This window comes from Carcharodon carcharias, chromosome 31 (genome assembly GCF_017639515.1).
Source record: "Carcharodon carcharias isolate sCarCar2 chromosome 31, sCarCar2.pri, whole genome shotgun sequence".
In the NCBI taxonomy this organism is placed as follows: Eukaryota; Metazoa; Chordata; class Chondrichthyes; order Lamniformes; family Lamnidae; genus Carcharodon; species Carcharodon carcharias.
In genome coordinates, this window is record NC_054497.1 from 6318149 (window position 1) to 6390237 (window position 72089).

The window sequence follows — 72089 nt, forward strand, 5'->3', positions numbered from 1 at the left end:
CCCCACCCACCCACCCCACTACGCTGGCGTAATTGAAGGCGGGGGCATGTAAAATAAAGCGGTGACCTGCCCGTCATCTTCTGCCACCCCCACCCTTTCCCCAATATTATGGGGGGGGGGAGGGGGTGGTGAGGCAGCTTGTCAATATCTTATCAATTACATTGTTAAAGTTGTTAATATCAATTACATTTTTATGGTTTAGAGAAACGGGTGATGGTTATTAATTGACTTTGAGCACATATAAATAGGGATAGCTGGGACACTGGGTTGAGTGGGAGGAGAGCTGTGAGACTGAACTCGTCGATAAACTCGCTGAATAGAAAAAGCTGTGTCTTGGTTTCTGCTTCACCAACTGGCTTGGATCCTTTTAACACAGGCAAGGCGTCAGATAAGCCTGCCTGACCTTAAGCTCATTGAGGCCCTTAAGTGGCCAATTAACTGCCACTTAAGGGCATTAATCTGATTCTGCTTCAATTTTTCAGTCAGTGGGAGGAAGACGGGGAAGGCAGGGGCATGGTGACCATCCCAGTAGCTTTCACTGCATGGGCTGCTGGTGGGGGTGGGGGTACATCCTTTGGGGAGGGGTGTCCCCAGTGCCCAACACACCACACCCCTTGCTGGGGTCTGCCTGAAATCCCCAGACCTACATGAGCACCAGGATCCATGCCACTTCATCTTCAGGAGCTGCTTGTAGCCCCAGCAATGGCCACTACTCTATCCTGGCACTGCTGGGACTACAGAGAGTGGCTGGCAGCTTCTTAGGGCAGGGTTTCCTGACCTTGAGGGGTGAAAGTCCCACTCCTAACAAATTAACGCTGCCCAGTTCACTAGTGGGGTAGCTGGATTTCTGGTTGGGGGCTAATCCGTATCCCCATAAAATTTACCACTAAGACTTGGTAAGGAAACAGTAAAAGGTCCCCTCTCCAGTCCAGGGGATTCATCACGCTTCACTTTGCAGTTGAAATCTGGTCCAGTGCACCTGCACATTCCAGTGAAACCTCTGGCCCACTCCAGTGGATATCCCCCAGCCCCTACTGCACCCATTGTGGAACCTTTGACTCACTTCAGTCAATGAGCCTATATCAATGGTTTATTGCGCAGGGGCAGCCACACTCTCCAGCCCAACTGTCATAAGAAATAGGAGCAGGAGTAGGCCATTCGGCCCCTCAAGCCTGCTCCACCATTCCATAACAACGTGGGTAATCTCATTGTGGCCTTAACTGCATTTTCTTGCCTGCCTGCCCCCTCATAATCCTTATCTTGCATTTAGATTAAAAATCTATCCAACACTGCCTTGAATATATTCAATGACCCAGCCACCACTACTCTCTAGGGTAGAAAATTCCAAAAATTAATTACCTGAGAGAAGAAATTCCTCCTCACTGTCATCATAAGTGACAGACCCCTTATTCTCCAATTGCGCTCACTAGTTCTAGATTGCCCCACAAGGGAAAACATCCTCTCAGCATCTACCCTGTCAAGTTCCTTCAGAATCTTATGGTATAATATCTCATTCTTCACCTCTCATTCTTCTAAACGCCAATGCATACAGGCCGAACCTGCTCAATCTTTCCTCATAATACAACCCCTTCATCCCAGGAATCAGCCTAGTGAACCTTCTCTGAACTGCTTCCAATGCAAGTATAACCCTCCTTAAATAAGGAGACCAAAACTGTAGGCAGTCTCTAGACTCAGTCTCACCAAAACCCTGTATAGTTGTGGCAAGACTTCCTACTTTCATACTTCACCCTTTTGTCTACTTCATGTTATTTTTGATGAAGCAATGGTCATCCAACCTGAGGAAAGTGGTAAGGTGCATAAGATGACAATCTGCTTCAGGTCCTAGAGACATTTGGTTGTCCCAAACCATTCAATTCCATATTATTTAAACATGAGGATGTGCTGGGAGCTCTGCCAGGGTTGCCAACCCTCCAGGATTGGCCCAGAGTCTCCAGGAATTGAAAATCAATCTTCAAGATACTGCTGTATGTGCAACCTTGGAGAAAAATCATCGGGACATTAAAAAGGATTTTGTTTTGTCATTTTCTTTGATCATTTCTCTTTACCAAGTATAAAAATATTGAAAATGGAAATAAAAAGCTGACAGTCAAGCATCATCCAATTGGGCAATGAGTGTTTTTGCTTTCCAACCAGCGTATGGAGGCAGTACGTCATAAGGATGGATGTGTTGGCCGACTAATGGCTGCAACATGGGGGCAAGTCATGTGATGAAACCTCCAGGAGTACCTTTAATCACAGTTGGCAACCCTAAGGACTGCAGAAGTCGGGTTTGGGATATGCTACAATGTTTTCTGAAATCACCTTTCAACAGTAAATGAATCACCTCATGGCACCCTAATCCTAACACATGAAATTCCCATGGGAAATTTCAATGCAATGATCTGAAAGCGTCTGACACTTGATACTCAAAACGTGACAGCAACTTTTCAAATAGTGGACATCCACCATTGAAAGCCAGCACACCAAAGCTCAATCATTCATAACCATCAGCTGAGAGCAGAGATTATTTTAGTGTCTGAAAGTCACTGTCTGGTATCTGTTAAGGTGTTCTGTTTTGTGTTTTGGGTTGGGTTAATCCCATTAATCAAGGTTCTGTGGACTCCGAAGATGTCAACTCAAACCTAGGTGGAGGGTTAAGCCCCCAAGTGCAAATTGCAGTAGGAAGCCAGATGAGAAATCAGTGATTAAATAGGCCCGACCCCATGGCTGGAATTTTATGCTAAAGTGGTGGCTTTACCTGCCAGCTGAAAAGTCAGGGGAGGGCCTGTCTCTGCTTGGCCAGGTCACCCCCACAGCTATTTTTACAGCGGCCGAGTCTTTAATCGGCTGGAGGCAGGGCTTACACCCTCACCCGCCTCTTGAGAGCTGCCGGCCAATCAAATGGCTGAGAGATCTCTAGTTCCAGCATTGCCACTGGGCGCGGTGGCCACTGCTGGGACTACAGGCAGTCCCTGAGGGAGAGACGCCATGGACCAGGACTTAAAGGCAAACCCAGGGATTTTCTGGGCCGGGCTGACAGGAGCCGGATTTGTCAGGGAAGAAGTGGGGGAGTTCGGAGCGGGGGGCTACCTTGGTGGAAGTGGGTGAGCCTCAGTTGAGCACAGGGTTCTCCCAACCACCTCAACCCACAAAAAAGCTTCCAAGTTTCACCTAGCGGCCTGGCAATGTGGCATGGGACAATCCCAGCAGCAACAGGACCAGGCCCTCAAGTGGCCATTAATTGGGCCCATTGGTGACTGGGCCGCCCAAAGCCTCCCCACCATGGGTATAATCCCAGCAGAGGCGGGTAGACGACGGACACGGCACCACCACCATGGCGCCCCATTTTACACTCCTTCCTGATGCCAACCCGGGTTCAGTGATTGGTTGGCGGGTGGTGGGGGTGCAATTGGGGTTGGAATCCAACTTATGTCTTAACTTGAATAGGTTATGGGAGACTTGAGGGCGGTATGGAACTCTGTAGTGTTGAGTTATGCATCGAAGACAACTCAATGAGCCTCAGTGAGTTGTAAGGTTTGTAGGAACTTAGAAGAAAGAAGAAATGTAATTTGAGAGGAGCTCAGATATGTCCTTGACTTGTATGATGGTGATCTTATTCAAATATTATAAATTACCAGCATTGTGTCCAATACTGGGCACCACACTTCGGAAGGATATCAAGGTCTTGGACAGGGTGCAGAGAAGATTCACTCAGATGGTACCAATATGATGGACTTCGGTTATGTAGGGAAACTAGAGAAGCTGGGATTATTCTCTTTGGAGCAGGACAGGTTAAGGTGTTCAAAATGATGAATAGTTTTGGTAAGAGCATACAGAGAAATTGTTTCCACTGGCAGGAGGATGGGTAAGCAGAGTACGCAGGTGGAAGGTGATTGGCAAAAGAACCAGAGGGGGAATTGCAGACAATATTTTTTACGCAAATGTGTTGTTAGAAGCTGGAGTGCACTGCCTGATGGAGTGGTGTAATATTCAAAAAGGAACTGCATAAATACTTGGGGAAAAAGTTGCAGGTGTCAAGCAGAGGGTCCGGGACTGATTGAATAACTGTTTCAAAGAGCTGGCACAACCAAGAGGGACCAAATGGCTACATGATTCCATTAATTATAACGTTTCCACACATAGGGTGGGACCTTCCGGTCCTGGCTGCCAGCGAGATTTACTGGTGCCACCAACATTGACGGGCTTTTGGCTGGCTTGCCACATCCACCGCATTGGGACCGGAACATCCCGGCCATAGTCAGTTACTGGGAGGGTGTAGATTCAGTATACGTTATCAGTAGGAAATTACTTGAGACTGGGGTCAAATATTATTTAATAGCTTCCAGCACTGTGAGCCAGTAACACTCTGAGGTGCCTCTCTTTTTAAAAATCAAGTTGCTTGTGATATCAGCCTCATTCCTGGTTCCACCAAAATCTCTATTAGAATGTATGGGATTCAACCTTGGTTAATTCTACAAAGGAAATCTAACCGCACCACCGCGCCCCCCCCACCACAACCCGCTGAAGCAAACATGGCGAGGCTTGCAGAGATGGGAATATTCCAGGAACTCAGCCTCCCCATTAATATTGGTTTAGTCATTTATAAATCGGTGTGATTAGTGGGACATCAAGTTTTCAGGTGACTGACAACGTCACCAGTGGCCCAGTGGTTAAAAAGGAAACCGAGCTTTCTTCACTGCCCTCTGCCTTGTGATGTGGAGTTGGTTTTTAAGGGTTTCAATGAATCTTCAGCGGCATCAATGAAAACAACAGACTCAAACCATTGTCCCCTCCCTCCACCTATTCCTGTTTTCCCCAGTATGGTTTCCAGCCTGATATAATATGAGAACCCTCTATATTTACATAACTACAAATCTGGCATCTTTACATTGGAGATTTTCTTTCTGCATAGCAATGGGCTCCAATTAAATTCTTTTTCTTTAAAAAAAAAAGCAAAGCAAAAATAGTGGAATTGTTAGCAAGTGTTAAATTTAACAGACTGTCAGTCATTGCTGTTATACTCATTGAGTCCTACTTAATTTGATAGGTTGGGTTCATATTACACTGGCACCTCTGAGACACCGTAGGCAGAATCTGGCTTCATCTCAAATGCAGTGGTCTCCTTCCCCTGTTCCGTTTCCCTCCCTCCCCTCCTTACTGCAGCCTGGGCCAGTACTGAGCCATGTCCTGATCACCTCCAGGGACCTGAACTGGGACCGACACTCCAGGAGAGATAAGTCCTGTGGGGAAAAAAAATACGGAAAATAATAATAAGTAAGCTAGCAGATCTCCTCCACACATTGATGTGTGTGAGAAAAATGTATTCTAACTTCTCCCTTTCCTTTTTTCAGTGACAATCCTGAATTAACACTACCCCCACCCCCTCTTTATTGACCTGTGAATATAATCCTTCTCAAAGGCTTGATTTTGAAATTAGTTTTCCCCACCTAAACATTCTCCGTTCCAGTGAAGTCAACCTCAATTTTTTGAGCCTCTCTTTTGTCTAGGTTATTCTGGATCTTCACTGATCCCTTTACATGGCTTCATCTTTCTTATAACAATGCCCAGGATTGCTAACCAAACACCATCTGGTTCCTGAACAACATCTTCTATGCTGCCAGCCACCAGGAGATGAGTAAGAGTATCTTGTATCATGTAACTATCCTCCACTCACTGCACTTTGCTGGAGAAAGCATCCTGCTTTAGTCAGGGGATTCTTCTATTGTTTCGGTCACGGGTTCTCTTTGCTGTAGGTCATGCAGACTCTTTATAAATAGACTCTGTAGACTGTTTGCAATGGTATGCTGTTTAAATAGACTCTGTAGACTGCCACAGCGTACTATTTAAATAGACATTTAAATGTTGTATAAACAGGCTCTGTAAACTACTGTAGCATAATGTTGAAATAGACACTATAGACTGTAGTGGTATGTTGTTTAAATAGACTCTGTAGACATTTTGCTACAGGGTGTCAATTAAACAGACTGTATTTGCTGAGTAAATAGACTATTTGCTGTAAAATAGACTGTTTGCTGTGAGTTTTGCCCTGCCTTTTCTTTTGTGTTTACCTTTTCCATTCCTTTATAGAAACTTATGACCTCCCTATTTCAGCATGTACAGAACCACAAAACAAAAGCTAGAATTACCAATGATGTGTTCCATAAAGACATTTATTGAGGCTTTTGCCACAGCTGAATAAGTAAACATATATCCATTCAAATCCAAGTTTGGTGCTTGACTGCATAGAAAGAAATATTTGCATTTATATAGTGCCTCTCACAACCTCAGGTATCCCAAAGTTCTTGATACCCAATGAAGTGCTTCTGAAGTGTAGGTGTTGTAATGAAGGAAATGCAGTAGCCAATTTGTGTACAGCATGGTTCCACAAACAGATAATCTGTTTTAGTGTTGTTTATTAAGGCATAAATATTGGCCAGGGCGCTGGAGAGAATACTCTTGCTCTTCTTCAGAACAGTGTCATGTGGTCATTTGAAAGGGGATGCTTGGTTTAACATCTCATTCTGCAAGTTCCCCTCCAAGCCACATGCTATCCTGGCTTGGAACTATATAAGAACACAAGACCAAAGTGAATAATCTCACACTTCTCCACATTATACTCCATCTGCCAGCTTGTTGCCCACTCACTTAACCTGTCTATATCTGTTTGCTGCCTCTTTGTGTCCTCCTCATAGCTTGCATTCCTACCTAACTTTGTACCATCAGCAAACTTAGAAACATTACTCTTTGTCTCTTCATCTAAGTCATTAATATAGATTGTAAAAAGTTGAGGCCCCAGCACTGATCCTTGTGGCACTCCACTAGGCACAGCCTGCCAACTTGAAAGTATCCCTTTTATCCATACTCTCTGCTTCCTGTCCATTAACCAACCTTTTATCTATGCTAATATATCACACCCAACTCCATGAGCCCTTACCTTGTATATTAACTATTTGTGTGGCACCTTTTGGAAATACAAAAATACAATATCTACCAGTTCCCCTTTATCTATCCTAATAGTTACATCCTCAAAATATTGATATATTTGTCAAATGTCCCTTTCATAAAACAATGTTGAATTGTTCTAATAATACATTGTTTGTCTAAGTGCTTTGTCAAGATTTCCTTAATAATAGATTCCAACACTTTCCCAATGACTGATGTCAGGCTAACTGGCCTGTAGTTCCCTGATTTCTCTCTCCCTCCTTTCTTGAATAACAGTGTTACATTTGCTAACTTCCAATCTGCTGGAACCATTCCAGAATCTAGGGAAATTTGGAATATCACCACTCCTTCGCTGTCACTGAGTCAAAAACCTTGTTACGAAAATATAATAATTTTCATAATATTATCCTGGTTTATTGTAAAGTAGGTTTATGGGTGTGAGTGTAGATGGTGCTGTCTGTGTGATTTAATTACATTGGAGTCAGGTAGACTGTAAGCTTGAAATTATCAAAAGAAGTTAGGTGCAGAAGTGCACTTGAAATGCTAATGAGTAAACATGGATGAGGTCTTAGTATATTGGATGTGAAGGAATTTGCATTTTTAGATAAGTGAAAGAGTTGTTTGATTTTCAAAAGGAATTTAGGATGTTTACAGCTAGCCAGATAAGCAAGGCCAAGCAGAGTGTTTATTTTTCCCAAGGATTACTGACAATACTGGCAACATGAAAGTCTTATACTATGGGAAAAGTACATTTCCAAAGACATATAGAACAATGGAATTTACAGATTAAAGAGAGAGAAACATATATAAAGGAGAATGAAAGGCTATGCTGGGGCTGGCAGTTAAGATCTATCAGGAGTGTATGAAACAGCCTTTGGGAAGCCTCCAGCCATTTATGCATATGTCTGCTATATCCAGTAACTAAATTTGGAGAAAAGCCTTTGGGAATTCCACTGTCAGGTGGATACTATGGTAAGTTGCTGGCTTGCTTTTTAAATTTAAAATCTAGACTGTTGCCTTAAAGGGGACGTGTAATTGGGAGTCAGGTTAATTAAGAGTTTTAGGATTTGTTATAGTATTAAGTCATTGTAGTCTGATGCACTTACTCGAAATCTTTTTTTTGTTAATAAATATTTTAAATTAATTTCTAAAATCTCTAGAGGTCTTAGTGGACTCATTACTTCTGAATTCAGTGCACACATCTCATAATAAAGACAAATTGCAAAACCACTGCAACAGCATGGCCAAGTTTCCCTTGTGGATTTGGTCCACCCGACACACATCATCTGCCACATCATAACAACCTGGAACTCCTTCCTAACAGCACTGTGGGTGTACTGACATCAGATAGCCCATTCAATAATCATGCTTCTCAAGGGCAATTAGGGGCGGGCAATAAATGCTAGCATTGCCAGCAAGGCTCACATCTCTTGAAAAAAAATTAAAAATGTCTTTCCCTCAATATTGCAGTGCAGTGTTGGATCAGACTATGTACTCAATTATGGGGGCAAGATGTCCAAATGCAGCAAGAGCTGGACAATATCTAGGCTTGGGCTGACAACTGGCATTCGTCATGTCACCATTCACGCCACACAAGTGCCAGGCAATGACCAACTACAACAAGAGAGAATCTAACCATTGTCCCTTGACATTCAATGGCATTACCAGCACTGAATCCCCACTATCAACATCCAGGGGGTTACCATGACCAGAAACTGAACTGAACTAGTCATATAAATACTGTGGCTACAAGAGCAGGTCAGAGGCTAGGAATCCTGCGGTGTGTAACTCACCTCCTGACTCCCCAAAGCCTGTCCACCATCTACAAGGCTCAAGCCTAGATGAATGCAGCTCCAACAACCCTCAAGAAGCTGTACACCATCCAGGACAAAGCAGCCTGCTTGATTGGCACCCCATCCACAAACATTCGTTCCCTCCACCACTGACAAATAGTGGCAGCAGTGTGAATCATTTACAAGATGCACAGCAGAAACTCACAAGGCTTCAGCAACACCTTCCAAACCCATGACCACTACCATCTGGAAGGACAAGGGCAGCGGACACATGGGAACACCACCACCTGGAAGGTCCCCTCCAAGTCACTCACCATCCTGACTTGGAAATATATCACCGTTCCTTCACTGTCGCTGGGTCAAAGTCCAGAGGTTGAATTTTGATCCCTGTCGAGGAGGGGTTGGGGGTGGGGGGGGGCGTTGTGCAGGGGCCGGGTGGAAGCGAGCACGAACCTGATCAGTGCCCCCGATCGGGTGCACGCTGCCATTTTACGTGGGCGGGCCCTAATTGTGCGGTGACTTCGGGGCGCCCGCTCAACGTCACCCCGCGTCATTTTACACGTCAGCGAGCGGGTTCACCCGCCCACCGGGGTATTCAGCTCATGGAGCTCCCTGCCTAACAGCACTGTGGGTGTACCTACACCACAGGGGCTTCAGCGGTTCAAGAAGGCAGCTCACCACCACCTTCTCAAGGGCAATTAGAGATGGGCAATAAATGCCGGCCTGGCCTGCAACGCCCATATCCTACAAATGAATAAGAGAAAAAGACTTGAACCCACAACTTTTGAGTCAGAGATGCTGCCTATTGAGCCATGGTTGAAGCCTAATTGATCACTTTGGGCAGGGATAGTATCGCTACAAGCGGCTTAGTGGTCTTGGGTTCTCTTCCTAATGCTACTTATTTGCTGTATGTGAGGACAATGATGACCAGCTCAGGGCCATAAGCAATGTCGAACAGCCCACCGACAGTTGCCTTCTTGATTCACACATGAGAAAACACCATTTTGGTCAGGGACCTGCAACCATGTTGGGTAGCACAGTACTGAGCCTAGGCAAGAGACAGCGTACCCTTAACAGCTGTGTCAAATGCGAACCACTCACATTCTGCATATGACTTATAGATCTCACCTGTAGAAGAGCCTCCTGTTGAAGCCAAGGACTGTGAATTCATGTGCGGCTGCATGTGCGGAGGGGTGTATGTGTCATAGCTCCGCACACTGACAGCTGGGCTGGCTGGAATCATGCAGGAATACGAGGAGGTTTGGCCTGGAACTGGCTGGACAGGTTGCTGAAAAGACAGAAGATAGTAAAGATTCTTTATTGAAAACCTTCAACAAAAACTTGTATTTATAGAATTGTTACAGCACAGAAGGAGACCACTCTGCTCATCGTGTCTGCACTGGCTCTCTGAATGAATAATGCACTGAGTGCCATTCCCCTGCCTTCTCCCTGTAACCCTACATTCTTTCTTTTCAGATAATAATCCAATTCCCTCTTTATGCCTTGATTGAACCTCCCTCCGCCACAGTCTCAGACGGCGCATTCCAGATCCTAACCAGTTGCTGTGTGAAAAAGTTATTCCTCGTGTCCCCATTGCTTCTTTTTCCAACTACCTTAAATCTGTGCCCTTCCATTCTTGATCCTTCCACCAGTGGGAACAGTTTCTCCCTATCTACTCTGACCAGACCCTTCATGATTTTGAACACCTCTATCAAATCTCCTCTCAACCTTCTCTTCTCTTGAAGGAAAACAGTCCCAAATTTTCCAATCTGTCTACGTAACTGAAATCCCTCGTCCTTGGAATCATTCTTTTGAATCTTTTCTGCACCCTCTCTAATGCCTTTACATCTTTCCTAAAGTGTGGCGCCCAGAACTGGACACTGTGGCTGGGATTTTCCGGCCCTGTTGCGGGCAAGGCGGTGCCCCAGCCAGAAGTCCATTGACTTGCGGTGGGATTGGAAGATCCTGGCAGCAGGTGGGTGCGGAAAATCCTGCCCTATACTTCAGCTGAAAGATTTTCCCCTCAGCGATTTGGAGGCAGGGCCCGCTCGCCAAGGGGAAAGTGACACGGGATGACGTTGGGAGGAATCCCTGACGTCATCCCAGTCCATTTAAATCTTCAGGAAGGCGGGCGGACAGCAAAATCAGCTGTCCGCCCGCCGACCTGTCAATGGTCAATTAAGGCCATTGACAGGCTAATTAACCTTGTTAAAGACCCTGCCCGTCCAAGCTTAAGGCTGGCGGGCAGGCCAGGAGCCCCAGCGGGCTTCTGATTATTCATGAAACTTCATCCGCTGGTAGGATGAAGTTTCATGTCCGTTTTTTAAAAATTTAATAAACTTTATGTGTTTCTTATTAACATGTCCCATCCCGTGTGACATTGTCACATGAGGGGGACATGTTAATAATTTTAATATTTCTCTATTTTTTGACTTTTCTTACCTAAGGTAGGCTAGGACATTAAAGGTCACTTTAGCCAAGTTTAAAAAGCTTCCTTGTAAAGATAAAACTCAAGAGAGTGGCTATAGAAAAAAAGAATGAAAGTGAGAAAGAGAAAGAAATACTTTTTGAAATGCATTCACTGACATAAGAATGTGACAAAAGGACTGGATGAGGGTGAGAGAGTAAAATTGGGTATTGGCCCCATCTCAAAACAGTGGAACTTCTTTGAAGGATTTAGTCATCCTTCTGAAAAGTGGTGCATTTTGGCTCATGGCCACCACTACCACTCAGGGATCTCCCAACCTTCTGCCATAACTTTAGCAGAAGATCATCAGATCCCCAGGAAGAAGCAAGGTAATTTTTGCTCATCTACATTGTTCCTCCAGGGGTTGTGGTGATGTATTACAGTTCACTCAAGGAGTCCAAGTTGCTGAGGCAACATGCTCTTTTTACATGTATGTTGTCGTCTGGAGTTATGGATAGTGATGGTAACGGCCCTAACATTCTTTCCATCACATAGGGGGGTCGTGGCATAGTGGTGTTGTCACTGGTCTAGAGTTCCAGAGGCCCAGGTTCAAAGCCCACCACAGCAGATGGTGAAATTTAAATTTAAATTCAATAAAAGTCTGGAATTGAGTCTGATGATGACCATGAAACCATTGCCAATTGGTGTAATATCCCATCTGATTCACTAATGTCCTTTATGGAAGGAAATCTGCCATCCTTACCTGGTCTGGCCTACATTTGACTCCAGACCCACAGCAATGTGGTTGGCTCTTAAACGCCCTCTGAACAAGGGAAATTCAGAACGGGCAATAAATGCTGGCCTAGCCAGCGACGCCCATATCTCATGAATGAATAAATAAAAACATGGCTGACCGAGAATTTCTCCCAGTCACCTGTCAATGACGTGTGTTGGAAGGATTTGCAGGTTGGTGCTCATGCTGTTTGGCCGCATTATGAACGCACCTTCCTTGGCCATCAGGTCCTAGAGTGGGGCTTCTGGCTCTAGAGGCAGGGATACTGCCCACTGCGCCATGAGACCTCTAGGAGTTATGCCGACCTACAAAATTGTAACAGGAGGTGGAAGGAATCCTCTGGGAACTCCAAGGAAACGAACTTGCCTTGATATAATGGTCGTATCCTGATCAATATTTGGGGCATATGTCTTAATCATTATAGAAAGCCTGGTCGTGTTCTCAAGACGTTCCAAAGCACTTCACAAATAATGAGTAGTGACTAGAATATGGACAAACACACCAACCAATTTGCAGAAAAGTCTCACAAATAGCAAGATAGATGACCAAATATTCTACTTTTGATGGTGTTGTTTGAGGCAGGACACCAGGAGAACTCCCTATTCCTCCTAAAATAGTGTTAACTGATTTTTTATGGCTTTCTTGAAACACAGTCAGGTAAAGGGCAGAGTTTCTGACAATGAAGCATTCCCAGCATTGCACTGAGATGTCGGCCTAGATTTTTGCGCTAAAATTTGGAGTGGGTCACATCGTTCTCACTTAAGTGTCAGCATTGCCAACAACCGAGCAAAACTGGCATTGCATGCAATTTGGTGCAAGCGATGGCTTCGAGCGTTACCATCCCATTTGGGTAGATATTACCTGCAATGGAAGATTATTTGCCATGGCAAAAGCTGGCATCGGTGGAAGCCCACTGTAACTGTTTGCGAGAGAGGTCTCGTTTCTGCCCAGCATTGGTCCTAAAGAGAACATAAATAATAATGTCAATAATACCTCATGTTTTAACTGATTGAGTCCATTTCAGCACAGACAGGAGTTGGGGTGGCACAAATGGCATCAGCAATGCTGAACTAGGGAAGGAAGGAGTCACTTGGGATTCCCGTGACCAATTGCCATTCAGTGACAACTGCTAGAAAGTGTCCATGTAAGGATGTTGGGTATGGACAAGGTAGGACTACACTGTGATGCCCCCCAAGGCCAAACAGCCTATCAAACTGCACTGTTCATGCTCTCATATTTGGCCATAGTTACCCAGTTCCTGTAAAGCCTGTGGCTTAAGAAGGCCCGGCAGTTTCTTTCCAATTCATTCTAGCTTGACCTAGAGGTTTAGAGCACCATTTTGTGAAACCATTTTTTCATAATTTTGTCCAAAGACACATGTTGGTGCCAGGGCCTAAACCCAGGGGCACATCATCATGTCGTCAGCGGAGGGTTAATGGCTACTGGAAGGGGGGGATAAAGAAACAATCACCCAGAAGAAACAGTGATCCTAGGGTCAACAATTCATTGTGTGTGCGGCTGGGTGTGGGTAGCAACAGATTACAAACTCGCAGCTACACCATCGTGTAAAACTGATCCCCAACAACAGTCGGTAGCTTGGGTGAGAGCGATAGAAAGAAAGACTTGAATTTATATCCTGCTTTCCGCAACCTAATGAAGTACTTCTGAAGTGTAGTCACTGCTGTAATGTAGGAAACAAAGCAACCAATTTTGTGCACAGTAAGATCCCACAAACAGCAATACGATAATGGCCAGATGCTTTTAGCGACGCTGGTTGAGGGATAAATATTGGCCAGCACACCAGGGAGAACTCTCCTGCTCTTCTCCATAATAGTGCCATGGGATCTTTTACAGCCACCTGAGAGGGCAGACGAGGGGGTCTCGATTTGACATCTCACTTAAAAGAAGGGCCAGGATTTTATGGCCCCTCCTGCCCGGCGGGATATTACGGTCCCGCTGAACTGATTGGAAAGTTAAATGGCTCGCCACATCCACCGGTGGGGCGATAAAATCCTGGCCATGGAGAAAATTATTGGAGGGAACAAAAAAAGGAGGGACAATTAAAAAGCTGACTTTCAGGGTCATTAAGAGTGAGTTCAGTCTAGACTAGGAGGGCGACCAGTGAGTTATAATGACCTGAGGTGGCGGGCTGCGGAATCGATTGATAAAGTGTTGGCGAGAAGCTGCTGTTGATAGGAACATGGCTTGGGCCGCTACATGCCTGCCTCCTTTGGTTACGGAGTTTCTCTTCCCTCCTCCACTTGGCACGTCGATTTGAAAACCATACCTTGAGACGAGAAAGAGAAAAAGAAATGCAATTGCCCAGGGGGGTAGAAAAATATCAAGGGTTTTAAGAATAATGATATTGCAAAATGCTACAGAATCCAAATGCAAAGGTCGTTTGAGAAACTACACATTTCAAACGGCAGAGAAGTGGTTAAAATAGTCCCATTACTAAGGGAGGACTGCCAGGAATAGTCTGTCAGTCAATACAAAAACAAGAAACGCTTGCATTAATACCGAGGACATTACAAAGCACTTTAAAGTAAGTGAAATACTTTTGAAGTGTAGTCACTGTTGCAATTTATGATATGCAGTAACTAACTTGCGAACACAAGTTCCCACAAACAGCAATGAGTTAATGACCAGATCATCAGGACTAATAATCCAGAGGCCCAGGCGAATACACTAGGGCCATGGATTCAAATCGCACCACAGCAGCTGGTGGAATTTAAATTTGATTCATAAATCTGGAATTTAAAGCTAGTCTCAGTGATGGTGACCATGAAAGCATTGTCGATTGTCATAAAAACCCATCTGATTCACTAATGCCCTTTAGGGAAGGAAATCTGCTGTCCTTACCTGGCATGGCCCACCTATGACTCCAGACCCACAGCAATGTAGTTGTCTGAAATGGCCGAGCAAACCACTTAGTTCAAGGGCAATGAGAGATGGGCATCAAATGCCGGCTTTGTCAGTGACGTCCAAATCCCAAGAAAGAATTATTTTTTAAAAAATCTGTGTTTAATTAAATTGGTCAAGGGATAGATTTTGGCCAGGACACTGGGTATTACTCCCCTGCTCTTTTGTGAGTTGTGCCATGGAATCTTTTACATCCACCCGAAAGAGCAGATGGGCCTTGCTTTAACATCTTATCAATAAGGAAGCAGGCCCTCCCTGAGTGCTGCCATAGGACCATGAGACCATAAAATGTAGGATTTGGTTGACTACTTTACTAACTTCAAATAACTTCAAATAATTACTGTTTATGCCAGTGAATGACTTCATTAGTCTGTGTAGACTTTACAGATGGGCAACAAATGCTGGCTTTGCCATTGACACCCATCTGTTCTGAACTCCACCATGTTCTGAGATTGGAATCATCTGTCTTGGACACCAAGCGTGGAACTTGGTTCTTTGACAGGCTGTAGACATACTTTAGTATCTGCTTAACACCAACTGATTTAGGACTAAGTCTGCAGTGTCATGGAAGTCTAATCATTTTTGTAATTTTTTTCTTGTTTATTGTGAATAAATATGGTTGGGTCTGTCTGTGTGTGATTTAATTATTTTTTGTAGTCAATTAGGCTGCAAGCTTTAAATCATCAAAAGAAGCTAGGTGCTTGACATGCTATTGAGTAAACATGGATGCTGGTTTAGCATGTAAGGTGTGAAGGGAATTTTCATTTTTATATAAATGAAGGGAGATTTGGATTTCAGAGGGATCTTAGTCTGGTTACAACTAGCCAGATAAACAAGGCTAAGGAATGTGTTTATTTTTTCCCAAAGGTTACATATATTTTGTTAATAGATAAGGGGACCAAAATTGTTCACAGTATTCTAGGTATGGTCTAACTAGTGCCTTGTATAGTTTTAGTAAGACTTCCCTATTTTTATACTCCATTCCCTTTGAAATAAAGGCCAACATTCCATTTGCCTTCCCTATTACCTGTTGAACTTGTATATTAGCTTTTTAGGATTCATGCACAAGGACTCCCAAATCCCTCTGCTGTCTTTCTCCACTTAAATAATATTCAGCTCTACTATTCCTCCTGCCAAAGTGCATAACCTCACATTTTCCCACATTATATTCCATCTGCCAAGTTTTTGCCCACTCACTTAACCTGTCTATAATCCTTCTGTAGGCTCCTTGTATCATCCTCACCACTTGCCTTCCTACCTATTTTTGTGTCATCCGCAAACTTGGCGATAGTACATTCACTTCCCTCATCTAAGTCATGAATATATATTGTAAATAATTGTGGCCCTAGCACTGATTCCTGTGGCACTCCACTAGTTACAGGTTGCCATCCTGAAAATGCCCACTTTATCCCAACTCTCTGTCTTCTATTAGTTGGCCAATCCTCTATCCATGCTAAGTAGCCTTATGTGCCTTATTGAATGCCTTTCAAAAATCCAAATGTATTACATCGACTGGTTCCCTGTTATCTATCCTGCTTGTTACTTTCTCAAAGAATTCTAATAAATTTGTTAGGCGTGATTTCCCCTTCATGAATCCATGCTGACTCTGCTTGATTAGACTATGTATTTCTAAATGCTCTGCCATTACATCCTTTGTAATAGACTCCAGCATTTTCCCAAAGACAGATGTTAAGCTAACTGGCCTTTGGTTACCTGTTTTTTGTCTCCCTCCCTTTCTGAATAAGGGTATTACATTGGCCATTCTCCAAACCTCTGGGACTTTTCCAGAAGCTGAGGATTATTGGAAGATTACTACCAGTGCATTCACTATCTCTGTAGTTATTTCTTTTAAAATCCTAGGATGCAACCTATCAGGTCCAGGGGACTTATCAGCCTTGAGCCCCATTAGTTTCCCTCGTACTTTTTCTCTAGCGATAGTTATTATATTTATTTCCTCCCCCCCACCCCAGCTTTTGCACCTTGATTATTTAGTAGTTTTGGAATGCTATTAGTATCTTCTACCATAAAGACTGAAGCAAAGTATTTATTCATCTCCTCTGCCATTTCCTACTTCCCCATTATTATTTCCCCAGCCTCATCCTCTAAGGGGCTTATGTTCACTTTGGCCTCTCTCTTCCTTTTTATATATTTAAAGAAACTCTTACTGTCTGTTTTTATATTACTTGCTAGTTTACCCTCAAAGTTTATTTTCTCCCTCTTTATTATTTTTTGGCCATCTTTTGTTGGTTTTTAAAACTTTCCCAATCCTCTGGCTTACCACTAATCTTTGCCACATTGTATGTTTTTTTTCTTTCAACTTGATACTGTCCTTAACTTCCTTGGTTAACCATGATTAGTTTATCCCCTTCCTTGAATCCTTCTTCCTCACTGGGATATATCTTTGTTGAGAGTCATGAACTATTTTCTTAAACTGCCATTGTCTTTTCTGCTAAACTCCTTTCCCAGTCCACTCCAGCCAACTCTGCCCTCACTCCATTGTAATTACCCCTATTTAAGTTTAGCACAGTTGTTTCTGACCCAAGTTTCTCACTCTCATACTGAATGCTAAATTCTACCATATTATGGTCACTGTTTCATAGGGGATCCTTTACTCTGAGATCATTTATTAAACCTGCCTCATTACACATTACCAGATCCAAAATAGCCTGATCACTGGTTGGATTCACAACACATTGTTCTAAGAAACTGTCCCGAGTACACTCTATGAATTCTTGCTCATGTCTACCTCTGCCAATTTGATTTTCCCAATCTACATGAAGATTAAAGTCACCCATGTATTGCCTTTTTTACATGCCCTCATTATCTCCTAATATATTCTCTGTCCTACGGTATAGCTACTGTCAAGGGGCCTATAGGCTACTCCCACCAATGTCTTCTTCCCTTTGTTATTTCCTACCTTCACCCATATGGATTCTACATCTTCTGATCTGAGATCCTTTCTTCCATCTTGTACTAACAAAGCTACCCCACCACCCTTTCCTTCCTGTCTGTCCTTTTAAAAAGTCACATACCCCTGAATATTTAGTTCCTAGCTTTGATCTCCTTGTAACCACATCTCCATAATGGCTATAAGATCATACCATTAACCTCTATTCATGCCAATAATTCATTTATTGTGTTCTAAATACCACGTGCATTTAAGTAAAGGGCCATTAACTTTGCCTTTTTGCCAATTTTTCCCCCTTTGACCCTATTTGCTGCTGATTTTTTATGTTTTACACTCTGTCAATTCCTGTCACACTCCAGGTATCATTACCTAAATAGCTGCCCTGCAAGGCTGCCATATCCTTTTGCTTTGTAAGCGTAGGTATCCCCTTTCCAGAACCCTCCTCCTGCACAGAATTATCAGCCTAGTTTATATGCTCAAGTCTCTAGTGTGGAGTTTGAACCTTCTGACCAAGGCAAGAGTATTTCAATAATCAAAACTGGCAGACACAAGGCACAAGGAAATAAGGAGCCAACTCCAGGCTGATTAGCGTCGGCTCTGTGAAAAAATAAGAAAAGCCGGTGACCTTGTTATAAGCTGTCCCTGGGGAGAAATGTTCAAATGGAAGGATACATGGACCTCACTTTCCTAATGATCCCCATTGTTGCCATAGCTTAAACAGAGGCCATTGGAAATCAGTGAAACATAGGTCCAAAAATTGTAACATGGACCATTTTGGCCAATTCCAGCTGTTTGTTCCGATATTACCAAAATGACAGTAGCCTCGGCTCCCTAAAACCAGATTTCCCACTTCCAGGCCATCCATAATGGCCCAGTGTACAATTGGTGCAGGAAAACCCAGGGCAGTATTTTGGGGGGTGACGGGGGTCTTGCCCACTGGTTAGAGAGCTGGCGCATGACCTGTGTCACCTCTTTTCAGGAAGGCCCATCAAATTAAGTGCCACTCAGGCACTTCAGGACTCCGGGAGCAAAGTCCTGCCCGTAAAGAGCTAATCAGAGGCTGGCATGTGTATTGAACAGCAGTGCCACCAGGGAGATGGTGGATCCTGTGGGTATGACACCCACCCAAGGCCTACTACTGTTGCTGGATCCCAGGCCACAGGGATGTGATGGCAGGAGGGGGGTTTCAGAGTGGAGTGATCATGGGAAGTTCTGGGAAGGAGGGAAGTTTCAACAGCAAAGGCAGAGGGGTGGTTCTCAGTGGGCCCTCCCCCGACCCTCCCCAACGTTATGGAGGCGGGAAGGTGCACTGACAGCCACTCAACACCAAACCTGCCATGAGGGAGGGCATTAAATAATGTCCCCAGTTTCCAGAGACATGCCTGCTGGCCCTGGCAAGAGTGAAGACCATCCGGAGGGTCAATGCAGAAGTCAGACCAAAGATAAAGCAGCCGCAAAAATATAGATGTTGGGGCAGGTTAGTGCTTGAAGGATTGAAGAAACCCTTTTTGCTTGAGACACTTTGATTCCTCCTCCCACAGAGGGGCCTAGCAGCCTCTTGCCCCAGGCCCAGCCAGCCACGGTCTTCAGCAAGTTGCACCACAAATATGCAGCCGAACCACCAAAGACTTCCTCAAAAATTGAGGCCCTGTAAAATTGAGGTTCCCTTTAGGACATTGGTAGTCACGCAATCCCAGAATAACAGCCCCAGACTTTCCAAGTCACTTTACCTTAGCATTCAAAAGGGAATTGGACTGTTATTTGAAAAGAAAGAATGTGCAGGGTTATGGGGAGAAGGTGGGAGAATAGAACTAGGTGAGTTGCTCATTCAGAGAGCCACTACAGACACCTCCTTCTGCACCGTACCAAATCTGGGATTCTGAAATGGGAGTCAACCTATATCCTTGCTTTTAAATATCCATGTTTTAAGCTTGGACCTAACAGCATCTCTTTATACCCATGAAAATGTGGCTCTCCAATCCAACAATTTCTGTTAACCAAAGGCATTTACAGATACAGGGCAAACTGGAGTAAATGGAGTTAGGTTGCAAATCAGCCATGATCTCACTGATCGGTGAATCAGGTTTGAGGGGCTAAATGGCCTCCTCCTGTTCCTATGTTCTTGGCAGTCTCCAGAGATCAAGTCACTTGTATTAATGTTAATCAGGGTTGTGATGAGGAGGTCTTGTGTAGCAGAGACCCTGCCTCTGAACCAGAAGCTCCAGGTTCAAGCCCCACCCCTGCACTTGATGGCCAAGGAAGATGTATTCATAATATGGCCAAACATGTTGAGTATCAACCTGCAAATCCTTCCAACACATGCCAAAGGCAGAGGGTAAGAGCTGGGGAGATTCCCAGTCAGTCATGTGATGGAAAATCACTATTCATAGCTCATCACTATTCACAGCGCTATACTGCAGCGGGCATGTAGAAGTGCATGATGCCATGGCAACTTGGACTCCTTGAGGGGCCAGTTGGCTGGACAGACGGTGTGGCTCAGATTGGTACTAACAGCATAGGGTTCGATCCCCAGTCCAGTTGTTAATGTCTTGTCAATTACATTGTTGAGGTTTGCTAATGTCATGTCAATTACATTGTTAAGGTTGAGAGAAACAGGTGGCGGGTAATAATTGCCTTTGAGCACATATAAATAGGGGATGGGTGGGACACCAGATTGAGTGGGAGGACAGCTGTGAGACTGAACAAGTCAATAAACTCTCTCAGTAAAGAAAAGCTCTGTGTCCTGGTTTCTACTTCATCAACCAGTTTGGATCCTATTAACACTGGCTGGGATGGATTCATGTTCTGCAGCCTTGCCCTACCCATGGTAAAAGGCACGGCTGTGGGTTGGACCTGCCATTGGGCAGAGAACTGAAAGACAACATCCTTTAACAGCTAAACATTGATCTGTACAACACTGGTCAAATGTAGAGATAATTGGCTCTGTCCACTCTAATGTGTATTAAGCCCAACCACCAGAACATACTTAGTTCCTCATAATCAGGATCTATAAAAAGCCTCCTTTCATTGGGCCCTAGACTGTAGTAGAAAGCTTGAGTTACTTACTGTGTCTCATACCAACACAGATTCAACATTTTTCCAGTTACCTGTATTCTGGCTTCAGGGAGGTCGATTTTAGCTGCTAGCCTTTCTCTGGCAAAGACATCTGGATAGTGAGTGCGTTCAAATTCTTTCAAAGAAAAATATGAAAAGTAGATTTTAAAATATGCATGGCTGGAATGTTGAAACTCTATTATATTAAGGAAAGTGAAAAATGAGAAAAGGTCAATCAACCTAGGGAAACTCATCCCTTTACTGCCCAAGCTCTCTCATCATACCATCCCGATATGTTCTAGGAACATAGACATTGACAGGTGAAAGAAGACCAAGGTCTATTTACAAAAGCAAAGTGCTGCCAATGCTACAAAATCTGAAATAAAAACAGAAAATGTTGGAAATTCTGGTCAGGTCCGGCAGTATCTGTGGAGAAAAAAACAGAGTTAATATTTCAGGTCAATGACCTTTCGTTAGAGCTCCAAGGGGGAAACAGTGTTGTCGAGGTAATGTCACTGGACTAATAATCTGGAGGCCCAGGCAAATGCTCTGGGTGCATGGGTTCATATCCCACCACAGCAGCTAATGAAACTTCAATTCAGTTAATAAATCTGTGATCTAAGATAACCATGACAGTTATCACTGCTTATTATAAAAGCCCATCTGGTTCACTATTGCCCTTAGGAAATGATCTGCCATCCTTAACCATGTGACTCCAGATGTCATTGACTCTTAACTCATCTCTGCAATGGCCTAGCGAGCCATTCAATTCAAGGGGCAGTTATGGATAGGTAACAAATGCTGGCCTTGCCAGTGATGCATCGATAAGATGCACTGCAGAAACTCACCAAGGCTTCTGAGGCAGCACCTTCCAAACCCACAACCCCTACCATCTAGAAGGACAAGGGCAGCAGACACATGGGAACACCACCACCTGGAAGTTCCCCTCCAAGACACTCACCTGACTTGGAAATATATCACCGTTCTATAAGACCATAAGACATAGGAGCAGGAATTAGGCCATTCGGCCCATTGAGTCTGCTCCGCCATTCAATCATGGCTGATAAGTTTCTCAAACCTATTCTCCCGCCTTCTCCCCGTAACCTTTGATCCACTTACCAATCAAGAACCTATCTATCTCGGTCTTAAATACACTCAATGACCTGGCCTCCACAGCCTTCTGTGGCAATGAATTCCATAGATTCTCTGGCTAAAGAAGTTTCTCCTCATCTCTGTTCTAAAAGGTCTTCCCTTTACTCTGAGGCTGAGCCCTCGGGTCCTAGTCTCTCCTACTAATGGAAACATCTTCCCCACCTCCACTCTATCCAGGCCTTTCAGTAATCTGTAAGTTTCAATCAGTTGCCCCCTCATCCTTCTAAACTCCATCGAGTATAGACCCAAGAGTCCTCAAACGTTCCTCATATGTTAAGCCTTTCAATCCTGGGATCGTTCTCGTGAAACTCATCTGGATCCTCTCCAGGGCCAGCACATCCTTCCTGAGATATGGGGCCCAAAATTGCTCACAATATTCTAAATGTGGTTTGACCAGAGCCTTATAAAGCCTCAGTAGCACATTCTTGCTTTTATATTCTAGTCCTCTCGAAATAAATGCCAACATTGCATTTGCCTTCCTAACTACCGACTCAACCTGCAAGTTAACCTTAAGAGAATCCTGGACTAGGACTCCCAAGTGTCTTTGCACTCCATATTTCTGAATTCTCTCCCCATTTAAAGAATAGTCTATGCCTCTATTCTTCCTACCAAAATGCATGACCTCACACTTCCCCATGTTGTATTCCATCTGCCACTTCTTTGCCCATTCTCCTAACCTGTCCAAATCCTTCTGCAGCCTCCCCACCTCCTCAATACTACCTGTCCCTCCACCTATCTTTGTATCATCTGTAAACTTAGCCAGAATGCCCTCAGTTCCTTCATCTAGATCATTAATGTATAAAGTGAAAAGTTGTGGTCCCAACACTGACCCCTGAGGAACTTCACTAGTCACCAGCCGCCATCCTGAGAAGGACTCCCTTATCCCCACTCTCTGCCTCCTGCCAGACAGCCAATCTTCTATCCATGCTAATACCTTGCCTCTAACACCATGGGCTCTTATCTTACTGAGCAGCCTCCTGTGCGGCACCTTGTTAAAGGCCTTCTGGAAGTCCAAGTAGATAACATCCATTGGCTCTCCTTTGTCTAACCTACTCGTTACCTCCTCAAAGAATTCTAACAGGTTTGTCAGGCATGACCTCCCTTGATGAAACCATGCTGATTTTGCCCGATTTTACCATGCACTTCCATGCCATTTCTTTGTTCCCCACTATTACTTCTCCAGCGTCATTTTCCAGCGGCCCAATATCCACTTTTGCCTCTCTCTTACCCTTTATATATCTAAAAAAACTCTTGCAATCTTCTTTTATATTACTGGCTAGTTTACCCTCATATTTAATTTTCTCCCTCCTCATTTCTTTTTTAGTTGTCCTCTGTTGGTCTTTGTAGGCTTCCCAATCCCCTGGTTTCCCACTGCTCTTCGCCACATTGTATACTTTCTCTTTAGCTTTTATGCTGTCCCTGACTTCCCTTGTCAGCCATGGTTGCCTCGTCCTCCCTTTAGTATGCTTCTTCTTCCTAGGGATGAATTTTTGCTGTGTCTCCCAAATTACTCCCAGAAACTCCTGCCATTGCTGTTCCACTGTCTTTCCTGCTAGGCTCATCTCCCAGTCAATTCTGGCCAGCTCCTCCCTCATGCCTCTGTAGTTGCCTTTATTCAACTGTAATACCGTTACATCTGATTCCAGCTTTTTCCTCTCAAATTGCAGGGTAAATTCTATCATATTATGGTCACTTCCTCCTAAGGGTTCCTTTACCTTAAGCTCCCTTATCAAATCTGCCTCATTTCACATCACTAAATCTAGAATTGCCTGTTCCCTAGTGGGGTCCACCACAAACTGCTCCAAAAAGCCATCTCATAGACATTCCACAAATTCCTTTTCTTGGGATCCACTACCAACCTGATTTTCCCAGTCTACCTGCATATTGAAATCCCACATGATCACTGTAACCTTGCCTTTCTTACACACCTTTTCCATCTCCTGGTATATCTTGTGCCCCACATCCTGACTACTGTTCAGAGGCCTGTACATAACTCCCATTATGGTTTTTTAACCTTTGCGGTTCCTCAACTCTACCCCCACAGATTCTATATCATCTGACCCTACATCATTTCTTGTTATCGATTTTTCATTTCTTACTAACAAAGCAACCCCACCCCCTCTGCCAACCTGCCTATCTTTTCAATAGGATGTATATCCTTGGATATTTAGCTCCCCGTCCTGATCCCGTTGCAGCCATGTCTCTGTGATGTCCACCACATCATACCTGCCAATTTCAATCTGCGCCACAAGCTCATTTACCTTATTTTGTATACTGCGTGCATTCAGATACAACACCTTCATTCCTGTATTTCCCGTCCCCTTTCTCATTGTCGTCCCTTTATCTGATGTGCTTGAAGTTAGATTCCTAGCTCTTTCCAAACACTCTGTCCTATTTTGTGTTTTGGAGACTTTAATAGCCTCTCCTGGGCTCTCCTTTCTTTTCAGTTTTTTCATAATTTTCCATGAAGTTGATTCCACCCCCCCCACACGCTAACCTGTTGCTTTGTTTCCCATTAGTCATACTTCTTGGAGTTTTACTCTTCCCTTCCCCCCCACTTTCTAGTTTAAAGTCCTGTTGACCACCCTATTTATCCTTTTCACTAGAACATTGGTCCCAGATTGGTTCAGGTGGAGACCGTCCCAATGGTACAGATCCCTCCTGTTCCAATACTGATGCCAGTGCCCCACGAAATGGAATCCCTCTTTCCCGCACCACTCCTTTAGCCATGTGTTTACTTCCCTTAATCTCGCCTCCCTATGCCAAGTTGCACGTGGCTCGGGTAGTAATCCGGAGATTATAACCCTTGAGGGCCTGTTCTTTAATTTAGTTCCTAGTTCCTGATAATCCCCAAACAGGTCCTCTTTCCTAGTCTTACCTATGTTATTTGTCCCGATGTGGACCACAACAACTGGATCATCCTCCTCCCTCTCCAATATCCTTTCAAGCCAGTCAGAGATGCCCCTTACCCTGGCACTGGGCAGGCAACATACTATGCGGGATTCTCAATCCTGCTTACAAAGGATGCTATCAATTCCCCTAATTATAGAATCCCCTACAACTACCACTTGTCTTTTTGCTCCCCCCTCTTGAATGGCCTCCTGTGCCATGGTGCAGTGGTCAGCTGGCTCATCCTCCCTACAGCCCTGTTCCTCATCCACACACCTCATACCTGAACACAGGATCCCTCTACCTGCCTCACTTACAGTCACACCCTGCTGACCCTGACCACTGACCGAACTTGAGGTACTTCATCTACCGGGTGTGACCACCTCCTGAAACAAAGCGTCCAGGTAACTCTCCCACTCCCAGATGTGCTGCAGCATCTGGAGCTTGGATTCCAGCTCATCAATTCTGAGCTGGAGTTCCTCCAGCAACCAACACTTGCTGCAGATGTGGTCACTGCGGTTTGCAATGGGATCTGCCAGCTCCCACATCATACAGCTACAGCACTTCACCTGCCCAGCCATCTCGACCTAGATAATTAATTTATTAATTAGCTTTGCAAGTTTTTTTTTCAAATTTGGTGCTGATTTCCTCCCAACCAATCAGGTCACAGCTTTCCTGTGATGTCACTTTTTCAGTTTTGGCTTCACATACTCTGTGCCCCGAGGTCACTGCTCTGGTGCTCCTCCCTCCGAGTCTGCTCCCAGGATTTATTCACCAATCAGCTGGTTTTTCTTTAAAATCCACTTTCAGAAGAGTGTCCCTCACAGGTCTGGTGCACTCCTGAAGGCACTGCCTCTTCCTCTCGCTCTTTTATTTTAGGTTTGAGGAGGAGGGAGGGATGGAAACACTACAGCAATGTAGCATTTGGGGCTATTCTGTTCTTTGACAGTGGGTCCTCCTCAATTCCCTCCTGAGTCAGTGTCTGCAGTGACTTCTCCCAGAACGCTTCAGTCACTTCTCACCAGCGCCCTCTGTTAGATGCTCTTCCTCCTGGTGGGTGCAAGAGTCCTTTTCCTCGATTCCCTCCTGAGTTGCGGTGGCTGCGGTGACTTCTCCCAGAATGCTTCAGTCACTTCTCACCAGCGCCCTCTGTTGGATGCTTTTCCTCCTGTTGAGTGCAAGAGTCCTTCTCCTTGATTCCCTCCTGAGTCGCGGTGCCTGCGGTGACTTCTCCCAGAATGCTTCAGTCACTTCTCACCAGCGCCCTCTGTTGGATACGCTTCCTCCTGTTGAGTGCAAGAGTCCTTCTCCTCGATTCCCTCCAGAGTTGCAGTGGCTGCGTGACTTCTCCCAGAATGTTTCAGTCACTTCTCACCAGCACCCTCTGTTGGATCAACCTTCACTGTCGCTGGGTCAAAATCCTGGAGCTCCCTCTCTAACAGCACAGTGGGTGTATCTGCGCCACATGGACTGCAACAGTTCAAGAAGGCAGCTAACCACCACCTTCTCAATGGCAATTAGAGATGCCCAGCCAGCAATGCCCACATCCTCTAAATGAATAAAAAAAATTGCCCACATCCCGTGAACAATAATGCCCCATCCCATAGAATTTGAAAAAGTTAGTTCATCTTCTGCCATTCTGCTGGTTACATGATGCAATGATAATGGAGTTGTGATTAATCACATTGATCAATCTCTCTCAATGAGTCTATAACAGAACCAGACATGAGGTGAGCAAAACTCCCAGAGTCACCTTCTCCCCATCACACTGCACTTACCATATGTCATGCCTCAAATTACTCAAAAACTATAATATGTGAGTTTTAAATTTTTGTGCATTTATTGGTGAAATGGTGAGATTTAAAGCAGATTGAGTGAGTACTTTATTGATTATTGGGGCTGCAACACTACCCCTTAGCTACTGGTGGGCAATAGATGTTTGTTAAGCAGATAAACATGTGAAAAATGCTTATCTCATTGTGTGTAAGGTGTTTTCTATTAAAACTAATCCATGTGGCTAAAATAGTGATGCCATAGGCACACTCTGACCAGTCAGCGATTTCTATGAGTTAGCGCTGTGTTTAAAAGCATTAGATTATACAATCCAATATTGGTCTGTTGGCGTAGGGCGAACTAGATTAGCACTAAGTGCGGAAGCGGGCGGGTAAAACAACGTTTTACGCACTGGCTGTAACGGCGGCTTTTCACACAGTATCATCCGGAACCTGCCGCATTAATTATGCAGTCCTGGGAAACACGCTGTTTCCATGGTGGGTGGGCTCTCATTCGCCCGCCACACCATCACCTCGCTGCTTCATCACGCCGGGCGCCATATTTAAAGTCCAGCCACACGCACACCTCTCAGCGCTTCCAACCCACAACTACTGCAAAGAAGACAGGATGGCCCCGAAAGGCAAAAAGACTGCAGCCCCCAGGCTCAATGGCATGTCCCTCCAGCACCTTTTGGATGCAGTGGGGACTCGCCGTGTCATTCTCTACCCCCACTCTGGCCACAGGATGGGCAGCAACCTCCCTAATCCGGCTTGGGAGGCGGTGGGCAGCGCCAATACCCTGCAAAAGAAGACAGCCATCCTGTGCTGCTACAGGGTGAATGGTCTCATCTGATCCACCAGGGTAATTCACTCTTCTCATCACTCTCAACTCACACACTCACAAACCCATCACACATCCACAGGGATCTCACACTTCAAGGGACAACACCACTATCTGACATACCCTCACATCTCCTTGAGGCTCATACCCTCTCAAGCTCACGTCCTCATCCTGTCCATGGCTCCACTCACCACATAAACATTCCACGCAGTGCCCTGTGTCTTGCTCGGATTCTCTCCATCTGTTTTCATGTAGGAAAAGCCTACTCACATCAGCAGGAAGAGGTCCCAGACTGGGGATGGAGTGGCCCACATTAGGCCCCTCACTCACTGAGCAGTGTGCCATCGCACTGACTGGTGAAGATGTGGACTGTGCCTGCGGTGACAGCGAGGTCAGTGGTGAACATCCTCGTAAGGATCCTGCACCATATCATCTCTCTCTCAATTCAAATGTGAGTGCTCTCTCTCCTGCTTTTGACTCTGCTATGCCCTACTTATCTCTTCTTTGGTTCACAGGGAGCTCTGCCAAGTGACTGACACCCTCAGCGTCCTCACCTCCAGCCAAGAGAACACCCCCTCCATTGAAGGGCTGGAACTAAGCAGCCTGGAAGTCAGTGCTTACCCACACCCTGCACCAGTGCAGAGACATACATCTCGGTGGAGCTCAGATCTAGAGCTCAGGTTCACAATCTGGTGGTCACAGCACAGACACATATCCACGGCAGCAGCAGGAGGCAGGTTTGTGCGAGCTCCCCAGCACCTGGAGCACTGCTGGGGATCAGGCATCTGTGAGGGGCGAGTCAGGTGACAAGCCTCTGGATTCAGCCTTCCAACTCATCCTGGAGAGTCAGCAGAAGGCATGGGAACATCACGCAGAGTTGCTGGGAGCCCTCAGCAGAGTGGCACATGAGTTGAAGGGGTGTGTCCGGCTGACCTCTGATGAAATGGTGCCCACCTGTGTGTGTATGAAGGTCTCCATGGGGAGGACGGTGGGCGCAATGGAGACCCTGGTCCAGCAGAACGTGGAGATGTGTGCACTCCATCGCAGGAGCCTTGGGTGAGTTCCTGCAGTGACAATAAGAGAGGGAAACGGGGCCACCTTGATGTCCCTTCAGGTGCTCCTTCCCCTCAAGGGGTCAGGCCGGGACACCCGAAGGGAGGAGAAGCAGCAGCTGGACACCCCTGGGTCATCCACTCAGGACTCTGAGGCTGTCCTCTCCCTCCGAGCCCCCTTTGCCTGCGACCCCTCAACCTCATCCTCTGTCACTACAGAGGCCAACGAGTGATTCTGGAGGGGGAAGTGTGTGTGTGCCAGGACTTTCTGGAGCCTTGTGCAAACACTCTCCCACACACGCAGACCCTTCACGTATCACACTCACCTCAATGTCCTGAGCATTTTGAATGCTGCCTGCTGGGGTTCACTTTCAGTTGTCCATCTGAGCTGACCTGTATCTCCGCCCACCCACTGATCACACTCCCATGCAGCACCTGACCTCGCCCACCATGACTGTCGTTTCACTTTCGATTTGGACAGCATGGTCTGGATTCATTTTTTCATGTGCTCCCCCATCTTTTCCCCTCTGCCAGTCACCAATTTCTTTTCCCCCATCACAGTTGATCCCCTCCGACATCACCTTCCACCTCCGTGATCTACCAGCCACAACACTTTTCCTTTGGAGATGTCCAGGTGAACGTGCACATCACCTTCCTTCCTGAAAATCCCACCTCCATATTCACGACCTCTTCCTCCACACCCCCAAGGCTCAGTGTCTGCCTCTGAATCCCCACCACCACCCTTGCCGTCCCTTCTACCGCTACGTCAAAACTTTGTCCTCTCACCCTATCGCCTCGCTCTGCCCTTGGTCATTCTCACCATTCCCTCATACCATGTCCACCCTCAGTTCACTCCCCAAGAGGCAGTCATGGACCCGGCAGGCCCCTCCCTCGCACGTTCACCTGGACATCTCCCCATCCAGACCCCTCCCCCCCACCCCGGAACCCCGTCCCCTCCTGGAAGCCCTTCCCCCTCTTAGCCCTCCCAATCCCCCCCACACACCCCCACCCCAGCTTGGTCCCTCCCCCTTCCTGACTTTCTCAGAAGCACTTCGTCCTCCAACTTTACTACTTCCCAGTTCCCGACTCCTACCTCCATCCTTACTTCTTCCTCCACCCTTACTCCCTCCCCATCCACACTTCTTCCTCCCCTCCAGACTCCCTCCCTTCTCCACAGACCTTCCTCCTCCCGGACTTCTTCCTCTCTCTGTACTCCTTCCCCCCTCCGACCTCCTTCCCTTACACCTTCCACCAGTCCCTTGTACACCTATCTCCCCAGTTGCCATCTTCTCCCCAGTTACTCCCTCTTCCTCACCAGTCTGCCTCACCCATCCCAATCTCACCACCCCCCGACACCTTCATTCCCTCCTCCCAACCTCACCTCCCCAACACCTTTGTTCCCCCTCCCAACCTCACCCCCCAACACCTTCATTCCCCCCACAACCTCACCCCCCCAATGCCTTCATCTCCCCCCCTCCCAACCTCACCCCTCCCCCACCGAAACCTTCATTCCCCCCTCCCAACCTAGCCCCCACCTTCGACACCTCTTCCTCTCCAGGTCGATCCTGGACCTTCCTCTCCCGCCCCCTCAATCATCATCCATTGTGAGCATCAATGGTGACTTTCCAACTTCCGTGAGCTGCTTGGCAGCAGAGCCAGTCCCATGAGAATCCACCCAGCATGCCATGGACGTTCCTCCAGGATCCCATTGCTGTCGGGCTCCAGCATCTTCTGCTCCTCGATGTCCGCGATGTGAGCAAGGCCCTGGTGGTAACTCCTGACTTTTGCACATCACGGTTGTTAAGGCCTGTTCTGCACTGACGTACTTTCTTGCCAACGTGGGCGGACGATCCAGCGGGGGTGGGGGGAAGAGTCTGGCCGGCTGGCCTTATAATGATATGCTGATGTATTACGATGAGGTTCCTAATGTCCGAAGACGGGGATCGTGGCCCACCACTGGAGGGCATAGCTGATGATTGCAAACTGGTTTCACGCGTCGTGAAATCGATTTTTGGCCTTCTTGCCATATTGTCTGTTCACGCCACCAAACATGCCCGATGCCAATGGGCCATGGAAAATCCCCACCAGAGTGATCTCCGGTTAATCACCTCACTCCAGTATTATGCAAATATACATGTTGCATTCCCAACATTCCCACCTCAAGACAGTATGGTCATTCTTCAAACTCAAGAGAGTGATTCATTTTCCCCAACTGATCGCCACTCCCTTCCCCTCCTCTCCTGAAGATACAGCTCTCTGCTCTCTGGGGTCTACTCCATATTAAAAGCCAGCAAGAGCTGATGGAAATGTCTCCATGACAGGATGATCAAATAAAAGAAAAGAAAGACTTGCATTTCTATGGCACTTTTCACAACCATCTCAAAGTGCTTTACAGCCAGTGAAGTACTTTTTGAAGTAGTCGTTTGGGCTTTCAGAATTTGAGCATTGCTGAATAAAGACGTCTTGTTGAAGCTTTTCGTCTTACACTCATCAGGACAATTGCAAGAATAGCAATATCAGGGGAAGCAACAACTTTATACTGATTCCCCTGACACTGATATTCTTGCGATTGTCCTGATGAGTGCAAGATGAAAAGCTTTGATAAAACGTCTCTTTTTTCAGTAATACTTTTTGAAGTGTAGTCACTGTCGCAATTCAGGAAACACACAGCCAATTTTGAACTCAGCAAACTCCCCCAAGGCAACAATATGATAATGACCAGTCAATCTGATGATTCAGGCATAAGTATTGGCCAGGACATCAAGGACAACTCCCCTGCTCGCCTGCTCTTCTTCAAAACAGGATCTCTTACACCCAGCAGAGAATGCAGGTCAGGCCTCATTCTCATGTCTCATCCAAAGGGTGGCACTCCTTCCTCCCCCGGACTCCCTCCCTTCTCCACACACCTTCCTCCCCCGGACTCCCTCCCTTCCCCACATTCCTTCCTCCCCCGGACTCCCTCCCTTCTCCGCAATCCTTCCTCCCCCTGGACTCCTTCCCCTCCCTGCACACCTTCCCCCCTCCGAACTCCTTCCCTTACACCTTCCCCCCACCCCCCATACACCTATCTCCCCAGTTGCCATCTTTTCCCCTGTTACCCCCTCCTCCCCACCATACTCCCTCTCCCCTCCCAACCTCACCCCCTGACACCTTCATTTCCCCCATACAACCTCATCCCCCCGGCTGCCTTCATTTCCCCCTCCCCGCCATCCCCCCACCACCCCTCACCCCACCCACCCAACCTCACCCCACCCCCACCCCCGACACCTCTTCTTCACCCAGTCGATTCTGGACCTTCCTCTCATGTCACATCCAAAAGGTGGCACTTCAAACAGTGTGGCACACCCTCAGTACTGCACTGGTGCATCAGTAATGGTTTTTATGCTCAAGTCCTGGAATGGGAACTTCACCTCAGAATTTTATGACTCAGGGATAGCACTACTAATTGAGCATCAGGTCAAGATGAACGTGTAACCTGCTGAGTGGATGGGGAGGTGGGGGGTAGCCAATTACCTGCAGCCCAAATCCAAACATGCAGTGCTGGTCAGCCAATAGGAGGCTTTACTCTGAGTCTGATTCAATGAGTGCTGCCAACTCCAGTGTAAAGTATTTCTGATGGTTTCATCACCATGGCCTCCTACCTCCAACCCTCCCATCTAGTCAAACAGCCTTTATTCCCCCAATATTTTTTATAACCAATAAACAAAGGTGTTCAAAGACTTTTTAAATGACCTTTGTTTATTGCCCCAATAATCTTCCTCCTGGATTTGCTCGCATCAATGTCCAGGAAATTCATCTTTAATTCCCAAAGACTGCAGGGCATTCCTGGCAGGTTGGGAACTCACAGGCTGGAGCGATAAGCTAACACTGGGCAAAACAAGCATAGTAATTTCAGTAATAACCAATGGGTTGGGGTCTCTGGAGTTCCTAGTTGTCTTTGAAGGGCCGGAGAAGAACGTTTGACTGCAGTTCCGAAATTGGTTGCAGGTCACTGTGTTATTCTGTCTCAATTTCAGATTGGAGAAGTTGGGACTGTTTTCCTAACAGAAGAGAAGGCGGAGAGGAGATTTGATCAAGATACTCGAGATCATGAGGGTCTGGACAGGCTAAAGAGGGAGAAACTGTTCCCATTGGTGGAGGGATCGAGGAGGAGAGGGCACAGATTTAAAATTATTTGGCAAAAGAAGCAATGGAGACATGAGGGGAAATGTTTTCACACTGAGTGGTTGTGATCTGGAATGCACTGCCTGAGAGTGTGGGGGGAGGCAGGTTCAATCGAGGCTTTCAAGAGGGAATTGGATTATTATCTGAAAAGGAAGAATGTGCAGGGAGAAGTCGGGGGAATGGCACTAGGTTCATTCGGAGAGCTGCTGCAGGCAGAAAAATCATAGGGACATTAAAAAAGATTTTTTTTCCTGTCATTTTCTTTGAACATTTTTCTTTGCCAGATACAAAAATATTGAAACTTGGGGGGGGCAGCTGTATGGCTGATAGTCAAGCATCATCCAATTGGGTAATGAGTCTTTTTGCTTTCCAGTTGACATAGGAAGTCACAAGGATGAATGTGTTGGCCGACTAATGGCTGGAGTGTGGGGGCAACTTATGTGATGAAACCTCCAGGTGTACATTTAATCATGGTTGGCAGCCCTAAAGCACTGAATGTTTACAAGAGCAAGGTAGATGTGAGACAGGGAACGAGAGAGAGAGATCGAGGAATGCAGTTACAGATTAGACAGCAGGAACGCAGATAGGAGAAAAACAGTGAGCAGGAAGGGAAGGAGAAAGAAGAGAAAAACAAGAAAAAGAGTTTAAAGTAGGGACAAAGCAAACATCTATCATTATGACTTTGAAAGCTTGGGGGGAATTTTGCGCAGGGTCTCCAGCCCCATCTGTTGTGCTTCCAATAAAGTTATGGTGAAGTTGAGAGTGCCAGAGCAGCTCCAAGGAGTTTCCCAGCCATCATTCATACTTAGGTTGGCAATACCTTTTTCCAATGCCTCGATCTGATCCTGTGTGAAGGACGTGCGGTTGCGCTGGAGCTTCCTCTTCAGCTGCAGGCGAATCTGGGACTCGTCAGAATCATCTCCATTTACATTAACCCCACTGCCATTTTCACCTCTGACCTCCAGCTGCTGGCAGCTGTCTGTTTGGGAATTAAAAAAAAAGGACAAAAAAGCAGTCTCATTACATCACAAAGCTCACACAGCCCTCAGGATCAGCAAAATGGCTCATTTATAATATATTGACCTTGAGACCAAAATGGGGCAGAGCCCAGGGAACGCAGGGCCAATAACTGAACATCGAATGCATTTCTCTGACACCCGAAAAGCGGAGCATGGTCCAAAAGCAAACAAATTGGGGTATTTCCAACATTTTCTGCTCAACTGCTCCTTTCTTCCCCCGAACAATTCAGAGATCATAGTGAGCTGAAAACAATGGCTGGGTGACCATCACCGACAAAGTAACACTCGTGATCAAAGAATAAGTAGGGGCTGCTTAGTTCTGTTGGCTAGAGTGTGGTCCCGAATAACACCCACAGCACAGGTTTAATACCGAGGTAGACTTGGGACCTGTTTCATCACCTGCCCCATGCTCAATGAGGAGTGGTGCCCCTCAAGCTATATAACCAATTCTTCTTCAGTTCTCTGCCTGAGGGCAGGTACAACCCATAGCACTGCAACCTCCACCACACGCAGGGCAAGGGGGCAGGTCCTGGATCCACCCCAGCCAGAACACCAATCATGTTCAGCCAATCAGCTTCCCACCCACCCCAAGAGCTATGGATGGTGATGGGACAGGCTCCAATGTTCTTTCCAACACATGGCTGACCAGGAATCTCTCCTGCTTTTACCACCTGCTACTTCCATATATTGGAAAGATATACAAGTTGATATCCAACATGTCTGGCCACGTTCTGGTCACACCTTTCTTGGCCATCAAGTCCTGGAGCCCTTGGCTCAAAGGCGGGGACACTACAACTGCACCTCAAGACCTCCTAGCTAACCAATTTTATCTTCTAATAAAGGAAGATGCATAGGGTCCCTCATGGACTATAGCTAATTACCTATCTATATTCTATTGGTTAGCAAGCCTCCTGTGGCCTTGTTCACTGTGAGTCAAGGAAAATAATCAGATCTAAAAGAAAGCCTTGCATTTACATAGCACCTATCACAGAGCCTTGGTTTAAGATCTTCTCTAAAAGACAGTACCTCCCTCTGTATTGTGCTGGTGTGTCAGCCTAGATTTTTGCGCTTAAGTATCTGGAGTAAGACTTACATCAACAACCTTTCAGATCAGAGGCATATGTACTACCCACTGAGCCACTGGAGGCAGGGAAGCACCAACATCGAAGTAAGATGCATTCTTGTCTATAAAACAGATGCTCTCAAACAATGTGCCATCTGGGTTACCTGTACTCCCTTGCCCTGGTACCGAGCTTCCCTGGTACCAGCCTGGCCTCCCCCCCCAGCTCCCTGTCTGGACATTCAGCATCCGTAGCTTGTCGTACATCCCATCAGCTCCCATTGGATGCTCCTCGGTGGCCAGGGTGCGCAAGGCTCCGCTTGCAGACAGAACCTGAAAGAAAACGGGAAACAAGGCAATCTAGCACCAGTCTCATCAGTGCATTCTGAACACAACAGGCTGAAATATAATCAACAGGTTTGGATGGTTTATATATAGAATAACGGATATCCAGGTGTAAGTTAGAAGCTGGTATCTAATCAAAGATTTCAGGTGGTTTATATACAGTTTACTGTATATATGTGAGTGTGCTACTTGCTGGAATCAAATCTAATGGAGGAGGTTAATGATTCTTATATAGAATAGTCAATACCCAGAGTGAATTAAAGGTTGGAATATGAGCGAAGGGTTCAGTTGCCAAGACTGCAGTCTCAGTGAAGATTTTGTAAATTTTAAAACCAAAGCTCGTGTGATTTTAGCATTATCTTGATCCCAAAAAGCAACAACAGCTTTCATGTGATTTCGCTGTGAGGAAATTGGTAATCTAAGGAAATTGGAAAAAAAAAAACCAGAAGGGATGAAAAAAGTTTCCACAGCAAGCTATTATAATCTGGAATGCGCTGCCTGAAAGGACGGTGGAAGCAGATTCAATGGTAACTTTCAAAAAGGCAATTGGTAGTGAAGGGAGAAAATTTGCCAAGCTACAGGGAAAGCGTCAGGGAGCGGAACCAACTGGACAACTCCTTTAAAGAGCCAGCAGAGACATGATGCGTCAAATGGCCTCCTTCAACGCTTTAAGATTTTATGATTCTAACTATTTTTATGATGCAGGTCACCAGTGGGGGGCCATTACGTTTGATGGAGGTTGTCAGAGATGTTGCTGGTACATGAGAGCATCAGTCCTCTCACATTTAGCCTCTCCATCACAATATTTTTTGTCTCTATTTTAATTTCCTCTTACTCCTTCTGGCATCTTAATAAAGCCAGTCCATACTTCCTATGGCCATACTGTGTCAAAATTAAGACCCATCAGACCGTTTCTTAGAAGCTCAAATGTATGCAGCTCTCAACCCGTAATTTCCCTTTCTCTGTACAGTTTAAGCTTGTCGCCATCCAATCACTCCTCCTTGATTTCCCTATCTTCCCTCCCACCCTTTTCAGCCTTGGTTAAGTTCTGCACTATGGGACTTAATTAACCTTTCAAAGAAGTATCAATGACTGTGCAAGGTTTATAACTATTGGCCCTGGCTATGAAACTGGCTGATTAGCCACAACTTATCAAAGCTGCCCCTCCCATGTACACTTCCTTTGACAATCCACCCCTGCAAGTTTAACCAGAAACTATCAGCATTTAAGTACTTTTCTTTTTATTCTTTCATGGGATACAGACATCACTGACAAGGTCAGCATTGGTTGCCCATCTCTAATGGCCCTTGAACTGAGTGGTTTCCCAGGCCATTTCAGAGTCAACCCACTTTGCTCTGGGTCTGGAGGCATACGTAGGCCAGACCAGGTAAGGATGGCAGATTTCCTTCCCTAAAGGACATTAGGTGAACCAAGTGTGTTTTTATGACAATGGTTTCATGGTCATCATTAGACTTTTAATTCCAGATTTTTTATTGAACTCAAATTTTACCATCTGCTGTGGTAGGATTCAAACCCAGGTCCCCAGAGCATTACCTTGGGTGTCTGGAGTACTAGGTTAGTGACAATACCACTATGCCACCATCTCCTCATATATAGATAGTAGGAAGAGCTTATGATTAAATAACACTTTTCCCAAAGTGCTTTACAGCTAATGAAGTATTTTTTAAGTGTAGTCACTGTTGTAATGTAGGAAAGGTGGTGGCCAATTGTATGCACAGCAAGCTCCCAAAAACAGCAATGTGATAATGACTAGATCATTTTTTTTAGTGCTGTTGAGTGAAAAATAAATAGTGGCCAGGGCACTGGGGATAACTCCTCTGCTCTTCTTCGAAGTAGTGCCATGGGTTCTTAGCTCCACCCTAGAGGGCATATAGGGCCTTGGTTAAAGGTCTTAGGGGGCTGCTTCCAGGTAGAGAGAAATGAGAAGAAATTGAACAAAACATTGATAATGCAGAACAGAAGTAGGTTTATTTACCTCAGTCATGAGATCAGTGAGAATATTTGCAAGTAGGAGATTAGATGATGTAACAGCCTATGTGATGTAACCTTCAGCAGAAAGACAACCATAAGGAAAGACAATAAGCTTCCTGCCAACTTCTGACTCTCTCTGCAGGTCACATGAATAAATGGATGCTGGGTCCTTTAAAGCTGGAGACAGGTAAACAATTAAGGTTAGATTAGTTGATTATTCCTTCAAATTATCTTATTTTAAGTCAACAAGCAAAAATCCTTTTTTTAAACTATTGTAATCTTCCCCTCTTCCTTTTCTTAGATGATGTACAGGTATTTGCAGCTTTCCAGTATCTTACTTAAGAAGCTAATTTTCATGATGTGTGAGCCCAGAGACACTGAACCTTAATAGAATATTTGACTGGAACATCAACTTACCTTGGGTTCCCAATGTAAATCATTAAACAAAAATCTTTCTCATTGACAACAAGCTGTAGTTCTCCTCTCACCCCAACATCCACCCTCCTTCACACCTCAGTCTTCATCACTGGGGAGGAACAAAAATTGGTGGTGGGTGGGGGTAGAGGGAAAGCTTATACCCAGGGGCAATGTATAATGTGGTAATTATGGTAATCAAAATGCACTAAGATGTAACTTGGCTGGTGATGAGAAAGGCTCTCCCCATCAGATCCTTCCTACACGCCCGCAGTCTCACTCCCTCCGCACATTACCCTCAAGGTGGATGCAGTGGGGAAGAGGCTATTGTCCACCTCCTTCTGGAATGTGCCTTTGCAAAGAAGATCTGGAAAGAGATGCAATAGTTTTTGTCAAGGTTCATCCTGACCAGTTCTGTGACTTGGAACTATGTGCTATATGGGCTGTTCCCAGGGACACACACCGAGATAAACATCTCATCGATGAGGACCATCAACTCAGTGAAAGACACTAATTTGGTATGGCCAAAACTTGCTGGTCTTCCTGTGCAGAGAGATGTCCTCAACCGAGTGTTGTAGACTGGCACATTCCAAGGTCCAGGACCATGTGCTGAGGGGTGCACTAAAGCTTGGGGCAGCCAGCATAGGGATGCAATGGATAAAGGCCTCCATCTTAGGCCTTTCAGCCATAGTGTAGAACCACTCAGGTTGTAGGCCTGACATGGAATGTACATTGTAAATAGCGAAAGTATTGAAATTGTATTGAGGCACCTCAGAGTGGAATTTGCTGCACAGAGGAAAGTTGAATTCTATTGCACTTCCTGTAACTTTTAATTTGAAATGTTTGGTATGTACTTTTACAAATTCCTTGAATAAAGTATATTTTTGGCAAAAAAAATTGTGGTCATCGAAATAAATCATCCACAATTCCCTACTGAGGGTCCATTTGCCATTGAGTGAAGCAAAGTCAGGCTCTTTCTCTCTCTGCTACTAAATTAGCATCAAGGAAAGATAATTAAAATGAACATTAAACTAAGGTTAATGGAATGTTAACTTCCAAGGGAGAATGGGATATAAAAGGGAGGCAGTAATGCTTCAGTTATGCAGAACTTTTGTCAGATCCCATCTAGAGTCTTGCATTCAGTTTTGGACACCATACCCCAGGCAGGATTTGCTGACATTGGTGAGGTTGCAAAATTTGCCTGCATGATACCCCATGTTTGGAGGATTCAGGACATGTTTCATGAAACTGACTTGCATTTGAGATTGAGAGGCGATCCAATCAAATGCCCAACATGGTAAAAGGATTCGATACAATGGATACGGAGAAACTATTTCCTCTGGTGGGGATGATTTAATTTTAGAAAGGGTCTGTTTGCTCAAAGCCCTGACCAAAATACCTCCCACACCCTACATTATTCTCTGATTGAGAGGGAGAGCTGTTAAATCCTAGGTGCCTAGGAGACTTGTCACTGTAGACATGGTAGTCATTGTCGCATTATGCCAGTGATTTGCCCATCTTCTGCCCTCAGAGCACCAGCCTGTATTACAAATTGTGTCTTAATGACTATTTCATGTCCCTTCGTGAAATTGGCTTGCAATTGTCTGCAGGATACATCGGACATGTTGTTGTAATAGATGCAGGCGTGCACAGAAAAACAAAAACATGAACGCATACGCAGAAACACACCGATAAACATAGACATAGAGCCACAAAGATGTACATAGGCCCACAGAGAAACATACAGATAAATACAGACTGACACACACAGATTCACAGAGACACAGACCCACAAAGACACACACAGAGATAAACACAGAGACAAACACAGACACACACAGACCAGAGAGAAACATACAGAAAAATACAGACTGACACACACAGATTCACAGATTCACAGACCCACAGAGACACACACAGGCTCACAGAGAAACATACAGATAAATACAGACTGACACACACAGATTCACAGAGACACAGACCCACAGAGACACACACAGACCCACAGAGAGACATACAGATAAACACAGACCGACACACACACAGACCCACAGAGAAACATACAGGTAAACACAGACCGACACACACACAGACCCACAGAGAAACATACAGGTAAACACAAACAGTAAAAGAGACACAGACAGGCCCACAGAGGCACGTACAGACCCACACATACACACACAGATAAATAGACACAGACCCTCAGACACACACAGGCCCATACAGACAAAGACCCACAGATACACACACAGACCTACAGAGAACAAACACTACCCACAGAGGCACAGACCCACACACACACAGACCCACACATACACAGACCCACAGAGACACAGAGCCACACAGACATACAAGTTGTTGTCTTTCCTCTTGCAAGCAGCATTCACACCAGCTGTCTTTAAAGGGACCCTGTGCTTACATCAATTAAGGGGCCAGAAGGTACGAGATTGTATTCCCTTGGCTCCACACTAAAACTTCAAGTCACTTGCGGCCCAAACTCGCCACTAACCAATTGCCTCCCAGCCCAGCTACCTCCAAGATTTAACTAACTCCACACAACTGGGGTTTTAGCTGGCTGATTTCACATCTCTCTTAATTATGACTAGCATGTTGGCTCTGAGGCCACAGCTCACTGGTACAATATATAATCTGTTATATATACTATATCCTTGTACATGAAACACAAAAAAGTTAGCATTCAGGTACAGCAAGAAATTCGAAAGGTGTAGGATAAACTCAAATAAATGATTCCTTGGTGATTCAGGCTCAAATATGTTGTCCAAATACAAGTTCATTACTCAGACATCAATAACTAATAATGGTAACTGTTACGGTTAAACAATAGGTTCATACAACCTGGTTTCTTACAGACCCAAGGTGATTAAACTTGGCCTCTGCAGATGTTGGACTTCCAGCCATCCTGTGAGTTCTGAGCTCAAAGAGGCTGTTCCCTGATCTTTTGTACCCTTTCTTTGTGAGCTTTATCACATCGTGCCCAGAGTGTATATTGAAGAGATACTTTCTTGCCCAACCTCCAGTCTTGACAATGGTCATCTTGATGTTATGCAGTTACCATCACAAAAGGCACAGGACAAACCAGATAATCCCAGATAATTAAGTGATATACTGCTTGGGTGCTTCTATTGTTCTGATGAATACCCCCAATTCTCACTCCTGATATGTGATGTAACCAACATGTGTCTCATAAAACGTTTCTCGGACTGCTGTTCCCGTCACATTCTGATTATTATCTCTGTGTCTGCAAGTTGCTCCTCACATTTTATGACTAATCTCTGATGTTAACACAAATGCTGGGAATTCTGTGGACAGTAACTCATCTTCTGATTCCACAAAGCCTGTCCACCATCTATAATGAAGGCACATGTCCACTTGCCCGGATGAGTGCAAGTCCAACAACACTCAAGAAGCGCGACACCATCCAGGGTAAAGCAGCCCGCTTGATTGGCACCCCTTCCACAAACTTTTACTCCCTCCACCACCGACGGACAGTGGCAACAGAATGTACCATCTACAAAATGCAGCGCAGCAACTCACCAAGGCTCCTTCGACAGCACCTTCCAAACCAGCGATCTCACAGAGTCATAGAGTCAGAGGTCTATAGCGCAGAAAAAAGCCATTCAGTCTATCAAGTCTTCGCCAGTCAAACAAGTACCTAACTATTCTAATCCCATTTTCCAGCACTAGGCCCATAGCCTTGTATGCCATGGCATCACAAGTGTACATCCAAATACTTCTTAAATGTTGTGAGGGTTTCTGCCTCTACAACCCTTTCAGGCAGTGAGTTCCAGATTCCCACCACCCTATGTGAAAAAATTCTTCCTCACAACCCCTCTAAACCTCCTGCCTCTTTCCTTAAATCTATGCTCCATGGTTATTGATCCCTCCACCAAGTGGAAAAGTTCCTTCCTGTCTACCCTATCTATACCCCTCATAATTTTATACACCTCAATCATGTCCCCCCTCAATCTCCTCTGCTCCAGCGAAAATAACCCCAGTCTATCCAATCTCTCCTCATAACTAAAACTCTCCAGCCCAGGCAACATCCTGGTAAATCTCTGCACTCTCTCTAGTGCAATCACATCCTTCCTATAATGTGGATTCCAGAACTGCACGCAATACTCTAGCTGTGGCCTAACCAGCATTTTATACTGTTCCAGCTTTACCTCCCTGTTCTTATTTTCTATGCCTTGGCTAATAAAGGCAAGTATCCCATATGCCTTCTCAACCGCCTTATCTACCTGTCCCGCTACCTTAAGGGACCGGTGGACATACACACCAAGGTCCCTCTGATCCCAGTACTTCCCAGGGTCCTACCATTCATTGTGTATTCCCGTGCCTTGTTTGTCCTGCCCAAGTGCATCTCCTCACACTTATCCAGATTAAATTCCACTTGCCACTGATCAACCCATTTGACCAGTCCGTCTATAATCCTCTTGTAATCTAAAGCTATCCTTCTCACTATTTACCACCTGGCCAATTTTCGTATCATCCGTGAACTTACTGATCAACGCTCCTACATTCAAGTCTAAATCTCTACCACCTAGAAGGACAAGGGCAGCAGATGCATGGGAACACCACCACCTGCAAATTCCCCTCCATGCCACACACCATCATGACTTGGAACCATATTACCATTCCTTCACTGTCACTGGGTCAAAATCCTGGAACTCCCTCCCTAACTGCACTGTGGGCGTACCTACACCAGATGGGCTGCAGCAGTTCAAGAAGGTGGCTCACTACCATCTTCTCAAGGGCCACAAGGGATGGACAATAAAAATGCTGTCCTGGCCAGTGATGCCCACATCCCATGGAAGAATTTTAAAAATCAAATTCTGATAATCACATCGAAATGTGATTAACTCTGATGGGACTCAGGGTCTCACTGAAGGCAAATGGAAAGTTGGTCTTTATTGCAAGGGGGATGGAGTGTGAGGTAGTGAAGTATTGCTACAACTATAAAATGCATTGATGAGACCACACATAGAGTACTGTCTGCAGTTTTGATGAGCCATGATCATATTGAGAGGAGTAGCAGGTTTAAGGGGTCACATGATCTACTCCTGCTCCTATTTCTTATCTTCTCATTAATTTGCCACACGTTTGGATCAGGGTGACCAACCATCCTGCATTCTACAGGACCTGGCCCTTCATCCTGTGTCCCAGGTCAGACCTTCCTGGGACGTATTTTGTCCCCAGTTTCTTCTTTTGCAGGATACTTTGTTTGTGTGTGTGCATTGGGCCCAGCATGTACGCAGTTTTAATTCCTGGGATCACCTGTGGCTTTTTTTTTTATTAGTTCACGGGATGTGGATGTCACTGGCAAGGCCAGTATTTATTGCCCATTCCTAATTGCCCTTGAGAACTGAATGGCTTGCTTGGCCATTTCAGAGGACATTTAAGAGTTAACTGTATTGCTGTGGTTCTGGAGGCACATGTAGGTCAGACCAGGTAAGGATGGCAGATTTCTTTCCATAAAGGGCATTAGTGAACCAGATGGGTTTTTATAACAATCGACAACAGTTTCATGGTCACCATTAGGCTTTTAATTCCAGATTTTGGCTTTTGAATTCAAATTTCACCATGGTGGGATTTGAACTCAGGTCCCCAGAGCATTACCCTGGGTCTCTGGATTACTAGTCTAGTGACAATACCAGTAAGCCACTGCCTCCCCCAACCACTCCTACAGGTCAGGTAGCAAGCCCCACCAGCCCCTCCGCTCTAACGCCCCACCCCACCACACCTGCGCATCTGCACCCCCCACCCCCGACACCCCACAGCTGTTACAGGTTCAAACCCCCCATGCCAACATGCCCCTTATATTTTTCACCATGAGTTGGTCACCCTTTCTTGGATGGCTGCTCTGCACCCAGATCACACCCAGATTCGTGGATGTGATCCAATTTCTAAGCCAGGCTGTTCCCAGTGATTGAACGGTGTGGTTTGAGGGGACACAGGTATAAATTAAATGAGGAAAAGCTTTGGTATAAATTAAATGAGGAAAGGCTTTTTCACGCAGTGAGTGGTTAGGATCTGGAATGCACTGCCAGACTGTGTGGTGGAGTCAGGTTCAATCGAGGCGTTCAAAAAGGGAATTAGACTGTTGTGGGGAAGAGGCAGGGGAACGGCACCAAGTGAATTCGCAGGCACAATGGGCTGAATTGCCTCCTTCTGCACTGTAATAATTCTGTGATTCTGTAAGAAATTTAGATCAGGGAGCAGGAGAGTCCTTTTTACATAGAGGGTTGTGAGGCTGTGGGATGCCTAAGAGTTAGTGATTGAATCAAAGGCCATTTAAGAATACATAATGAGTAATGACAGACTGGCAAAGATGCTCTGGTCCATCCAGCCTCTCCCACACAAATGTTAAAAGTTGTGTATCACAATATATACACTCCATGTTAATGTTTTGTCAATTACATTGTTAAGGTTTGTTAATGTCAATTACATTGTTAAGGTTAAGAGAAACAGGCGATGGGTATTAATTTTGAGTGCATATAAATAGGGGATATCTGGGACACTGAGTTGGCTGGGAGGAGAGCTGTGAGACTGAACAAGTCAGTAAGCTCTCTCAATAAAGGAAAGCTCTGTGTCTTGGTTTCAGCTTCACCAACCAGTTTGGATCCTTTTAATACTCCTCACCCCACATCCAAGCAATCTCCTGGGAAAGGTGAAGAAACAGGTAAAATCCCAGTTCAATGTGGGGTCAAATAAAGCTGGAAAATTCCTCCCCTTAATATGATCAAAACTTGTCCAAGAGACCACTCTGGCCCTGAAAATTCCACACAATACTTACCTTTAGTATGAAGTGATCTCCGCCCCAGCCAGAAACAGATTATTATAGATGGCTGTAGGACAGGGAGTTAAAGGAATACAGGAACAGATTAGCATATGGTATTAGAGCAACCACTTGTGTGGAGAATACACCAACACAAACTGGTGGGCCTCTTTCTGTGTTTCAATTTCTCAGTAAATCAATTACAGATTAGTAATAAGGAACTAGAGACTCAGCGTTTGAACATGGAGTTAGAAAACAGATAGCAACCAGGAAATTCTAGAAGAGGCCAAGTGGTGGCATTGAAATAATCACTGTCTACCAACCTAGTGACTGCTTGAGGCACCAAAACAGTTGAAATAATTTGTGTAAAAACAAATTTTTGAAAAGCTTTGTTCCAGTGCCAACATTCTTCTCCCCCAACCTCTGTCCGGTTTCAGATTGCACAATGGGTAGTGATGCTATGTGCCTCTGGGTGTCTGTGTGTGTGTTTGTGTGTGCATCTGCATGTGTCTATTTGCATCTGGGCACGTGTCTGCATTGTCTATGTGGTAAAGGTCTGTGCGTCTATGTTCATGTTTGTGACTATGTGCCTGAGGATATGCAACTATGTGCATCTGTGAGCATGCATCTGTGTGTATATGTGTCTGTGTTTGGTGGGGAATTGTGTATCTATGCTTGTGTGTTTGTGTATGTGTGTCTATGTGCCTGTATTTGTGTCTGTGTCTGTGTGTGTCTGTGTCTATGTTTGTGTATGTGTCTGCATTTGTGTTTGCATCTGTATGTGTGTTTGTGTATGTGAGTGTGTTTTTCTACCTGTGTGTATGTGTATATGTGTGTCTGTGTGTGCATTTGCGTTTGCATCTGTATGTATGTGTTTGTGTTCGTGTGTATGTTTTTCTACCTGTGTGTCTGTGTGTATATGTGTGTGTGTGTGTGTATGTGTGTGTGCTCTTCTGGCTGTGTGTGTGTGTCTGTCTGTGCCTGTGTGTCTGTGCCTGTGTGTGTTTGTGTCTCTGTGTGTCTGTGCATGTGTCTGTGTGTATGCCTACATGTGTGTGTGTATGTGTGTTGTATCTGTATGTCTGTGTGTGTATGTGTGTTTGTATTTGTGTGTGTATCTGTCTGTGTCTGTGTGTGTTTGTGTGTCTCTCTGTGCCTGTGTATGTGTTTGTATATGTGTGTGTTTTTGTACCTGTGTGTATGTGCATATATATGTGTGTGTGTGTGTGAGAGGAGGAAAGGGAATGAACGTGAGAGGAAATAAAAGAGAAGTTACGTCTATGGAGAGCGATTTTATCCTAACCCTCCCACCAGAAGACTAGCAGGAATCGAACAAGACCCCTGTTTTACAGCTGGCTTGGTTTTATTCTCCATCAAAGTCAATGAGAAGTAAAATCAGATCCCTACAGTTTCTCACCGGGTGTGAGTGGATTAGTAAAATTATCCTCGTGTATCAACTACTATAGAGAAAGCCATCAGGCCACTGACATTTCAGGGCTTCCAATGCTCTAGAAAAGCTGGCAGTTAAAATAACAGTGGGAATGAATGTGTAAGGAACACAACTGCTAGCACCCAGCAGCCAATTTAAGCATCACCCCCACCCATTGTTGCCTAATGCGCAGGGTTAGAATCGCAGGTTGAATATCTGACATAGGAATGTTCCGTTCCCAGCACCTTGATGAGCACTAAAGACACTCTGCCCCGCACCACCACCCCCCCACCCCCCCCACCCCCCACCCCCCCCCCACACCCCCCAAGACTTTGGAGTTCTGATCCCTCTATGTTCACAAAAACACAAATTAATCAGAAAGAGGAGAACATTCAATCCTCAAAAAAATAGATTTACATTTATACGATGCCTCCACAGGCAGAAGATGTCTTTACAGCCAATGAAGTACTTTTGAAGGGGGAGATCTAATGGCGCAGTGGGTATTGTCCCTAACTCTAAGACAGAAGCTCTGGGTTGCCGTACCACCCCAGGACTCAATGCCCGCAGAAGGTGTGTTTGTGACGTGGCCAAATGGGTTGATTGTCAACCTGTAAATCCTCCCAATGCACTTATTGCAAGTGGTGAGAGTGGGAGTTTCCTGGTCATCCAGAACCATGTGGCTGCTGCAGCGCAACAGTATTCCCACGTGCTGAAGAGAGACTTTTAAAGTGTAGTCTTTGTAATTAAGGTCTACAAATCAAGATGTGACAAGATTCAACTGTGCAAAGTCTACGGCACAGCACATGGCACTTGCAGATAGCTGAAAAAGTGCAAATGTGGGTAATAAAGATGATCAGAGACAAATTCAGAAGATAAATAACGAACAATTTCTATAGCACCTTTCATGATCCCAGAACGTCCCAAACGCTTCACAGCCAATGAAGTGTTTTTGAAATGTAGTCACTGTTGCAGTGTTTGAAAAGTAGCAGCCAATGCTGCACAGCAGGCTCCCACAAACAATAATGAAGCAATGAATGGATAATCTGTTTTTAAGATGGATAAATGTTGGCCCAGGACACAAACAACCGCTAAAGGGATGTCACCTCCTGAGCATCCTGGATACATCTGTAGAATTTTTATTTAAAGGTTCCCTGTGGCATTCGTTCAAATGTTAAACACACGGATCTCACTTCCATAAGGTTTCAAAAGTCAAAATATTTATTCTTGAGATTCTGAGGACATCCTTCTGCTCTCCCAGCCTAACTCTAGCGGGAAAACAACGACTTGCATTTCCATGGCATCTTGTGCATTGTGAAACATCCCCAAGCACCTCACTGGAATGTTATCAGACAATACAAAAACAAAATTACCTGGAAAAACTCAGCAGGTCTGGCAGCATCGGCGGAGAAGAAAAGAGTTGACGTTTCGAGTCCTCATGACCCTTCGACAGAACTTGAGTTCGAGTCCAAGAAAGAGTTGAAATATGGACCAGCTTATATTTCAACTCTTTCTTGGACTCGAACTCAAGTTCTGTCGAAGGGTCATGAGGACTCGAAACGTCAACTCTTTTCTTCTCCGCCGATGCTGCCAGACCTGCTGAGTTTTTCCAGGTAATTTTGTTTTTGTTTTGGATTTCCAGCATCCGCAGTTTTTTGTTTTTGTTATCAGACAATAGTTGACACCGAGCCACATAAAGAGACATCATAAAGAGAGAAAACGTGTGATCAAAAGCTTGGTCAGAGATTGTAGATTTTAAGGACCTTACTGGAGCAAAAAATGTGGTGGCGAGATGGAGAGATTCACGGAGCAAATTTCATAATTTAGGGCCTAACATAATTAACAGCTGTAAATGGCCTGGGAATACCGCTGGTCTCAAGGGCAAGTTATCATGGAATAACAGGAAAACATCTATGGAATTTACATTCGAACATAAGAAGAGGAGCAGGAGTAGGCCATTCGGCCCCTTGAGCCTGCTCCACCTTTCAATAAGATCCTGACTGATTTGATTGTGGCCTCCACTCCACTTTCCTTCCTACCCCCTATAAACTTTGACTCCCTTGTCAATCAAGGATCTATCTGACTCAGCCTTAAAAATATTCAATGGCCCTGCCACCACCGCCACCACTCCCTGGTTTTTTTTAAATTTCATTTATTTAAGTTAATTCATTTAACGAAATTTAGCAGAACTGCTGTCATGACATGGAGCTGCCTCACGAGTAAAGACGTTGGCCCACAAAACCAGGTGGTTTAATCCTGGCTCCGTGCGGAGCGAGCTGACCTCGTGCTGCTCTTGGGCTGCCGGCGGTGGCCCGTGTGCCTCAGGGGTCTGGAAACCAGCCGGCACTTTCCTCCCTCGTGAAGCACGTCCACGTTTTTCGGCCTGACTGAAATGGGGCTCAGCCGCGATGCCCGGGCGACAGTGCAACAGAGGGGCAGAATTCTACGTCCCGCGGGCGGGCACACGCAAAAGTCGGAAGCGCTCCCTCCGCCGGCTAAGAGGGCAATTAAGCCTATTGACGGCGCAATTGTCCCCGATTTTTCGTGGCCCGTCCAGCCTCACGGTTGGCGGACGGGTGAATCAGCCAGACGGCCTTTGCGTTTTTCATCAAACCTCATCCGCTGGTGGTGGTGGTGGTGGTGGGGGGGGGGGGGGGGGGGGTGGGGGGGGAGGTGGGGTAGGGGGATGTGATTCCCGGGATGCAATAAAAATACAAATCAATATCCGCGGGCGGCATTTGTACCAGCTACGTTTTCAGGTGATTGATTGAGACGCGAGGACGGTTTTTTTCCCCCGCTTTTTAATACCTTTATTTTAGCCGATGCTGGTCCCAGCTGTCTGCCCTCGGGGGGCTTTCTCGCGGGGCTCGCCCACTCCCTCGGAAAGGTCATCGCCCGCCCTCTTCCCTGGGCCCACATCCCGGCAGCGCTGAGCTTTTCAGCATGCGTTTCACTCTGGCCGCCCGTTAACCGGGGGCCCGTTTCCCCATCACTCCCGGGCCCGACGACTGGTGAAATTCAGGCCCTAATTTCTGCTTCTGGTGGAATGCCAATTCTGGAGAATGGGACATTCTCTGACCGTTTGCGGCATCGTGAAAGTGGACTCGGGTCAGTCAGCGTGGGTTAGGTGGATTTAGGCTGAAGCTTCCTCTACGCTACCCCTTCAAGCACTGCAAGGTTGGGTGCAAATATCAAGTAAAGCTCCTGCATTTCAAATACAGCCCCTTGGATGGAGAATTTGATCGATTAATCTACTCTTCAAAGTTTTTAAAAACACAATGGATAATTTACCATGTGTATTCCTTAAGCATACAATGGGGGAGTACTTTGAAAGCCATGTATACCACCCAGACTTTTCCTTCCCCTTTAAATATGCAATAAACTTCAGATTAGAATAGGCCTTGCAGACAATTGGAAGCTCACCAAAACTAGAAAGCTGCATGACTTTAGTTGGTATTGTCAGTACACCATCCTTTGTTCTCTCCTGTACCTGTTGACACATGAAGCAGACAAAGCACATGCTTATGTCTGTTCCTTCCCTAGAACAGGTCACCAGCAACAATAGCTTGAGGGGCACCACTCCACATCAGGCATGGCTGAGCAAGAGACAGCACCCACTCTTGTCACCTGCCATGGGCATCATCAACCTGCTTGGCCACATTATGAACGCACCTTCCAAGGCCATCAAGTCCTGGAATGGGACTAGAACCCAGAGCTTCTGGCTCAAAGGCAGCAATGCTACCCACTGTGTCACAAGATCTCACGTGCAAAAAATCAAAGAGTGCCCTGAATTCTGTGCATGCGTTACCCAGACAAAGGAAAGCAGCAAGAAGCCTCACAGGGAGACATTGCAGTCCGTATCAAGCAAATAGAATCATACAGGAGGCCATTCAGCCCATCTTGCTTGTGCCAGCTTAAAGAACTATCAATTAGTTCCATTCTCCCTTCACTTCCCCCCCACCCCCCACCACCCCAACCACCACCGAAGTAACTACCAGTCTGTACGGCTCAATACATTTGCCCTCCAGACCATCAGGGGAGCCTGAAGACGGTTTCCTCATGTTCAACATTACCCAGAATCATCTGTAATCAAGGACAGTATTAACAGCCATACAGTCATTTACAGTACAGAAAAGGATCATTCGGGCCCATTGAATCCATGCCGACTCTCTGTAGAGCTATCCAGTCAGTCCCATCTCTCCACATGGTCCTGCAAGTTTATTTCCTTTAAGTGCCCATCTAATTTCCTTTTGAAATCAGTGGTCATCTCCACTTCCACCATCCACATAGGCTGCAAGCTCCAAGTCAATACCACCATGATTAATAAAGCGTGCATCATCTACATTCACAAGTGAAGTGCGGAGGGTGTGAAATTTTTCTCGCAGGTATAGAGGCATTGGGCAGAGAGAGAAAGACATCTGCCCAGTGGCTCCAGCGAAAGACCCAAGCCATTTTCATGGTCATGTGTCTCATCTGAATCTCGCGGACAAGCACTTGATGTTCAGTGAATGCATAGAGACAGTTGTGGGAGCAGGGATGTGGAGCGGCATGGGGAATCCAACAACTCTATTGTGCAGCAGAGCCAGAAATTAGGCTCCAACATGGAAAGGGAGGAGAAGATAATCTGGGCGAAAATTGGGGTGGTCAGTGAGTGGTCAGCGGTGAGCGTGAGGACTTTTGCAAGGTCAAGAGGAGCACTCCCAGTTAAGTTGCTCAACACGCGGTACCAGTGGGATCAGAGGGTTAAATTATGAGGTTGCATAAACTTGGCTTCCCTGGAGTATAGAAGATTGAGGGGTGATCTAATCAAGGTGCTTAAAATATTCAAAGGATTCAAGAGGATTGACACAGGAAAATTATTTCCTCTGATGGAGGGGGGGGGGGGGTGGTAATTAAGAACAAGGGGCCATAATTTTATTAAAATTAGAGCCAAGCATTCAGGAAGCACTCTCTCACACTAAAGGTGGTAGAAGTTTGGAGCTGTCTTCTCCAGAAGGCTGTGGAAGTTGGAAAATAACTGGAGCTTTCACAACTGAGATTGATAGGTTTTTGTTAGGTCACGGAATCAAGAGATGTGGAGCAAATGGAATTAAGGTGCAGACAGCCATGAACTGACTTAATGTCAGAACAGGCTCGAGGGGCTGAATGGCCTCTTCCTGTTCCTAATGTTCTTATGCCCCACTGGCACAATCAGTGCAAGGCAGCTAATTAAATAGTTTAATAAGATCCCTGCCTAATTCAGTCGGGTCAATTGGCAGGATCTTTCCTTCAAAAGAATTCAACTGCCTACCACCCCAATTTCTAGCACAAATGAACCAGGCGGCACATTGAAAATCGTTCCCTCCCCACCCGTGCCCCCAACCCAAACCCCCAGCAACTTTCCGTAATCAGCAAGAGGACTCTAAGCATTTGAAGACAATTCGGGCTCATTGGGTTTTCTCATAGTCCCCCTCTGAAAAGTCCTTCTGATTTGAAATCCTGTGCGTCCACAGCAACAGTCTGAAATTCACGGTTTCAAAGAAGTTCCACCAAGTCAACCAGCCAAAAAGCTAAACGATCAAAAGCCACCATACCCAGGCTTGCTGTCAGCTGTGGCTCAGTGGCAGCACTCCTGCCTGATTCAGCAGGTCGTTGGATCAAGTCCCGCTCAACAATTGCCTGTGTTTACATAGCACCTTTAACATAATAAAACATTCCAAGGTGCTTCACAGGAGCATTACCAAACAAAATAAGACACTGGACCACAGTAGGAGATATGTCAGATCACCAAAAACTTGGTCAAAGGGATAGGTTTTAACGGGTGCCTTAAAGGTGGAAAGAGAGGAGGAGAGATTTAAGGAGGGAATTCCAGAGCTTGGGACTAGGCAACTGAAGACACTATCACCAATGGTGGAGCGATTAAAATCAGGGATGCTCGAGAGGCCAGAATTGAGGAGTGCAGAAATTTCAAGGTTTGTGGGAATGAAGAGGATGACAAAGATAGGGAGTGGAGGGTGAGACCATGGAGGAATTTGAGAACAAGGACAAGAATTTTAAAATCAAAACATTGCTTGACTGGCAGCCAATGTAGGTCACAAAATGCAGGGGTGATAGGGGAACAGGACTTTCACTCCAGAGATTTGAGTTCAAAATCTAGGTTGCATTTTCAGTAGAGTATTGAGGAAATACTACAACGATAGGGGTGGGGCTGCCATTGTTTGGATAAGGTTTAAATCCTCGCATACAGACATAAAAGATCCCATGGCACACGACTTAGAAGATGAGCAAGAGTATTACCCTGAGGTCCTGGCCCATATTTATCCCTCAACCAAGATTTAAAAACGTATTATGTGGTCATTATCACGTTGCTGTTATGGGAGCTTGCTCTATGAACGTATGAATTAGGAGCAGGGGTCGGCCACTCGAATCTGCTCCACCGTTCAACAAGATCATGGCTGATCTGATTGTGGCCTCAACTCCACGTTCCCAACTTTTTAAAATTTGTTCAAGGGATGTGGGCATCACTGGCCAGGCCAGCATTTATTTCCCATCCCTAGTTCAGAGGGCATTTAAGAGTCAACCACATTGCTCTGGAGTCACATGTAGGCCAGACCAGCAGATAGACATTAGTGAACCAGAAGGGTTTTTTACAACAATTTCATGGTAATTATAAGATTTTTAATCCCAGACTTTTAGTAAATTCAAATTCTGCCACCTGCTGTGGCAGGGTTCAAACCTGGGCCCCCAGAGCATTACCCTGGGTCTCTGAGTTACTAATCCAACTACAATACCACTATGCCATCACCTCCCACTACCCTGACTACCCCGATAACCTTTCACCCCTTGCTTATCAAGAATTTATCTAGCTCTGCCTTAAAAATATTCAGACTCTGCCTCCATTGCCTTTTGAGAGAAAAAAATTCTCCTCATCTCTATTATTTTTAAACAGTGACCCTTAGTTCTAGATTCTCCCACAAGAGGAAACATCCTCTCCATATCCACCCTGTCAAGACCCCTCAGGATCTCATATGTTTCAATCAAATCGCCTCTTACTTTTCTAAACTCCAGTGGATACAAGCCTAACCTGTCCAGCCTTTCCTCATAAGACAACCCACGCAATCTAGATGTTAGTTTAGTAAACCTTCTCTGAACTGCTTCCAATGCATTTACATCCTTCCTTAAATAAGGTGACCAATACTGTAAACAGTACTCCAGATGTGGTCTCACCAATGTCCTGTGTAACTGAAGCATAACCTCTCTACTTTTGTATTCAATTCCCCTCGCAATAAACGATAACATTCTCTTAGCATTCCTAATTACCAGCTGTAGCTGTATACTAACCTTGTGCGATTCATGCATTAGGACACCCAGATCCCTCTGCATCTCAGAGCTCTGCAATCTCTCACCATTAAGATGATAATAAATAGCTGCCACATTTCCTACATTACAACAGTGACTACACTTCAATAGTAGTTAATTGGTTGCAAAACCTTTTGGAAGGTCCTGAGGTTGTGAAAGACACTGATATAAATGCAAAATAGTATAAAAATAACAGTTTTTTTTCTTATTTAATCTTTTCTTGAACTCCATTTTTTGAACTCATTCTTGACGAATGCACACGGAACTACAGCCTGCTTACACACTCTGCGTCACTAAGATCAATTGAGCTATCCAACAGCTGAAGCAACACAGTTGGCATCAGGCTTTGAAGAAATAAATCAGTTAAGATTCCCAGTCCTTGCAACTATCCGGTGACCCATGCTGGTAAAAGTGGGCATGTATGGATGAGGAATGAAAACGGAGCAGAATTGGATACAGTACCCTCTAGTGTTAAAAGCCTGTTGACACACTCAGTCCAGGCTCATACTTGAATGACCAAAGATTGGGCAGGGTTGTTGTTTGGAAGCCCCATCTTCTCTCTCAGACGGACGTAAAAAATTCCATGGCGTTACTTCGAAGAACAGGGGAGTTCTCCCCAGTGTCCCAGCCAATATTCATCCCTTAAGCAACACTGGAAAAAACAGATGCTCTGGTGAATATAACATTGCTGTTTGTAGGAGCTTCCTGTGCACCAATTGGCTGCCACATTTCCTACATTACAACCATGATCATTCCTCAATAGTGCTTTATTGGCCATAAAAAACTTTGGGATGTCTTGAGGTTGAGAAAGTCCCTATATAAATGCTAGATTGTTTATTTCTCCATTGGTCAGGCCGAAGTATAGAATATTGTATCCACTTTTGGGTACCTTACTTTAGAAGGAGATTAAGGCTATCAATGGGGTGCAGGAGAGATTCTTGAAAATAATCCTAAAATGAGAATATTTAGTTACAAGTACTAGCTAGAAAAATGGGTCTCCTTTCAGTAGAGCTGAGGAGCCTAAGAGGAATTTCATGAAGTGTCTAAAGTTATTATGTTTTAATGAGGTAAATCAGGAAAAACTACTTACATTGGTCAGTGAGTTAATAACTAGGGGGTATAAAATTTAGATCATCAGGAAAACAACGAAGAGAGAAGTTAGGATTTATTTACATAGGGGTCTGTAACGGCATGGACTTCCCTGCCCAGAAACCTTGGTTAAAGCAGACTCAAGAATAGATTTGAAAAGGCAAGTGATAAATATTTGAAAATGAAAGGAGTTGAGAGGGAATAGGGAAAGTGCAGGGAAAGGAAACTAACTGGTAGCTCTGTGAGAGAGCCGGCAGAGGAGCAGTAAGCCAAATAGCCTCTTCTGGCTTGGTTAGTAACATGCTTGCCTTTAAATTCACAACGTTCTGGGCTCAATTCTCACTCGAGAACTTAAGCACAAAAATTAAGGCTGACACTCCAGTGAAGTCTTTTGGATGCCTGCTCTCCTGGATGTAAAAGATCCCATGGTACTATTTCAAAGAAGAGCAAGACAGTTCTCCCCGGTACCCTGGCCAATATTTATCACTCAAGCAACATCACAAAAACAGATTATCAAATCATTATCACATTGCTGCTTGTGGGAGTTTGCTGCGTGCAAATTGGCTGCTGTGTTTCCTACATTACAATAGCGACTATACTTCAAAAGTACTTAACTGGCTGTGAAGCACTTTGAGACATCTGGTGGTCATGAAAGATATTACATAAATGATTTTTTTTTTCTTTTTTTGCTGAAATTATATCATCCTATCCTCAATCTCTCCCTCCAACGACAACAAACGTAGTTTCACAGGACTGGGGCCCTTGTTTAATGTCGCATTTGAGAGAAGGTACCCCTGCACTGAAATGCCAGCCTCTACTGCATACACAAGTCTTCACAGAGAAAATAAAAGCAAAAAACTGCGGGTGCTGGAAATCCAAAACAAAAACAAAAATACCCGGAAAAACTCAGCAGGTCTGGCAGGCTCTGCGGAGAGGAGCACAGTTAACATTTCGAGCCCAAATGATCCTTCAACAGAACTAATTAAAAATAGAAGAGAGGTGAAATATAAGCTGGTTTAAGGCGGGGGGGGGGTGGGACAAGTAGAGCTGGATAGAGGGCCAGTGATAGGTGGAGATAGACAAAAGATGTCACAGACAAAAGGACAAAGAGGTGTTTAAGGTGGTGATATTATCTAAGGAATGTGCTAATTAAGGGTAGAAAGCAGGACAAGTAAGGTACAGATAGCCCTAGTGGGGGTGGAGTGGGGTGAAGGAATAAAAAAAGGCTAAAAGGTAGAGATAAAACAATGGATGGAAATACATTTAAAAATAATGGAAATAGATGGGAAAAGAAAAATCTATATAAATTATTGGAAAAAAGGGGGGTGATCGGAAAGGGGGTGGGAATGGAGGAGAGAGTTCATGATCTAAAATTGTGATCTCAATATTAAGTCCGGAAGGCTGTAAAGTGCCTGGTCGGAAGATGTGGTGCTGTTCCTCCAGTTTGCGTTGAGCTTCACTGGAACAATGCAGCAAACCAAGAACAGACATGTGGGCATGAGAGCAGGGTGGAGTGTTGAAATGGCCAGCGACAGGGAGGTCTGGGTAATGTTTGCGGACAGACCGAAGGTGTTCTGCAAAGCGGTCACCCAGTCTGCGTTTGGTCTCTCCAATGTAGAGGAAACCGCATTGGGAGCAACGAATGCAGTAGACTAAATTGAGGGAAGTGCAAGTGAAATGCTGCTTCACTTGAAAGGAGTGTTTGGGCCCTTGGACGGTGAGGAGAGGGGAAGTAAAGGGGCAGGTGTTGCACCTTCTGCAGTTGCATGGGAAGGTGCCGTGGGAGGGAGTTGAGGAGTAGGGGGTGATGGAGGAGTGGACCAGGGTGTCACGGAGGAAACGATCTCCACAGAATGCCGCCGGAGGGGGTGAAGGGAAGATGTGTTTGATGGTGGCATCATGCTGGAGTTGGCGGAAATGGCGGAGGATGATCCTTTGAATGCGGAGGCTGGTGGGGTGATAAGTGAGGACAAGGGGGACCCTAACATGTTTCTGGGAGGGAGGGGAAGGCATGAGGGCGGATGCGCAGGAGATGGGCTGGACACAGTTGAGGGCCCTGTCAACCACCGTGGATGGAAAACCTTCACAGCGAAGTCTGAAGACATAAACTTTTAACTCAGGATTGAGAGGCCTACCACACTGAGCCAAGTCTGATACCTAGAAGGATCCGGCATGAAATTACTGCTTTCCCTTTCCAAATTGATTTTGTATCTGTAATAAACTGCAACACTTTAAAGTATGACAGATGCAAGAATTAAAACATAGAAGCAAATCTAGCTTTAGTAATGCCTAATCAGCAAGAACACATACAGGGATAGAGATTCCACTTGCGTACATACAAGCCTACGATCCCATCTCCACTAAAGTTACACTTCGGCCAAAGCGCAGATGCATGAACTCCTTAAGCCTACAAGTTCTAATTGTCCTTAAGTAAATACTGGTGATTTCATGCAGAGGTCACCTAAGAAGCTGCAGACATTATGGATTTGGTAGTTACTGTTTCTAAGGAGATTCCCCCTACCTTACGCTTGTGTTTCTTTTTCACTTTCTTTTTCCAGTTGACACTAGTCAGTGGGGAAAGATATTATCAGTGTCGCACTAAACCATACCCGCTAGAAAGCTCAGACTCAAGGCATAGAAGCATTTAAGGAGAAGCTAAACAAATGCATAAGGGAGAAAGCGATAGAAGATTATGCTAATGGCAGGAGGCTTGTGTGGGGCAAAAATACTAGCATAGACGTATAGTGCCAATGAACCTGCTTCTGTGCTGTAAATTTCTGTATTTGCATGAAAATTTCTTTCACAGGCAATAGGCTGGGTATTAAAATCAGCCTTTTATACACTAAACCTTTCATAGTACCTTGCCTTTGCCGCATTCTTTATGTGCATAAGTTGACAGCAAGTAACAGCAGGATATTGCACCATTGGAAGCATCATTGCCAAGTCTGATTCTGTCCTGAATCAACTCTCAAATGAACATTTTTTAACACAGAGCATTGATAGTGATCAGGCCCATTAGTTAAAATGATGAAATGCGAAACAATAATTGTGTGCCTTTTAGTTTCGTCTTCATACGGTATAACACTGTGACATGGTCCCTATCTACTTGAAATTGTGGCCAACCCACTTCTTCACAAAATGTCACCCCCAAGTCTTTAATTCTCACCAATTACCAGCCCCTTTTCCAAACTGCCCTGCTTTTCTTAGGTTCTACTCCACGTTGTTGCTCTGCAACTCTACTCCCACCTCTCCTGGTTTTGAACCTGAGGATTCTTCTTCCAGTCCATCCAAAGTCACTGAGGCCAAAGTCACAAGCAATGTCCTGTAAAATTATGGCCATGCAAACATTCATGTGCATTAGGAGCAGGAGTAGGCCATTTGGCCCCTCGAGCCTGCTCTGCCATTTGATAAGATCTTGACCGATCATGGGTTGTAGCCTCAACTGTACTTTCCTGTCTACCCCCTATGACCTTTGACTCCATTGTCATTCGAGAATCTATCTAACTCAGCCGAATATGAACATATGAATTAGGAGGAGGAGTAGGCCATTCAGCCCCTCGAACATGCTCCACCATAAGAGCGTCTTCTCATAAAATTATTGGTTGCTTTAGATACTGTCACCACCCCATCTTGCATCAGCGCCTCTTGTCTGAACTTACTCTCTGTGGCATTGCTCCTTCCTGGTTCCAGTCGTAGCGATCCCAATGAAAATAGTTTGGGGGTCACTTTGTGAAACTCCACCCTAAGTGCACCAGCCCATTAGCAGTGAGTGGAGTGGTGAAGAGAGAGCCAAAAATTATTGGCTTTCTTCCATTACTGAGTGGAACCTCACAAAATTACTCCTTCTTCTCCTCTATTGATTTCTCCTCTCATGTCTACACAGTCCTAGGCCCAAGCAGCTTCAGCTGCTTCATCAATGACCTTCCATCACAAGGTCAGAAGTGGGGATGTTCGCTGATGATTGCACATTGTTCAGCACCATTCGTGACTCCTCAGCTACTGAAGCCATGCATGTCCAAATGCAGCAAGATCTGGACAATATCCAGGCCTGGGCTGATAAGTGGCAAGAAACATTCACGCCACACAAGTGCCAGGCAATGACCATCTCCAACAAGGGAAAATCTAAGCATCATCCCTTGACATTCAATGGCATTACCATCGCTGAATCCTCCACTATCAATACCCTGGGGATTACCATTGACCTGAAACTGAACTGGACTAGCCATATAAATAATGTGGCTACAAGAACATGTCAGAGGCTTGGAATCTTGTGGTGAGTAACTCACCTCCTGCCTCCCCAAAGCCTTCCCATCATCTACAAGGTACAAGTCAGGAGTATGATGGAATACTCTCCACTTGTCTGGTTGAGTGCAGCTCCAACAACACTCAAGAAACAGCATTATCTAGGACAAAGCAACCGCTTGATTGGCACCCCATTCACCACCTCCAACATTCACTCCTTCCACCACCAACACACAGTGGCAGCAGTGTGTACCATCTACAAGATGCACTGCAGGAACTCACCAAGGCTCCTTAGGCAGCACCTACCAAATCTATGACCTCTTCCACCCGGAAGGATAAGGGCAGCAGACACATGGGAACACCACCATCTGGAAGTTCCCCTCCAAGCCACTCATCATCCTGACTTGGAAATATATCACCGTTCCTTCACTGTCGCTGGATCAAAATCCTGGAACTCTCTCCCTAACAGCACCGTGGGTGTACCTACACCACATGGACTGCAGCAGTTCAAGGAAGCAGCTCAGCACCACCTTCTCAAGGGCAATTAGGGATGGGCAATAAATGCTGGCCTAGTCAACGATGCCCACATCCCGTAAATGGATTTTAAAAAGTTACCTCAGGAGAAATCAGGGAGCTATTCGTGAAATTCCAGCTTTACTACTTAAATGTTCCCCTGAGCAATACCAGAGGGACAGAGTCAGCATCTCTGGTCCTGATTCTGTCAACATCTCTATTTGACATTTCAGGATAAGAAGATTAGAACTTTATTAAACTGTCCAGCCACAAGCTGGACTTTCCTCCTCACATCTATTACCATTTTATTCCACCTCTGTAACACCACCTCTGGCCCCACCTATCTCAAAATCCTAAACCCCGTCTGACATCTCCACCCTCCATGAATTCTCAGCAAGCGACGTTAATCCATCATACCTGTGCCTGCTCAACTTGGCTTCTGGTCCGGCCACGCTTCAAATTTAATTTCTTTCTATTCTTTATTGGAATGTCAGTGGTGCTGGAAGGCCAGTACTTATTGCTCATCCCTATTGCCCTTGAGAAGGTGGTGGGGAACCGCCTTCTTGAACCGCTGCAGTCCTCCTGGTGCTGCTAATTCTCATCCCTCTGTTCAAATTACTGCATGGTCTCGCCCCATCCTATCGCTGTAACTTTCTCCAGATCTACAGCCTTTCGGGACCTCTATGCTCTTCCCATTCTGGTCTTTTGTGCATCTCAATTTCTACCACTTAACCATTGGACATCATGCCTTCAGCTAGCAAGGCTCTAAGCTCTCGAATTTCCTCCCTGAACCTCTATTCCCCTTCCTCTTCCCTTAAGACACTCCTTAAAACCTATCTTTTTGACCAAGGCATCCGACTTAATATATGTTGATGTGGGTCAGTGTCAAATTTTTGTCTGATTCATGCTTCTTTGGAGTGCCTTGGGCCATTTCACTTTATCAAAGTCACAATAAAAATGCAAGTTGCTGTTGATCTCTTTACTTTCATATCTATATCAGCCATTTTTGTCAGTAAGATCATAGAAACACACAACACATCCATAGCTTCTCACCTGGGCTTGTCCATGCTCCACTTGTTGCCAGCTTTACCTGTCAGTCCCTAACCTGACGATGTTCACTTCCTAAACAGCCACTTGCCCCAATCGCCATGGGTGTCTCCCACTCTCCAATGGACCTTAAACTTTGGCCCACTCATGACTTTTGGGGGAGATGATGGTATTGTGATAATGCCACTGGACTAGTAATTGATCCAGAGGACCAGGCTTATGGTCCAGGGGCTCAGGCAGCTGGTGGAATTTAAATTCAATTAACAAAATATGGAATTAAAAGCTAGCCTTAGTAATGGTGACCATGACAACTATCATCCAATGTTGCAAAAACTCATCTGGTTTACTTGGGCCCTTTGCCATCCTTACCTGGTCTGAATCCAGACCCACAGCAATGTCTTAATTGCCCTCAGCTCAAGGGCCATCAGGATGGGCAACAAATGCTGACCTAACCAGTGACACCCACATCCCATGAAAGAAGAAAAAACTTCCTGCTCTGCCCCTTTGCTGCTGTATCAAGCAATAGAGCAGGGGGTATATACTACGAGGACCTGTATGTTGGTGCATGTTCCACAAATATAATCTTGTTATTTGGTCTTGGCAAGAGTCATCTATACGTTATAGCGTAACATACATATTGCTGGATTATAAAGCTCCTTAGTATATTGTCTAATAACACCATTTAATGGGTATCTTATACATCTTTTCCGTGACAGATGGTTGAGGTTCTGAGCTCTACTCCAAGGCTTAGGCAAGTAATCTAGGCTGATATTCAAGGAAAGTACTGCATGAGAAGTGCTGAAGGTCTTTACCTTCCAATGATACAAAACAAAGACTGCAGTGTTCAGCAAATTTTAAAGATCGTACTATTTGAATGCTAATATACAAATATACTCCCAAACACACAATCCCTACCAGCAGGTTCATAGGAACATCATCCAGCACCCAAGCTCACCTCCAAATCACACGCCATCCTGACTTGGGACATTTACCACCATCTCTTCATTGTCACTGAGTCAAAAAAACCAGTAGCTCTCTATGTAACAGCACTGTGGGGAGCACTTTCACCATCAGACTGCAAGAGTTCAAGAAGAAGGCCCACTATCACCATCCTCTCAAGGACAACTAGGGATAAGCAATAAATGCTGGGGTTGCTCACAATGCTTATGTCCCAAGAATGAATATCTAATAAAGGAAACAGCCTGTTAATCAGAGTTTAATTGTTAGAAAATCCTTGCTACATGACTGCCTAATGCTGCACTTGCTGTCTGCTTCACCTGGGCTCTGCTTGTTCTCTGACCTTTCCAAGGCAATTGTGCCTCCTTCCCTTTCCTCACAGCTGGGACCAGGCTGAAGACCCTGCGTTGTGTGCACTTGTTCCAATTTTTTTTTAAGATCTGTGATGAAACGAGAAATCTTGAGCATGACAGACAGACAACACGGGCTCTACGTGTATCTCTTTTTGTAGAGTAAAAAATAATATACTGTGTGCAACAGTTCACTATATGTTGCATTAATAATAAAGAGAATTTTTGTAGGTAAAGACAGCACCCAATGTCCGCAAAGTGCCACAAAACAATAATCGTCGTTTGGTAGTCCAGAACTTGAGTATTGCTGAAAAAAGAGACATGTCGAAGCTTTTTGTCTTGCACTCATCAGGACATTTCGCAAGGGTACCAATATAAGGGGAAAACAACAATTTATTATGTATGGGAAGAAAGTGCTGATTGGTTGGCAAGTGGACTCTGATTGGTAGAGGCGTTGCCATGGTATTCTTGCAAAGTGTCCTAATGAGTGCAAGACAAAAGCTTCAACATATCTCTCCTTTCAGTAATACCATCAATAATTTGACAAATGATCAGATGATTTGTTTTTTGGGGCTGTTGGTTAAGAGATGAATGTTATCCAGGACACTTGAAGAATTACCCTTTGAATCATGCTGTCGGGTCTTTTACATCTAGCTAACCGGGTCTTGGTTAAATATTTCAGCAGAAAGAAGGTACGTCCAACAATGGAGGATTCCCTCAGTCTGGGTTATGCCGGCGTTGGTCTTGAACCTATAACCTTCTGACTCAGACAGACACTGCTTATAATGCATTTTGCATTACTCGGGTATGGCACTTCTGCATTTATTTAATACATACATTATCATCCTTTAATTCATTCCTGGATGTGGACATCGCTGGCAAAGCCTGAACTTATTGTCCATTCCTAAGCAAGCTGATGCAACTTCAGAGGGGTGTTAAAGAGTTTTCCCCAATCTGGTTCAAGTTCCTCTCCAAAACTTAAGCAAATAGCCCAGGCTGGCATTGCAGCGCAATACTGAGAGAGTGCTGAACTGTTTAAGGTTTACTTACTCCGTCTAAGAAATAGAAAATAAAGTCTGCAGTGTTCACCTTGGTGTGACACTGGACTCACACACAGGTCAACGAGTCCAGGGAAGGGCAGCAGATACCCGTCCCTAAAGAATGTTGGTGAACCAGTTTTTTTTTAAGACAGTTCTGTGGCTACTTCTGTTGTAAAATGCCAGCTTTTCCACATGTTGGAATTCCCAAGCTGTCAAGAGGGGCCTGTTCGGATGCACATCCCCTGGAATATTAGTCCAGACCTTTGGATTACTAGCCCAGTAACCCAACCATGGCAATACAGTATCTTTGCTAAGGCGCTTTGTTACCAACATGACTTAGACACACAAAAAAAATAGTGGACTGGAAGAGACCAGCTGATCCGCCGAACCTACTCTATGGTGTCAGGGTGTAAAAACCTACAACAATCACCCTACCCCCAACTCCAACTATCCACCAACCATGCAATCTGCCAGGAAAGGCGAAAACTACAGAAGGAAAGAAAACATTGGGTCGGTTTAGGGAAAGAAAACAAAATGTAAAACTGCAGTCAGCCTATTTCAGAAAAGAAAAATCAATGTGTGAAACACTTTAAGACAATTGGATGATTTCAGATTTTCTACAAGTGCAAGAATTATTATTTTGACCAATGTTGGAAAGCTCATACAGGTCGATATTGGGTAAGTGCAGGGTTGGGCTCAGCTGTGATGCCACCGTCACCCACACCATTCCCCCCGCCCCCACCCCCACAAGCATGTAGCCCATTGGCATTGGTTGTTAAGCTTCCCACAGAGTGGGGTACTGGAAAGCCAAAGGCACATCTGGGACTGTACTCTGGCATAGAGTCAACACCTTAGGGGAAGAGGAAGAGAAACAAAATAGTCCATTAAAATATGCTAAATAACAAACAGATGAAAACAATTAATTAAACATTACATGGAATTTTACAGAACAGAAACAGGTCATTCAGCCCAATGCTGTTGTCTATGTGTTACACGAGCCTCTTCCCACCTTAGTTCATCTTACCCCATCCACATGTCCTTCCATTTCTTGCTCTCTCATGTATTTATCCAGCTTCCCCTTAAATACTCTATTTCTTTCCCTAAGATATTGACTCTAATGCCAAAACGAATCATACTGAACTTGAGTATTGCTGAAAGAAGAGACATGCTGTAGAAGCTTTTTGTCTTACACTCATCAGGACAGAAGCAGGATTGTTCAGCAAGTGCTGTCCAATTGCAGAATCACATCTGGCGAAAGGCATTATGTTCTGAGTTTTGCAAGCACTGACTGAGTATGATCAGCACTCTGCCTAGACTGAACAGCCAAAAAGCTATGCTGTATGAAACAATCCGCCAGTCGTTGAGTCATATGGCCTAAATACCTAGTATCATTCCGGCACTGAAATTCATATACCACATTACTCATTTGTGTGGTAGGAAGAACGTCTTTTTATCTTAATGGTAGTATCCTGTCAGTGGAAAATACGACTGTGTTGCTACCACATAGCAGCTGCTTGAAACAGCTAGCTTCACCTGCTGCTCAAAATTTGAGATACCTTACCCTTCCAGCATAATTTGAGTTAGACTAGGCACTTTACACATCCAAAAGTGGCAGTCTTAGGCTTAAATTACCCTGCAATGGTAAGGTACCTCAAAAATTTGAGCAACAGGTGAAGCTAGCCATTTCATGCTGCTACTATGAAGTGGCAACAAGAGTAGTATTTTTCACGACAGGATGCTGCAATCAAGGCAAAACAATGTTCTGCCTACCATACAAATGAGTAGGGTTAGGAATTTCAATGCTGCTGCCATGCCAGGTATGTAGGCCATACGTCCCAATGACTGGCAGATCATATCAAGCAGCACGTCCCTTCGGCCGTTTGCAATACTCACCCAGCCTGTGCTTGCAAAACTAAGAGCATAATGTCCAATGTTAGATGTGATTCCGTGATTGGGCAGCACTTCCTGAACAATCCCAAGTGTGCTAAGAATTACATTAACAACCAACTTAAAATGATCAGTTAGGCTCACACCTCTAGAAGCCTCATCCATTCATACACAGAGCCTGTCCTCTGCATGCAAAAGGAACATGTCCAGGCATTGTACTTTTTTTGAATTAAACAAAAGCGTGAGGGACAATAGTTCCCTGGTACATTCTCCATGGCAAAGCCTCAGCCAATTAGAATTGATTTTCCAACAAATCGGCACCCCTTTTCTCATGCAGCATAAATTATTGCTCCCTTTAAATTTGGGGCAGGATTTTCTGCACCCGTCTACACTGGGATCTTCCGGTCCCGCCGCAAGTCAACGGACTTCTGGCTGGGGCACCGCCTCACCAGCGGCGGGTCCCACCCATGACACGGCCAGAAAATCCCAGCCTTGGCATTCTTGCATCTGTCCTGATGAATCCAAGATGAAAAGCTTCAACAGCATGTCTCTTTTATCACCAGTACTCAAGTTCTGTGCTGTCAAACAACTATACTGAACTTAAACAAGGAAACATGAATGTAAAACAGATTGGAAAGACATGCATGTAATATTGATCAATGGTTGCCTAGGAATTTGTGCTACAGGGATGACTGTGCAACTCAGTAATTTTATCTCCCTTTGTGTGTTAAACTGATCCAATTTACTGCTGTCTTGCACTATTCTGCCAACCAACTATTAACGCTACATGCAATGTGTAGTGTGTTATTACATAAAATGTATTCAGAAGCATTGTTATGTAATAAATAACTCAATACACCATTGAGAAAATAGGTGCTGCATTGATGCTGTACCTTTCACAACCACAAGACACCCCGAAGTGCTTTACAGTCAATGAAGTCATTTCAAAGTGTCATCACTATTGTAATGTAGGAAATGGAGGCAACCAAAAATGCAAACTACAAAGTCCCACAAGCTACAATGCACTAATGACCAGATAATCTGTTTTGTGATGTTGGTTGGGGGTAAATATTGGCCAGGTTCCCTGGGAGAACTCCCCTGCTCGTCTTCAAATTACTGGCATAGGATCTTTTATCTGCATCTGAGGGGGCCTCAGAGTTTAATGTCTCATCTGAAATTCAGTACCTCCAACAGTGCAGCACTCCTCACAGCTGCAGTGGAGTGTCAGGCTAGACTGAGGGGCCTATTCCACTTTTCAAAATGCATGGCCCTGATTTTCCAGAGGTTTTCATGTTGTAGCTTCGACAGGAGGTTGACGGATACAACAAACCGTGTATATAAAGCATGTTTAGTGCAGTAAAATATCTCAAGGCACTTTCCAGTCGCATAATCAGACACAAATTGACACCAAACACAAGAGGGAGATATTAGAATCGATTACCACAAGCCCCGTAGAAACAGAGTAGAGACTTTTAGCCATTCACACAATTTTTCCAGATGTCCTATCAACCTCCCACTGGAGAGCCTTGGCAGCAATTCCAGGTTATAGTTTTCCTTCAGTTGAGGACCCTCGTCTGCATTATTAACCCGGTGCTTGGCCAAGAAGGCAGGCATTCATTCTGTTCTGAGGCTGATGACAATGCTGCTCTGTAACCACCCAGTTACTCTTGTTTTTTTCTCTCCCTCACTCCCTCTGAGCATTTAGCTGGTCTCCGCTCAGACCCCCTCAGACTAAAATCAGAAACTCAAGCGTATAACGGAAACAAACCCTTATCTTACCAATTGTGTAAGGACACACCAAAACACTGCTTCAGTTTTCTTGGTGTTCTTCAAAGTCAGAGACGTTAATGCTGGGGAAGGGAAAATAAACTACATTTTCATTCCACGTCCATCTCAAGCACACTAGCGTCAAGCTACAGGACTATTAGATGTAGGTTATAGCTCCCTCTACTCTACCCCAACAACATGCCTTGCCCCCAATCTCAGAAAGATGCCCCTAGTGTACCAGTGCACCATATTTTTTCTGCTTTCCATAACCAGCCATCCTTTGACCTATCACAGTGAGATTACCAAATACAATGCCACCTTAGGGGCAGTTGCACACTATCTATACTGTTTCAATTTTAAAATACTACTGCTACTGCATAGCTGTCCTGACAGAATGAGAACAGCAGACATAATGCAACAACAACATGTACTTACATAGCACCTTTAATGTAATAAAATGCCCCAGATGCTTCACAAGGGCTTGTAATACAAAATATAACACCACACTATGGAAGACGATATTATGATAGATGACCAAAAGCTTGGTCAAAGAGCTAAAGGTGCAGTAGCGAGGTAGAAAGGAGGTAGGTTTCAAGTTGTGTTTTAAACAAGGAAAGCCAGATAGAAAGGCAGACAGGTTTAGCGAGGGGATTCAAGAGTGCAGATAAGTTAGGCGAGTCCTCCTGACTATGTAATAAAATAAACCTGAATTACACAGAATTACAGGGTCTCCAGCAGAGAAATAGACCATTGGACCTAACTGGTGCACACGAGTGTTTATGCTCCACACGAGCCTCCTCACGCTATTTAATCCAACACGATCAGCTTATTCTTCTAGAATGTTGGTAACTGAGCTGGAACTAAAACTGACAAACGGAAAAGATGAGGAATAGGCTCTAGCATATGTGAGATTAAAGCACAATGCAGGTATAAGTCAAATAAGCCGCTTACAAGGGGTTTTGATAAACTGGCAGGAGGGTGAGCAGCAGAGGACGCAGATTTAAAATAAATGGCAAAAGAACTTGGAGCAGATGAGGAGGCTTTTTTAACAACCGTGAGTTGTTATGACCTGGAACACACTGCCTGAAAGGGTGGTGGAAACAGATTCAATAGCAATTTTCAATATGCAGTTAGATCTACACCTGAAAAAGGAAAATTTGCAGGGCTATGCAGAAAGAGCAAGGGGGGGGGTGAGACAAACTAGATAGCATTTCGAACAGCCGGCACAGGGATGATGGACAGAATGGCCTCTCTCTGCATTGTAAGATTGTGTGATCCTATCAGTAAGGGATACAGCACCACAGGGCTATGCAGGGAAAGTGAGACAGACTGTTTTGCTGTGTCTGACCAACATGGTCACTGTCTATTATAATGCTACATCAAATTGTTGGTTATATTAAAACTGTTACAACACCTTTCCATTTTACATATATATGTGTGTGTGAATGTATATATATATATATACATGCAAATAGAAAAATATTAACTGAACATCATACCACACTTGCCACATTTCCGCATGCTACTCCTCAAAGAGAAATAACACCCTTTAAAGGGCACTGCATATTAAATATTCTAGAATATAATCATTTATGTGAAGCTTGGAGATGCTTCAGAGACCAGGAGCCATATCAAAAAGCAAATTATTTACAATTGTTTCTGGCAATCGCGCAACGATTATTAAAGCATCCACTCTCTCCCCTGAATCGACCTCAGAATAATAATGACATTAACTTGCAGAATACTTTTAAGCCCTGTTTCATCCATAAGTCAAAAATAACCTTTCCATTGATTCCCCCAAAATGATTTTAATCCAACCTTAACATTCCAAACTATTTTTCCCATTCGCTCCCTGAACAAACTTTGACTTGGAATTATCAAAAACAATAAATAAATCTGCAACGTGATTTTTAAAAAGGTCCGTTCATAAAATTCCGACAAAAATTGTTCGTTGCCTGGGTTGTAAAATCCAGATCCAGCCGTTATACAACGTATCATTAACATTTGGGATTTAACTTCAAGCGAGTCTTCAGAACTACCTGCATCTAGCGAAGTTGATCTCAACGCACCTTTGAGATGACAGCGGATCACCTCACATACCTTTTCATTGGAAAACTAGCAATTAACCGATCAAAAAAAAACAATCGCCTGTGATCATTTTAACATAATAATAATTTAAACCATTTTTCCTAACTGTGGTTATTCCCCCCACCGCCATCAGTAAAATATTCGCATGTCAGAGACCAACCAAAAGGCCACAATTAAACAGCGTTTGGAGCCAAAAAAATACAAATATCAAACGCTTTAATTTCAAATAGGGGTGAAAAAAATACTAAACACTTCAGCAAGCGTTTAACTACGAGGCAAATTGTGTCTCCTCTTGGTGTCACCCAGCCATCACACGTATAGTCAAAGATGTTACAGACCTTTACGATGTGGAGCAAACTCCCACTTCGCACTCAAGAGTTATAAAATCAAGGGTAACATTTTCAGACCATTTGTTACAATGTGCAACTAAGACCCACACATAATAAAGACTCAGTTTTTCTTTTGATGCTGCGCACCGCGGTTACATTTTTCTGGCAAACGCCGTGTCCATTTGTGCTTCTTCCTTTAAATAAAAACATTGGGGAAAAAAAACAAACACACCAATTTAAAATATTGTCATACTCAGCCTAAAGCTGGACGGGTAACTCCTGTGTAGGCAGTCCTGTGTCTATAATGCTGTTAAGTCAGTCTGCTTCTAAATATGAACTCCGTATGAATAAATAAGTTCTGGGAAATGCAAAAATGGGGCGATGAGTCTTTGTGACATTTGTTCGTAACATTAACGTCAACTTTGAACTTAATTCCCCAGAATGGGCTGCAGGAGTCTGGAGGTATCATGTACGCTAGGTTGCCTGGAAAGATCATTTGGAACATTCATGGCAGGCTTGTCACTTCGAGTCAACGCCTTGTGTTTTTAAAAAAAAGTTGCCTGTTTGCGACAAAACAGTGGCATGATCGGAGGGGTCAGGCTGTCCAAGTGTGTACGTCAAGGAGTGGAGGGAGAGGGAGAAAAAAAAAAACTGCACCAAGTGTTCCTGAAACCATTCTCTGGGCTATAGAGAGGGGGGAGGGAGAATGGTGCGAAAAAAGCAAGGAAACAGACTTGGAAGGAAGGAAGCACAAGAAATAGTGGAAAGCCCATCAAACAAGGAGGCACCAGATCGGATTTTAAGAGCAGGATAAAGTAAAGCAAAATATGAAGACAATAAAAAAGACTTGCATTTATATATTTATATGGATCTTTTCAAATCGCAGGATGTCCCCAAGTGCTTTACAACCAATGGAGTACTTTTGAAGTGTAGTCACATCTCTAGGAAAGGCAGCAGCCAATTTGCACACAGGAAGCTCCCACAAACAAACAGTAATGTGATAACAATCAGATAACCTGTTTCACCAATGTTGGCAGAGGTACATATTGAGCAGGATAGCAGAGTGAACTCCCCTGCACTTCTTTGAAATAGTGCCTTGGGATCTTTTACTTCCACCTGAGAGGGCAGATAGGAACCTGTCAGTACTGCACCAGAGTGTCGCCCCAGATTTTGTGCTGAAGTCTCTGGAGTGAGGTAAGATATGTTTAAAAGATGTATCTGTATCTGCCCTTTGTGGGTAAAAATTAGACTTTAATCTGTTAAACCAAGGGCCTGCCTGCCCTCTCAAGTGGGTATAAAAGATCCCCTGAGACTAGTTGAGCAAGAGTAAGGGAATTTCCCCCAGTGTCTTGGCCAGCATTTATCCCCCGACCATCATTACAAACATATCATTACCATACTGCTGTTTGTGGGATCTCCCCGTGCCTAAATTGACTTCTGCTTTTCCTACATTACAAAAGTGACTAGGCTTTTCATTAGCTGGAAAGCAGTTTGGGGTGTCCTAAGGTTCTTGCAAGGTGGTAGATGAATGCAAATCTTTCTTCTTAAAAAAAAACAAAGGTAGACAAGGAGAATAGAAAAATGAAAGCAAAAATCTGGACGATGGAGTCAAAGGTAACAGGTTGAGAAACATTCTGGGTCTGTTTTCTCCAGAAAAGAGAAAATTATGAAGGATTTGATAGAGTAGAAGTGGAGAAGATGCTTCTACTTGTAGGAGGGTCCAAAACTAAAGGTCATAAGTATCAGATAGTCATTAATAAATGCATAAGGAATTCAAGAAAAATGTTTTTACTTGGATAGTGGTGAGAAATTGGAACTTGTTATTTCATGTATAGATGAGGTGATGAACATTGATACATTTAAGGGGAAGCTGGATAATCACATGAGGGAGAAAGGAACAGAATGATATGCTGATAGGATTGGAAGAAGTAGAGTGGAAGGAAGGAGGCTCATATGGACCAGTTAGGCATGTGGTCTCTTTCTGAACTGCAAATCCTATATAATGCATTTCTACATAAGAAATGGATTTAGATGGACGATAGAAAGGACACATGACCAAAAGGTTGGATAGGAGGGAGAGTTATGGAAAATAAGGATCTTAAATACTGCAATGGAAGCAGGGGAGAAACGTGCATCTGGTAACTTAGGTTGAATAAAACAAACATGAGAAAATGAGGAAGAGAGAACAGACATAGGGTGAAGGAGACATGAGACAATGAAGAGAAGGAAGAGGGGGAGGCTGAGTATATGCAGGGGTGTGACATACAAATAAGAAGGAATACAGCATGAAAAATTGCGAAGGAAGAAAATAAATGAAAAGGGGCAGGAAAAAAAAGAGAAGGAAATGAGGAGAGACAGAAATAAAGAAAGCGAGCAAGCAGGAGAAAGAATGAAAAAGAGGAAAGTAGAAAGAAGGAACAAAACAAAAACACAGGACATTCCCCTTTAGTAGGCCAGGTACATTTTCAGACAAGTAACTGTATAATTTATGCCTGGTTGACACATACAGATTCATTTCAGACAACACACACTAGATTCTATCTGACAATCTCCCCATTTTCTCTGCATCTCTCCCTCGCTGGCACAGACATCTCAAACCCTGCTCAAGGCCAGAGGCAGCGACACGCGCCCAAGCAAGCTTGCAAAAGGGTTTTTGGCTGTGCGCAGCCAAGAAAAATCAAAAATTAAAACAATATAACTGCAGGCTGAGTCCGGGAGGCACAGATATTTTAATGAGCTCAACCACAATGTGACAAAAGAGCACAGAATCTTTAAAGCCGTGACAGTGATTCTGGTTGGATTTCATGCTCCGCCATTGCAAAGTAATCGTATTAGTGAGGGAACCTTCATTTTCTTTCTCAAAAGGGTAAATAACACAGTGCACAAGTGCAAGACTTTGTGATTTCTAAAAGGTATATTGAAGCAGAGAGTGGTGAATCTATATTCAGGACTAATACACCAGCACGCTTTAAGGCTGATTAAACAATATTACATAGTTAACTTTTAAAAGAAAGAAAGACTTGCATTTATATTGTGTCTTTCACAACCTCAACATGTCCCAAAGCGCTTTACAGGTCTTTTAACCACGCCTGCTATCATGTCCCATATGTCAAGTGAGTTGGAAGGAAGGATCCTGGGCTTCCTTGAAGAATTCCAATTACCTTCTGCTGGAAGAAGGTGTAGGTTGGGCTATGAGCCTCCTAAATGGCCGAGAGTGCTGGAAGGAGCAGATAACAAAAATCAATGCCATGCAGGTTGATTTTTAATTTGCAGGATGTGGGCATCACTGGTAAGGGTGGCATTTATTGCCCAACCCTAGTTAACCTATTTAGATACAACTCGGTGGCTTGTTGGACCACTTCAGAGGGAAGATAAAATTCAAACGCATAAAGGCATTAAACTGAGGCCATGTCTGCTCCTCAGGTAGACATAACAGGTCCCACAGCACAGGAGGATAAGGGAGTTCTCTCCAGAGTCCTGGTTAATACTTATCCTGTAAATAACATCATTAAATCAGATTATCTGGTTGTTAACTCATCAATGTTTGTGAATCCTTGCTGTGTACAAATTGGCTGCCCAGATTCTAACATTGACTACATTTTGAAAAGTACATGACTGGCTGTAAAGTGCTTTGGGATGTCCTAAAGTCATGAAAGGTTTATATAAATATAAGCATTTGCACTCCAAAAACCTTACCACTT

At 44.7% G+C, this 72089-nt stretch overlaps 1 protein-coding gene across 1 annotated transcript; it reads right to left on the bottom strand.

Moving 5' to 3' along the window:
- Window positions 1-5154: 5154 nt before the first annotated feature.
- Window positions 5155-35074, bottom strand: LOC121271732 (paired box protein Pax-6-like). The gene is made up of 8 exons (XM_041177935.1): window positions 34936-35074; window positions 33510-33668; window positions 20873-20955; window positions 14072-14222; window positions 12797-12894; window positions 10928-10930; window positions 9864-10011; window positions 5155-5240 (listed from the first exon to the last, which is right to left on the bottom strand). Exons 1-8 carry the CDS (start codon window positions 35048-35050, stop codon window positions 5155-5157), a joined length of 843 nt encoding a protein of 280 aa, XP_041033869.1. The 5' UTR covers window positions 35051-35074.
- Between the last annotated feature and the right edge of the window lie 37015 nt (window positions 35075-72089).

What these genes read in the sequence shown, in the direction of transcription:
- LOC121271732 (XM_041177935.1), bottom strand. Translation starts at nt 35,050, where the DNA reads ATGGGAGCTGATGGGATGTACGACAAGCTACGGATGCTGAATGTCCAG. An exon ending in TCCCTGAAGCCAGAATACAG is followed by an intron (nt 14,223 to 20,872) that starts GTAACTGGAAAA and finishes TCTCGTCTCAAG; the next exon opens with GTATGGTTTTCAAATCGACG. An exon ending in TCCGCAGCCCGCCACCTCAG is followed by an intron (nt 12,895 to 14,071) that starts GTCATTATAACT and finishes TGTTCTCTTTAG; the next exon opens with GACCAATGCTGGGCAGAAAC.